Genomic DNA, 72,089 nt, shown 5'->3' on the forward strand with positions numbered 1-72,089 from the left:
TTTATTATTTATTAATTTAAAAGTATATAAATTATGAGTAATCTAAATAACAAAGTCATGTTTTTTTAAAAATACTTATATATTTTGATTTTAATAATATTTTATAATTTTTAAACATATGTTATATGAAATTTAGATATCATTACTATTTAACTTTGAAAAACATATATCAAGCTTTGAAGCTTTTAGTAAGTATAATTATTATTGAAATGGCATTGTTATTATTAAATGTTCAATATTATGGCACTATTAAAGTAATAATTACAATACTTAGTTTTTTACATATGGAACAACTCATAACTGAATAATGATCTATAATTTAGTCATGAGTAAATCAATCATACCAATACTATTACATTATTTTTATAAGCCAAAATTATTATTATGTTATTACGATCATTATTATTTTTCTTTGATTTGTTGATCTTAGATTTATATGATTTAAGTCAAAAGACATATTTATTATTTAAATATTTCTTAAAATGACATAAAAATTTCTATTTTCCATCTACAATAAATTATCAAAGTTTTAATTTATTTAGTTTAATGTCAAAATTTACAAACTATAATTTTTACCATTAAATGTACAACTTCACAAACTTCACCAACTTCTACCCCACAATCCACCACACTAATAAAGGTAGGAACTTTGGTGCTTGCACCCCTTGTCTTTTGATACTTCTGACTCAAAATTAGCGAGCACAAAAGAAAGGTAGATGATGTGAAAGTCATTGTGTCACATCACTTGAAAACGTCATGGGAATATTTTGAGTGATGCTAAGTCAGTAAAAGGCATCTTAGATTAAACTGTCGGTTGTCAATCACACTATGCATGTCATCAATGTTAGATTGAATTATATTGGAAATATTTTATTTTCCTTATTAAAATCTAGTCCATATTTAATTCTAAGTTAAATTTTCATTCCATCTAGTCATGCCCATGGGAGCTCCCTCCTCATCTCGCAAGTGTTCTTTCAGTGAGAGGAAAACATCCGCTGCACCAAAGAAATTATATGATGGATTCATCAGCCACCAAGGCCCTGACACAAAAGATATAGTGGCTTTTGCACTCTACGATTCATTGGAGGAACAAGGTGTTTGGACATTTCTTGATGTTCAAGAATTATGACTAGGAGACTCTATTGAGCTAGTCATACAAAATGTGATATCCTCTTCTATTGTGGAAATTGCCATATTCTCACTAGGATATGTGAAGTCTCCTTGGTGTCTAAATGAGCTGGTTGACATGTCAAAAACCAAGGCTTTGTTTATTCCTATATTTTGTGATGTGAGACTTGCTAACCTTTGCTACCCTAATAATGAAGCTTATAAAGACACATTCGTTGAACATAAAAAAAAAGGGAGATTCACTGAGGAGAAGCTTCAGCAATGGAAAGCATCCCTCTCCTCTTCTTCACTCAAATTTGGTTATGAATTCAACACATCTAATGAGTATGTTATACCCTCTTCATGTCATTTATAAGTTTAACACTATTTCATTGAACTCATAATTTGATTCTGTCTTTTTATGGCCAGATTTAAACAGCATCAACATACAAAGTTAATGTGTACCTCATATGTGAACTCCACTTTTGTCCTTTTTTTTCCCTATTTTCATTACAAATATTGTGCATGGATCGTCAGTTTACACTCTGTCATTTGATTTTCCTTTGGCTTGCTTCTTTATTTCTGTATATAAATATTGTGCGTCAATCATCCACTTATTTGTAGCCATTTCTTTTTCACTCTCCAATAAATTTAAAGGTAGGAGCATATGGTAAATCTACAGATTGTAATTATTTTAAAACAAAAAACATCTGGGCATCCGGTAAATCCCCTACTGTCACTTTATGAGTTGTGGGTCTTTCCTTTTGTTTCCTTTGCCAGTGAGGATTCTTGGGTCAGATCTAGTGGTGGATGTTTTTCCTTTCTCTTTCTGTCTTTTTCTCTCTTGCCAATGGTCACATGTGGGGTTTTTTTGGTCTTGCTACCTCCTTTTAAAAAAATTCAAATTATTGCACTATAATATTTAATTTTTTAATTTATAAATTTAAAAGTATATAAATAATGATGAATTTGTATAATAAGGTCATTTTTTTTAATGCTTATATATTTTGATTTTAATATTATTTTACAACTTTAAAATATATATTATATGAAAACTACTACTATTTTCCAATCTTATTCTTTTTTTTTTTCAATACCATTTTACAAATTGTAAAACTAAAACTACCCCTCAAACTAATTAGATATTTTGGTAGTTTGAATTAAGTCATCAACAATTTATTTTTTCAAATTAAATATTTCAACTTATAATTGAATTGGTAGAAATGATTAGTTCATTCATATAATATAATTTCTATTGGTATTTATATATTTCTTAAAATAATATATTTATTAATATTTTTAAAATTTCTTTTAACTCTCTCTATCATTCTACCTTTATGTGTCCTTATAATAATATATCATTCTCTTTTTTAGCTCTCTATTCGTATCCTTCCTTTCTACCTATAAATCTCCATTTTCCTTATTAGTAGGAACTTTGACACATTGTGTCTCTTGTTATGTCATGTTTAACTTAAGCACTCTAATTCTAAATAATAATAAATAGTGGGGTGAAGGGACACCCTTTTATAACATGGGAAAGGAAATATATTGTTAGGAAATCGATGAGAAATAAAATTCTCCCTCGTATATAATGCTTACCTTGGGATGTTTATCCAAACATCCAGTCACCATTACTTAAAATATATTCAAATAAATGTCACATAGTCTTATCATTCATTTCAGATTAAGTTATTTAAAAGCAAACATCATAACTTGTCAATGCCTTTTGTGGAGCTACCTAAATTATAACTGATTTTTGAAACTAAGAAACTAAAAAAATGCCAAGTGTACCAACATTGTTGCCTCGATGACCCGTCAATTCACTCTCTCTTAGAGTCATTATTACACTCACTCACTGATGTGAAAATTAAAAAATATTTAATGCTTGATACCAATTTTGGATAACTTTATACTATTATAGTTCTTAAATATATTTTAATTAAAATATGAATGTTGAAGGTCATTTTTTGGTTGGAACTATAAAGACTAAATTTAGTTTTCAAAATAATTAATTTATTATTTTACATATTTTAACATCGATATTAATAAAATAATAATAAATATACTAATAGTTAATTATAATTTATTTTAGCAAATACTTATATAATTAAATTAATTTTTAAAAGAATTAAATCATTGCGCTATAATATTTAATTTATTATTTATTAATTTAAAAGTATATAAATTATGAGTAATCTGAATAATAAGGTCATATTTTTAAAAAAATACTTATATATTTTGATTTTAATATTATTTTATAATTTTAAAACATATATTATATGAAATTTAGATATCATTACTATTTAACTTTGAAAAACATATATCAAGCTTTGAACCTTTTAGTAAGTATAATTATTATTGAAATGACATTGTTATTATTAAATGTTCAATATTATGGCACTATTAAAGTAATAATTACAAGATATACTTTTTTACATATGAGACAATTCAAAATTGAATAACGATCTATAATTTAGTTATAAGTAAATCAATCATACCAAGACTATTACATTATTTTTATAAGCCAAAATTTTTATTATGTTATTATGATCATTATTATTTTTCTTTGATTTGTTGATCTTAGATTTATATGATTTAAGTTAAAAGACATTTATTATTTAAATAATTCTTAAAATGACATAAAATTTTCTATTTTCCATCTACAATAAATTATCAAATTTTTAATTTACTTAGTTTAATGTCAAAATTTAGAAACTATAAATTTTACAATTAATTGTACAACTTCACTAACTCCCACCCCACAATCCACCACACTAATAAAGGTAGGAACTTTGGTGCTTGCGCCCCTTATCTTTTGATACTTTTGACTCGAAATTAGTGACCACAAAAGAAAGGTAGATGATGTGAAAGTCATTGTATGACATCACTTGAAAACACCATAGGAATATTTTGAGCAATGCTAGAGTGAGTGAAAGGCATCTTAAATTAAAACGTCGGTTGTTGGTCCCGCTATGCATCTTTTCAATGTTAGATTGGATTATATTGGAAATATTTTCTCTTGATTATAAAAATCCAATCCAATTTTAATTCTAAGTTAAATTTTCACTCCATCTAGTCATGGTCATGGTGGCTCCCTCCTCATCTCACAAATGTTCATTCAATGAAAGCAAAATGTCCACTGCACCAAAGAAATTAAATGATGCATTCATCAACCACTAAGGCCCCGACACGAAAGATACTATGGCTTTTGCACTCTACGATTCATTGGAGGAACAGGGCTTTTGGACATTTCTTGATGTTCAAGAATTATGACTAGGAGACTCTATTGAGCTAGCCATACAAAATGTGATATCCTCCTCTACTATGCAAATCACCATATTCTCGCCAAGATATGTGAAGTCTCCTTGGTGTCTAAATGAGCTGGTTGACATGTTGAAAACCAAGGTTCTGTTTATTCTTGTATTTTTTGATGTGAGACCTACTAACCTTTGCTACCTTGACAATGGAACTTATAAAGATGCATTCGCTGAACATAAAGAAAAAGGGAGATTCACTGAGGAGAAGCTTCAAAAATGGAAAGCAGCCCTCTCTTCTTCTTCACTAAAATCTACTTATGAATTCAGCACATCTAATGAGTATGTTATACCCACTTCATGTCATTTATAAGTTTAACACTATCTTGTTGAACTCGTAATTTGATTTTGTCTTTTTATGATCGGATTTAAACAACATATAGAGTTAATGTGTACCTTAGATGTGAACTCCACTTTTGTCCTTTTTTTTTCCTATGTGCATGGATCGTCAGTTTACACTCTACTGTTTGATTTTCCTTCGGCTTGGTTATTTATTTTTGTATATAAATATTGTGCATCAATCATCCACTTATTCATAACCATTTCTTTTTCAGTCTCCAATAAAGTTAAAGGTAGGAGCATTTGGTAAATCTATAGATTGTATTTTTTTTTTTTTTTAAATCATCTCGGCATTTGGTAAATCCCCTGCCGCCACTTTATGGGTTGTGGGTCTTACCTTTTCTTTTTTTTATCGGTGAGGATTCTTGGGTCAGATATAGTGGTGGGCGTTCTGCCTTTCTCTTTTTGAGTTTTAATTTTTGAATTTGATTGTGTATAGTTTTTTACCATCAGTGTTTTGGATCATACTACACAATCTGTCATCAGGTTGCAAGAGAAACAAGAAGAACAAAAAATAATAAGTTGTAGATCTAGCAAACCACTAGAAAGGGACAAGAAAGGAGGGAGTTTGGGTGAGGAGAGAGAAAAAAGTGCAAGGGTGACATGACATGACTTTGGTCTTAAAATATAAAAAACCGATTGAAAACCACTCAAAAAAAGTGGAACTAATAAGTCAGACAAATAAAAATACACAAATAATAACTTAGAATAAGAAACAATAACTCAACAAATGAATAAATAAATGTATAAATGGTAATAATAATAAACAATAATAATAGTAATAATAATAGGGATTAAAATTAGATTAAAACAAAATAATTAAAACTAGTAATAAATAATAACAAAGACATGAATAATAATATTAGAACTACAAAAAATAATATAATTGATAATAATAATAATCTACCAACACCTATATATATATATATATACAAAATCAAAGGTGTAAATTTATATATACAGTGTGTGTATATACACCCCAGCCTACATATATGTAGATAGATATAAGATCATATATATATATATAAGAAATGTATATATATGCATATATATACATATATATAAAATAAATAAATATATTATATATATATATATAATATATATAAGAAATGCATATATATATATATATATATATACATTTCTTATATATATACGATCTTATACCCATCTACATATATGTAGGTTGGGGTATATATATACACACTATATATATAATACCAAAAATATATTTAATGTATTATATATATATACATAGTGTGTGTGTATACACCCTAGCCTACATATATGTAGATGGGTATAAGATCATATATATATATATATATATATATATATATATATGATCTTATACCCATCTACATATATGTAGGTTGGGGTGTATATACACACTATTGTGTGTATATACATCCCAACCTACATATATGTAGATGGGGTGTTTATACAAACAACAGTGTGTGTATATAAACTCCGGCCTACATATATGTAGATGGGTATAACATCATATATATATATATATATATATATATATATATACACCCACACATATATATATAAAAGAAATATATATATATATATACACACACACATTTCTTTTATATATACATACATACCAATGTATATATATATTTATATAATACAAATATACAGTGTGTGTATATACACCTCATGTAAATGGGTATAAGATCATATATATATATAAAAGAAATACATATATACATATACATTTCTTATATATATATACATATATATACACATATTCATATATATATATATATATATACATATATATATGTACATATATATATATATATGTACATATATATATATATATGTACATATATATATATATATATATGTACATATATATATATATATATATGTACATATATGTACATATATATATATATATATATATATGTACATATATGTACATATCTATTTATCTATCTATCTATCTATCTATATAGATAGATAGATAGATAGATAGATACATATATGTACATATATATATATGTACATATATATATATATATATGTATATATATATATATATATATATATATACACCTTTGATTTTGTATATATATATATTTTTGTTATTATATTGGTATACATATTTTTGGTACTATATATATATTTTTTGTATATATATTTGTTTGTGTGTGTGTGTGTGTGTGCATTTTGTGTGTTGATGTGTTTTCTCTTATATGTTTCTATAGTGTTTTTATATATTTGTACATCCATATATGTGCTACATATTTGTATACACCCCACACACTCACACACGCACACACACACACATATATTTGTCTTCTTTTGGTATAGGTGTTGGTAGATTATTATGATTATCAATTATATTATTTTTTGTAGTTCTGATATTATTATTCATGTCTTTGTTATTATCTATTACTATTTTTAATTATTATTTTTTAATCTAATTTTAATCCCTATTATTATTATTACTATTATTTTCGTTTATTATTATTACCATTTATACATTTATTTATTCATTTGTTGAGTTATTCTTTCTTATTCTTTCTAAGTTATTGTTTGTGTATTTTTATTTGTCTGACTTATTAGTTCCACTTTTTTTGAGTGGTTTTCAATCGATTTTTAATATTTTAAGACCAGAGTCATGTCATGTCACCCTTGTACTTTTTTCTCTCTCCTCACCCAAACTCCACCCTTTCTTGTCCCTTTCTAGGGGTCTGCTAGATCCGCAACTTATCATTTTTTGTTCTTCTTGTTTCTCTTGCATCCTGATGATGGATCATTTAGTATGATCTGAAACATTGATGGTAAAAAACTATACACAATCAAATCTAGAAATTAAAATTCATTTTCATGGATTGTGGAAATCTTATAAATCTAACTTTCTCTTTCTGTCTTTTTCTCTCTTGCCAATGGTCACAAGTGGGGTTTTTTTGGGTCTTGCTACCTCCTTTTAAAAAAAATTTAAATCATTGCACTATAATATTTAATTTATTATTTATAAATTTAAAAGTATATAAATAATGATGAATTCGTATAATAAGGTCATCTTTTTAAAATAATTATATATTTTGATTTTAATATTATTTTACAATTTTTAAACATATTTTATATGAAAACTGCTACTATTTTCCAATCTTATTCTAATTTTTTCAATACCATTTTACAAATCATAAAACTTTAATACTACCCCTCAAACTAATTAGATATCTTGGTAGTTTGAATTAAGTCATCAACAATTTAGTTTTTCAAATTAAATATTTCAACTTATAATTGAATTGGTAGAAATGACTAGTTCATTCATATAATATAATTTCTATTGGTATTTATATATTTCTTAAAATAATATATTTATTAATATTTTTAAAATTTCCTTCAACTCTCTTTATCATTCTACCTTTACTTGTCCTTATAATAATATAGCATTCTCTTTCTTAGCTCTCTATTCATATCCTTCCTTTCTACCTATAAATCTCCATTTTCCTTATTAGTAGGAACTTTGACACATTGCATCTCTTGTTGTGTCATGATTAACTTAAGCACTCTAATTTTAAATAATAATAAGTAATGGGGTGAAGGGGCACCCTTGTATAACAAGGGAAAGGAAATATATTGTTAGGAAATCTATGAGAAATAAAATTTTCCCTCGTATATAATGCTTACCTTGGGATGTTTATCTAAACATACAATCACCATTACTTAAAATATATTCAAATAAATGTCACATAGTCTTATCATTCATTTCAGATTAAGCTATTTAAAAGAAAACATCATAACTTGTTAATGTTTTTTGTGGAGCTACCTAAATTATAACTGATTTTTGAAACTAAGAATCTAAAAAAATGCCAAGTGTACCAACATTGATGCCCCGACGACCCATCGACTCACTCTCTCTCAGAGTCATTATTACACTCACTCACTAATGTGACAATTAGAAAATATTTAATGCTTCATATCAATTTTGGATAACTTTGTACTATTATAGTTCTTAAATATATTTTAATTGAAATATAAATGTCGAAGGCCTTTTTTGGTTGGAACTATAAAGACTAAATTTAGTTTTCAAAATAATTAATTTATTATTTTACATATTTTAACAATTATATTAATAAAATAATAATAAATATACTAATAGTTAATTATAATTTGTTTTAGCAAATACTAATATAATTAAATTAAATTTTTAAAAGAATTAAATCATTGCGCTATAATATTTAATTTCTTATTTATTAATTTAAAAGTATATAAATTATGAGGAATTTGAATAATAAGGTCATTTTTTTTAATAACACTTATATATTTTGATTTTAATATTATTTTATAATTTTAAAACATATATTATATGAAATTTAGATATCATTGCTATTTAACTTTGAAAAACATATATCAAGCTTTGAAGCTTTTAGTAAGTATAATTATTATTAAAATGGCATTGTTATTAATAAATGTTCAATATTATGGCACTATTAAAGTAGTAATTACAAGACTTAGTTTTTTATATATGAGACAACTCAAAATTGAATAATGATCTATAATTTAGTCATGAGTAAATCAATTATACCAATACTATTACGTTATTTTTATAAGCCAAAATTATTATTATGTTATTGCAATCATTATTATTTTTCTTTGATTTGTTAATCTTAGATTTATATGATTTAAGTCAAAAGACATATTTATTATTTAAATATTTTTTTAAATAACATAAAATTTCTGTTTTCCATCTACAATAAATTATCAAAGTTTTAATTTATTTAGTTTAATGTGAAAATTTACAAACTATAAATTTTACCATTAAATGTACAACTTCACAAACTTCACTAACTCCTATCTCACAATCCACCACACTAATAAAGGCAAGAACTTTGGTGCTTGCGCCCCTTGTCTTTTGATACTTTTGACTTGAAATTAGTGAGCACAAAAGAAAGGTAGATGATGTGAAAGTCATTGCGTTACATCACTTGAAAATGTTGGGAGAATATTTTGAGCAATGCTAGAGTGAGTTAAAGACATCTTAGATTAAAATGTCAATTGTTAGTCCCACTATGCATCTCGTCAATGTTAGATTGAATTATATTGGAAATATTTTCTCTTCCTTATAAAAATCTAGTCCAAATTTAATTCTAAGTTAAATTTTTATTTTATATGGTCATGCCCATTGTGGCTCCCTCCTCATCTCGCAAGCATTCTTTCAGTGAAAGGAAATGTCCACTGCACCAAAGAAATCATATGATGCATTCAATAGCCACTAAGGCCCTAAAATGAAAGATACTATGGCTTTTTCACTCTATGATTGATTGGAGGAACAGGGTTTCTGGACATTTCTTGATGTTCAAGAATTACGACCAGGAGACTCTATTGAGCCAGCCATACAAAATGTGATATCCTATTCTACTGTGCAAATCACCATATTCTCGCCAGGATATGCAAAGTCTCCTTGGTGTCTAAATGAGTTGGTTGACATGTTGAAAACCAAGGCTCTGTTTATTCCTGTATTTTGTGATGTGAGACCTATTGAGCTTCGCTACCTTGACAATGGAGCTTATAAAGATGCATTCACTAAACATAAATAAAAAGGGAGATTCACTGAGGAGAAGCTTCAACAATGGAAAGTGGCCCTCTCCTCTTCTTCACTAAAATCTAGTTATGAATTCAGCACATCTAACGAGTATGTTATACCCTCTTCATGTCATTTATAAGTTTAACACTATTTTGTTGAACTTGTATTTTGATTTTGTCATTTTATGGCTGGATTTAAATAGCATACAAAGTTAATGTGTACCTCAGATGTGAACTCCACTTTTGTCCTTTTTTTCCCTTATTTTTGTTACCAATATTGTGCATGGATCGTCAATTTACACTCTGTCATTTGATTTTCCTCCGTTTTGCTTCTTTATTTCTGTATATAAATATTGTGTGTCAATCGTCCACCTATTCATAGCCATTTCTTTTTCACTCTCCAATAAAGTTAAAGGCAAGAGCATTTGGTAAGTCTACAAATTGTAATTATTATTATTTTTTTAAATCATCTGGGCATCTGGTAAATCCCCTATAGCCACGTTATGGGTTGTGGGTCTTTCCTTTTGTTTTTTTTGCCAGTGAGGATTCTTGGGTCAAATCTAGTGGTGGGTGTTTTGCCTTTCTCTTCCTATCTTTTTTGCTCTTGCCAATGGTCACATGTGGGGTTTTTTCAAGTCTTGCTACCTCCTTTGAGGTGGGATTTTTTTTCCATTTCTCAATGGGTATTGAGGTCTTTCTTGCTCTTTTTCATCTTCCTTGCTTCTTGTTGAGGTAGAAACCCTATTGAAGTGGCTCGTTATTAGTGGGAAGTTCTTATTTTTGTAGGGGATCCTCTTCTTCTTCAAGTGGTGTGTTGGGAGGCTAGACTAGGATTCTCTCCTTCTGTGCTATTTAGTTTTGGCTATGTTCGCTAGCTCACCCTATTTGTGTGGGCTTTCATGATCTCTGGTTCTTGTTTTCTTGTCAATGGCAATTTGGATGCCCGTTCTTCTCAGTGGTGGTATTGATGGAGTAATTGTTTCAATCATATAATAGTGACATGGAGGGCTTTAAAAACTCATTTCCCAACTAACTTGACCTAACCACCTTGTGAGTCCTAACCAAATTTGCAACTTTTGACAAGAAAATTTACATTTTTTGCATAATTGTCAATGTACATTTTTTGCAAAATTGACATTTTTGAGTTTAGACAATCCTTTTGAACCATCTACAAAACTACCATTGATCATATTGACTAAAATATCCCTTATTGGAATGAAATCCAATGGCTATGGTTTTCTTTTACAAGGTGTTCATCCACAAAATGCATCCAAAACATGAATAATGTAATAGGATGTTTTGGCTATATAAGTTAAGCCTTACCATGGTTCATTTTCCCTTTTATATAACAAGAATGTACTCTAACATAGATAGGGGCCAACATGCATTCAAATTTTAGAAAAGAACGATTCTTTTTATAGGTATGTTCAAACCATATTTTAGGAAATTTATCAACAATCAGCAAGAACTTCTTTCACATTTCATACAATTTAGTATTGAAACAAAAAAATGTAATTAAAAAATCTGCAACAACTAGAAATATAAGAACCTAGTGTTGACCTAGTTGAAACATGATTTTCCAAGCTTCCTTTCCTACCAGTCCTTTCCAATAGCCATATCCAGTTGGGTGTTTTTATTTCCTTCCCCAATCTCTTTTCTATTACTCCATCAATGTTATAATTTATCTCTTTTGTAAACTTTAGAGCCCAAAAACTGCATCATTTTGCAATGTCATAGCTGGAAAGAGCACAATCCATAGCAAGCCCCCTATTTCAATACCCAAATTCTCATATATGGTAGCCAAATGCCCCCCAATGACACCCAACATAAAACCAATTTGGGCAATTCTGGTAATGCTAATGGTTTTCCAAGGCTTCTTTTTAAATGTATGATCTAACCCACTTTGAGAATTCCACCACCTACATATCCATGGAAATGAGCGAATGGAACAACCATAATAAATATGAGTGCAACTACCAAAAACTTGAAAAAATCACCTGCTAATATTGGTTGCCCTATCTACCCAATGATTCTTCCCATCTTTGTTATGATATAGTTATATTAATTAACCACTAAGCTTTCTTAACTGTTTCTTGGCCACAGGCGCATTAAGAAACTAATCAAATTATTTTATAAAGGATTAAATTTTTAACAAAATCTAGGTGGAAAAAGAATTATGATTTATTCAATTTGAGGAAAGATGGTTGTGAAAGTGTGCGTGATGTTTATATTTACTTTTATCCCTATTTTTTCTTAACTAGTCCATATTTGGGCAAGTGCACCAAGTTGTGGTGCCAAAAAGGTGACACCATTTTTTTTTCTAATTTTCAATAGCATGTGCGTGCTATGGCTTGGGTATTCTAATCCATAGCACGTACGCACTATAGTGCATACATGCGTACATGCTATAGCATGTACACACTTTTAAAAAACCCCAATTGTTAAAAATGGGTTGCAAACCCACAGTCCATTCATTTTATCTTTGTTTTCCAACTGCTCCTCCTCACAATGTGTACGTGTTTCAACAAATTGAAGGTTTTCAGCACCCACCTTGTCAATATGCCTCCTCGCCATCGAAGTTTGAGATCACGAGCACACCGTATGTTGTCTAACCTTCTTTTTGCATTGTTTTATATGTTTTTTTTATTGTTTTGTAGGTTTTTTTCAGTTTTTCTTTAAATTTGTTTATTTATTTAGATTTCAATTGATTTCTTATCAGGAAATGTGAATAGTGAACCAGCAAATCCCCAAGAAGATCAAAACCAAAACCCTCAACAAGATCCAAACCAAAACCCTCCACAACAAGAACAACAAATTCCACAACTTGCACCAATTGGAAGACCTCCTGCTTGCACACAAGAAAATATAATAAATGAAATAGAAAGAGGCAAAACCAAGTTAGAAGCACTCATTGGTAGGTTGAAAGCTTGTGGACAAACCAATCCAATGAGAGCTTAATTGGCATCGTCCCTCGAGTCCATTAAGACCCACATAGCTTCTGTTAGTGGTCAATTAGATATTTTGTAGGTTAAGAGGGATGAACAAAAAAGATGTTATGCAAATAACTTATCATATCAAGATGTTTAGAAAAAAAGATACACCCAAAGGGAGGATTTGTGCATTATTTAGAAAGACTGGTGAACAAGATACTATTAGAGAGACAACTAAATGATTCTCTGTCCATTGGTGCATACATGATGGTATTAGAAATAATTTTTTGGATAGACAATGGACAGTTTTTGATGCCCCTCCTTGCAATAATCATGAGATCCCAATGTATTTCTTAAGGAAATTGTATTGTGAGTTTGTCCTTGGGGAGATCCCTAATTATTTTGATATATTAGACTCTCAGGGTAGAGTTGGAGGGTCATCATTTGAGAGGCCAAGGGCACGTCATGACCCCAATATAGTTAGGGCACCTGTGGTCAAGGCACAGGGTGAGCATGTGACTATTCCTTTAATTGTGAAGGAACATGTAGAGGCCAACACTCTAGGGACTATTAGTGTTTTGACGTTGACCATCATTCATTACATGAGTCTATTAGTTGTGGATGAGCCTTTTGCACATTGTGGTCACATGTGCACATTATGTGGATCCTTATGCACATTTGGCAGTCATGCTGGAGATGGTGTGAATGATGCGCTAGTGAGTGATTAGTTCTTGAATGAGACATTTGACATTGACACATAGGTAAATTACAATTATAATAAACTAATTTGATCACATTTAATATGTATAGTGAACGACTAATTAATTAGCATGTATTGACATTGTTCAAAATTTAGGGTTAGAGTGTTGGTGGCCCTAGTAGCGATCCCCCGGCCCCATTTTTTGTCCTATCAATGAGTTCAGAGGTATGTATCAATTTAATAATTTAAATTAATACATATATTTATTAAGTAATCATATAAAGGATTGACAAAAAAATTTATGCATGTACATCAGTTCTCTATAGGATCGTTGATATTCACTACGGACTCTGAGCCTAGATGTGATACAAGCTTCATCGAGATACATTCGTTTCATGTTAATTTAATTCATTTGATTATATTTGTTTCATGATTCATATTACATGTAATTTGTATTGTATAACATACAACTCTTGACATTTGAGACTCCTCCTCATCTTCGACAGTCTGTTGATTATGGAGTGGCTACAGTTATGGCTAGTTCACAACCATTAACTGAGGTATGAAAGAATTTTCTTGGATTTAGTTGTTTTTTATAATAGTTAGTATCAAAATTTCTAATGTTATTTATAAGTGATTATATTGAATAAATTTTTGTAGGGTCTTGTCACACCTGATTGTCCACGAGCCTTCGAGGTGGACTTACAGAGTGACTATATGATGGTGGTAAAAAAATAATTAATTTTGTGTGTACATATATTTGATTTCAATGTATAATAATTATTGATTCATATCTAGTTTGTTTGTATCAGCTCAAGTTAGAGAAGAGCCTCAACAAGAGGATGAGTGAGCGTGTGAGGAAGACCCCATCATTTCTATCATCTCCCTCCACATGATGACTAAAAACCTCTAGAGATTTGTTTCCTTACCCTCGTGGGAAGGAGAAGATATAGTTGATAGACATACATGTAAAGGCATCAACGGACATATATGTTGGATTTTATGTCAATGGACATATTCGATACACATTTGATGTATATATGAAATTTTATATTTGATGCATGACATTTAATTGATGCATGACATTATTAGAATGTGACATTATTGATTAATATATGATATGTTTGTTCATGTACAACACTATTGGTTATCATAATATATTATGTGTTTGTTAATGTATGACATTATTGCTTATCATTTTATATTATATGGTTGTTCATGTATGACATTATTGGTTATCATAATATATTATATGTTCCTTCATGTATGATACCCCTGGTACTCGTACCCACGTACCCAAGTACCAGGTACATGTATCCCAACTACCAGGTACTCAGTGGGGAGCATCATAGCTAAAGACCTTGATTGAGATTTCATTTTTTTTTTGAGTTTTTTGTTTGTGTATCTACTCGTTATTTATCAAGCTTAATTCAATACCTAATCAATTTGAAACTTTTATAGAATATTGATTAACAATAAACTTTATCATTGTTTAAGCATAAGTTTATCATTTCCAATATTTCATCATCATATGATTTATTATCTTGTTCATGTTTAAAGTTTTCCTTCTCTGTTATTTGTTTATCAAGCTTAACTCAATACCTGATTAGTTTGAAACTTTGATACAATATTGATCAACAATAAACTTTATCAGTGTTAAAGCTAGAAATTCATCATTTGTAATATGTCATTGTCATATGATTTATGATCTTCTTGTTCATGTTTAAACCTACCTTCTATGTTATGCATCTAAACATTTATCATAAATTATTATTACAAACATATAACAAATCTGAAACTGAAAACAATACATTATATTTGCAAACTTTATCACTGTTCTTGATTTGAAAAATCATTGTCATGACTCATAAATTTAGGTTTTCTATAAATATAAAAGTATAATTAAAAATAAAGTTTGACATACCCAAGTACCCCCATCCCCTATTATAAAAAATAGTTGTACCCGTACCCTAAGTACCCCAAGTACCCCCATCCCCGTGCAACCTTGTATATTATATGTGGATCTTGGTGTTTTCTATACACCTATGTGGTTTATAGGATCTCTTGCTACTTAGAACATCCCCTGACCTTGCCCAACCTCCTCACTAGGTTAACTGATCCAAACTTTCAACATCACTCCCTTACTCTTCCAGGAACAGTATCCCTCCAAAGGTTTTATAGGTCTACTAGTGTACCATAGCACTCCCCAGTCCAACCAAGGTTTCCACGATGTCCTAATGTGTTATTGGAACACTTGTATTGTGCTTGAATGGATAACAATAATGGGTTTCTACTTGATTTCAAGATTTCTTCACAAAAGGGCTACAAGGAGAGCCCTTAATTAGGCCTCCACCTAGATTTCTAGGGCCAATATCTTCTTTTTCTTAGAGTTTCAACACCTCTGGCCTTAAGAAAAATTGATACATAGGACCCATGCTCAAGGATTTTTAGGATCTCAGGGTGCATACAGGTCGTACTACAAAAATAGCAAAATTGAGGGTTTGGTAAGGTTTTCTTAGCTGCCTGTTGTCCCCACTTTTAAGACAACTTACACACTTCATCAAGACTCCTCCTCCACAAGTTAGAACCTCCTCATACCCCTCTTCAATCCCTCAAAAGGGTAAGTCTTCATTCTTCAAGATTTTCTCTTGAGAGCTCTTTCTTTGCTGACAGTCCCTAACCGGGCATTGCCTAGCTCGCCTAGGGCTTGGTCAAAGAATTATTTACACTCACTTTTATGGCCCTTGCTTTCATAATATAATACATTAGGGTCTATAGCCTTGAAATCTAGAAGACCATGGAATTTCCATGGTGGAGACAAGACTCACATCCCTTTCATGATAAACAACTCCAAAACTGGCAGCAAACAGGTATCTTTGAAGAAATTTACAAAACCTTTCAAAACTTGGTCACAAACTATAACTAATGCATGGTGAATATAAAGGTTGCAAGTATCTAATGTTTTTTAGCTATTACAAAGAACTTTCATATATCTATTGTTTGACCTCATTCAATCCACGTCTCCTAGCTTAAGGCTCTACTTTCATGGCATTAATATCCTTAAAAGTGTATTATGCAAGTGCTTTAAGATAATGGGATGCATGTCCCATGTTCATCTTTGACAAACTTGATGCAGAGTGCACAGAAATGGAAGCACAATACAAGGCCAATCCCAATCAACACATCAAAAATGTTTCAAGGTTTGAACTTATGGTTTGTTCTTCTTTATAAATATCTATCCCTCCTAGGAATCACTGAGAAAGGTTTCAAATCTTACCACCACAAGTAAGACACAAAGCAACTTGATCCAAAATTGAGCAATAAGGACAAACTCCCTTAAATAGGGAAAAATGGGGATTCTATGGTTCTAGACCTTAAAACTTCCAACAAAGACTTGGATCCACTTAGTTTCAACCCAATTAAGCCAAATCAACCACTGGTTGCACTCCCAACAACCCACAATCCAATTTGCAAGAAAAAACCTAGAATCCTATTAGGTCTCCAAACACTGATTTTTGCCAATAACTTTAAAACTCTCCAAAAGACTTGAGGAAAAAATTATAGTTTCAAGTACCCTTTTCCAAGTTCTCAAAGACTCCAAAGTTGTAGAGACCAATTCTACTCTAGCATATCATAACCATAACCAAGTACACAAACCTAATTAGTTAATTTAGGCTTGGTTTTCAAGGCAAGTGGTTAAGAATAGGTACATAGGATCAAATATCCACTCCTAGGATGTTCTAATATCTTAAACAAGGGCACTTTGTTTGATCATCAAGTCTTCAAACTCTCTCCATCACTCTGATTAGTCTAATTTCTTCAAAACTGGGTCAAATACATGAGGATATTTGACCTAGGGCTCGCTCCCAAAAATCACAAATTTCAACTCCTATTTCAAAGCTGCAAAAATATTGTATTATACACCCTTAACTTGCTCCATGCCAACGGAGAAGGAATTCCACCGATGGATTAACAAGTTAGGGTCATTTAAGTGCCCAAATCTTGAAATCAAGGGTTTCTCAGACTAACAAACTAATAAATTCAATAACTTTTGCAAGAGAATAGGTAAAGACTTCAAACAAAATCCAAAATCTCCTAGATAGATAGTATCAACTTTTTAGTACATAAATTTCATCTTGTAGACCTTCAGTTTCATACTGTACTTGCAAAATCAAGAAAATGCACTAAAACATAGCAATTTCTATTGATTTGACAGCAATATAACAATTGGATCTTCTCCACTGATCCATATTTGAATGTCTTGAGCCTATATAGTCCATTTTCAACTAATTTTCCCAACCACCTAATAGTTTTGACTGTTGGGTTGCTCAAACAAAAAGTTGCTTAGCAAAATTGCAAAAGTTGCTTAACAACTTTTTGCAATTTTTGCGCTATAGCAAGAAATATTGAAAAACTTGCAAGGAAGTGTTGCAAATTGGATTTTATTGACTCCTAGAACCTTATTAGGTTTCCAAACCTCTAGACACACCCTAAAAACCATATATCACTAATGCACTGACATATATCACTACCGCACTGACATGTATGCAAAAATATTTGAAAGCCTTTGTTGAATTCTCAATTCATGCTAGGTGAAACTTGTAAATTTATTCTAATAGAGTTCAACATTGAAAAAATAGGAATAGATAATAAGTTTTCTCAAACTACCAACCTACCACCACCTAAATGGCATTTGGAGCTCCTCTTCATAGCTTTAGAACTATGATTGTTCCTTCGTCGTTATCCCTTTATGAACTAACTCACAACTTTACAATTCATTGTAGTATTTGATTGTGAGTCATCTTGCACATACAAAACTAGGTGTTTTGTTAAAAGATCCTTGAAAATTTTTAATTTATTACTCCTACTATAAAAAATACTAAATGTCTTCTATTCTATTACAAATGATTACTAGATTTATTAAGATTATTGTCTCGCTATGTCTTATTATTTTTTAAATTCACTATCATATGATCCATTAAATTAGTTCTTATATACCTCTACCATAAAGGTTCTCCATGCTTTTTACCATATGACTATAATCTATGTGATATAGTAGTAAACTAGCTTTTAATAGGTTTTTCATTATACTTTAATCAATCATTGATATCAATTGGACATCTCTATTCCATTTGCACATAACTACTACATAGGCTTCTCACATGTACTTTTTCACTTGTTTGGACCAAGCATTATTGTTGTGCTTAGTTGAAAGAAAAGTCAGAATGATTTTAAAGATTTTCATGATCATACTTTTCCACTTGACATTCTTTTACTTATTCCATCTACATAGGAAACGATTCCACTTTCTTTAACCCTACCACAAAGCCCTAGAAATGAACATGAATATTAAGTTTAATACCATGTCATTGTTTTCATAGAAATTAGCATTTTGATATAGATTTAAGATTTTTTTTAGATATATTGATAGTTACACTACTACAAAGGTTTAAGAAGTGCTTGAATGGATAGAAATAATGGGTTTGTAGCCGATTTCAAGATCTCTTCACAAAAGAGCTACAAGGAGAGCCCCTAATTAGGCCTCCACTCAGATTTCTAGGGCCAATATCTCCTTTGTGGTGTAGAATCACCCACTCTACCTTCAACAAGCACCATAAATATTTCAAATTAAGGTCCTTGTGGCCTTTAGTCATGCTTAGGAATAATAGATTTAACATTGGATCTCATTGTAAGGCCATAGTTACAAGATTGGCATTTTATAAGCCCTTGTCTAACTATTGGTCATTAATGATCTAAGGCATAAGTATTTACACATTTTTCATGTTTTTCATGCTAAAATCCTTTAAGGATCATAAAAATTAGGTTAGGACCAATTTTGAACTAGATATGCAAAATTGTAAAATATGCAAAAATTGCTCTAAAAGTTGTCAAAGCAACTTTGAGCAACTTCTTAAAAAGTTGCTAAAACTTGTAAAATCCTCTGCCAAAAATATAGTTTTTTAAAACCACTCATATAACCATTGTGATCATCCTATATAAGCCCTTATAGGAAAGTGATAAGACAAATATGTAATTTTGGCATTGAAAGCAATAAAATCAGCATTTTTCCTTGCATAAACATGTGTTACAAAGCCTGGTATGGATGTGTATGGATGATTGGAGATGTCCCAGTGGATCTAAAAGTTGGTGAATTTTATCTATTTCATTTTTCAATAAGTTTCATTTTCTAACTCTTCATAGTTTGAAAGTTATTCAAATGTTATTGCCGACTGTCCAGAAATCAGCCTACAAATTAGCAACTTGCTAGGGCTAGGTTATTTTGGTATATTCCACCATGGGAAATTGATTCCCTTTGGTGGAATACAAGGTGTAATAATTTACTTTCATATTCTTCAATTTTTTTTCCAGAAGATGCAAGGAGATGAGTTTTCCACCATACCCAGGGTGTGCTTCATGAAGAGTTCACCAAATCAACATTTACAACAATCCTTCTAGATTGAGTTATTGGGTTCACCAAATGCTAAGATCTTGGAAATTTGTCTTATTTAAATACCCCCACATGTCCTAATTGTTTTATTGTATTTTCTCTTTGTATAAAGTGTACTTGCAGTGCAAACGGGGCCCTAATTAAGCCTTCAAATCGGATCTAATGTTGCAACAACAACAACCTCAATTCTTCTCCATGCTTGAGAACTTTGGCATGTTTCATAAGACCCAAAAAGGTATCCAAATAATTGGTCAAGTAACCATGTCCTTTGGAAGAATCTAAATTTACACCTCTTCCTCATTCTAGGAGGGCTACAAGCCAATTTAGTGGTTTTTCAAAGCAACTTCATACTATAAGTTGTCTTTGATGAAATTAATCAAGGATTCATGTTTTTTAGGACCTAAATAGGCCATATCAGTTATTTTAGGCCGCCCCTAGTCTTTATATTCAGTTTTTGGGGTTTGACCCCTCTTTTGGCTAAGGGAATCCAATAATGCGTATTGAGTTTTTGGTGCTTGGTACTTGGGTAGACTAAGTGATTAGGTTACCTTGTCTTGTGGGGTTTTGATAAACTTCCATGAAGCCCATATCCATCTCTATGATAGGTATTTGGCACTACGACCCTTCACCTTGGGTGTTGAGGGAGTTTGACCATTCCCTATTGTTTGAAGACTTCTATTGTGTATTGTTGCATCACTTTTTCTTAGAGTTTCAACACCTCTGGCCTTAAGAAAAATTGATACATAGGACCCATGCTAAATGATTTTTAGGGTCTTAGGGTGCATACAGGTTGTACAAAAAAAATAGCAAAATTGTGGGTTTGGTAGGGCTTTCTTGGCTGCCTACTATCCCCAATTTTAAGACACCTTCCACACTTCATCAGGACTCCTCCTCCACAATTTATAACCTCCTCATACCCTTGTTCAATCCCTCAGAAGGGAAAGTCTTCATTCTTCAAGCTTTGCTCTCAAGAGCTCTTTCTTTGCTAACAGTCCCTAGTCAGGCATTGCCTAGCTCGCCTAGGGCTTGGTCAAAGAATTCTTTGCACTCACTTTTAGGGCCCTTACTTGCATATTATAATACATCTTTTGGAATCCCTTTGCTCATTTGGGCCATAAATTTTGGAGCACCTATTTTCATCTTCTTTAACACTACTATTGCCACAATGCTATAATTGTCACATTCTCCAAAGGGAAAACCTCACTATTTCAATGTCTTATCCTTAATGCTATGACAATTGCACATCTTTCGACCTCTAGATTTTTTAGGTTCTTAATCATTGGATCACCATTCGTCATAACAATATAATAATATATTGATATAGTGTAGCCTCAAAATCACCATATATCACTAGTGCACTGACATGTATGCAAAAATATTTGAAAGCCTTTGTTGAATTCTCAGTTCATGCTAGGTGAAACTTGTAAATTTATTCTAATAGAGTTCAACATTGAAAAAATAAGAGTAGATAATAAGTTCCCTCAAACTCCCAACCTACCACCGCCTAAATGGCATTTGGAGCTCCTCTTCATGGCTTAAAACTATGATTGTTCCTTCGCCGTTATCCCTTTATGAACTAACTCACAACTTTACAACCTAGTAGTATTTGATTGTGAGTCATCTTGCACGTACAGAACTAGGGGTTTTGTTAAAATATCCTTGAAACATTTTAATTTATTGCACCATACTTCTTAAGAGAAGTTTATCACACCAAAATAAAATGGTGGGAGCCTTGGAAGGGCACTCCTGGACCATATACTTTTGTACTTTCTATATCTATTTACTTTGACTTATTTTTTTATTGCCTCTCATGAAACTATCATACATTGGTGAGGGTCACGTGTACCCACAACTATCAAAAGCACACTTCTTTAAAGGATCCAAACCATTATTCAATGTAAAACAATGAACTAAAAAACATCACAATTTACAAATCTATCATTTAGGAGCATGTAAATGTGATTGGTATTTTTGAATGATAATGCAAGAGGTAGTGAATGTATTATTTTCTATTCACAAATATGACATGACATAAGATAAGATCCTTGAGAAATCATCATAATGATGCAAGATAGTGATCTCTATCATTCCTTTGATGGTTTTGACACAATCTTATAAAAACCTATGGTGCATTAGAATATGTGTCATATTAAGCCTACCTCTAATAAACCCTTAATATGAGGAGGAAAACTTATGAGCCCTTTAGAATCTTCTCCTTCTACACATCAAACCATGTTTTCTCCATGATATTTTCAATGTGGAGGAGATGAATAGAAACTTATGAAATCTTGTAAGCCCCTTAATGTGTCATTATCTTTCTTAGGGACGTTTCAGTTTGGCATGCCCAAGATGAGGTTGGAGCTAGTGTTTACCTAGCCACCTGGAGCTAACAGAATAAACATTTTGATCCCAGGACGAAAGGTGAGAGAGATTTAGTAGTTGGCAACTTTGTACTAGCCAACACTACAAGTTTTAGCATCACCTGAGATGGTATTACAAAATCAAAACAGAGTAAAAACTCCAAAAAGAGATAGAGGTTATTGTAGGTCTCCACAATATGGTTCTATAGGAACTAGAATCGCATCCATACCTCGCATGAGCTCCAAGGTATGCCCCATCAAAGATCATTTCCCCATGGGATTTAGTGACCCTTAGGGAAGTTTCGGTCTAGCATGCCTAAAAATGTTCGAGTGCTCAATAGGATAGGATGAGGTTGCAGATAGGGTTTACTGTGCCACCCAAAGCTAATAGAACAAATAGTTTTATCCCAGGATGAAAGGTGAGAGAGATTTGGTAGTTGGTAACTTTGTACTGGCCAACACTACAAGTTTCAGCATCGCCCGAGATGGTATCACAAAATAAAAATAGAGTAACTTCTCCAAAAAGTGAGAGTGATTATTATAGGTCTCCACAACATGGTCCTATAGAAATTGGAATCGCATACATACCTTGCACGAGCTCTGAGATATGCCTCATCAAAGATCACTGCCCTATGGCATTTAGTGACCCTTAGGGATATTTCAGTTTGGCGTGCCCAAGAATGTTTGAGCACTCAATGAGATGGGATGATATTGGGGATAGGGTTTACCCAACCACCTAGAGCTAACAGAATAGACAATTCGATCCCAGGATGAAAGGTGAGAGAGATTTGGCAGTTGGCAACTTTGTACTAGCCAACACTACAAGTTTTAGCATCACCCGAGATGGCATCACAAAATAAAAATAGAGTAACATCTCCAAAAAGTGAGATAATTTATTGTAGGTCTCTGCAACATGGTTGTATAGGAACTAGAATCACATCCATACCTCACATAAGCTCTGAGATATACCCCGTCAAAGATAGCTTCCTTATGGCAGTTAGTGACCCTTAGGGACATTTTGGTTTGGCATGCCCAAAAATGTTCGAGCACTCAATGGGATGGGATGAGGTTGGGGATAGGGTTTACCCAACCACCTAGAGCTAACAAAATAGATAGTTTGATCCCAGGACAAAAGGTGAGAGAGATTTGGTAGTTGACAACTTTGTACTGGCCAACGCTACGAGTTTCAGCATCACCCAAGATGGCATTGCAAAATAAAAATGGAGTAAGATCTTCAAAAAGTGAGAGAGGTTATTGTAGGTCTCTACAACATGTTCCTATAGGAACTAGAATTGCATCCATACCTTGTATGCACTCTGAGATATTCCCTGTCAAAGATCATTGCCCTATGACATCTAGTGACCCTTAGGGAGGTTTCGGTTTGGTGTGCCTGAGAATGTTCGAGCACTCAACAGGATGAAACAAGGTTGGCGATAGGGTTTACCCAGCCACTTAGAGCTAACAGAATAGATAGTTCGATCCCACGACCCTTTTTCCACTAAGTTGCAAATTTGAGCAACTTTTACAACTTTCAACAATGCAACTTTGCACAAAAAGTGCAATTTTTAAAATTTTCACTTGATTCCACTTCTAAGACTTGGAAAAAGTTTGAAAATAGTAAAATAATTTACTTCCAAATGTTCATCCCTTCACCAATTCCCAAACTCCTGCAAAGTTGTCAACATTTTTGCAATTTTGCTTTGACAACTTTTACAATTTTTTGTAATTTTTTGACATCTTAACTCCTAGATGCCTAAAACCTAACCTACTGACCCTAAGGACCTTTATAACCTTCTAAGAAACATAAAAATCCTTTTTTCCTTGAAAAATCACCTATATTGCTCATTTTTATGCCTAAAAAGTGACCCATAATGTAATAGCAGAGACTTGGTCCAAAACAACCATACCTCATCTTTTGATATGTTATAGAGGAGCGAAATGGGTATCTTTAAATTCAATTTATTTTCTTAATGTTATGGAAAAATGTGGAGAAAAATGTAAGATGATAGCATTTTATGCAAGAGGCCAACATTTTATGCATTTTCTCTTTCTACATCATCACTTTGAAAAAGTGAAAATATTACTAACCTAGTATGAAAATCAAGTCTATTCTAGTTATCCTATTGAATTATTGTATATTCTTTCATGCTAGTTACAACTAGATATAAGAAAAAGATAAATGCTTCATACACTTATTCTCTCAAGGAGTAAAATTTTCACACAACCTCAATGTTGACAACTTGATTCAAAAAGAAGAACCTTCACCTTTAGAAGTTGTTATGAAACAAATGGAAGAAATGAGAAAGTAGCCTAATGTGATCAACTTGACCAATGACCAATGACATTCAAACTCCAAAACAATATGCTTCTCCACTTGAATATTGACTCAAACAAATCTAATGGCTCTAGTAGAGGTAAACCATCATGGGTTTCCAAATCTAAGCACACATGTACACCTCTAGGAGACTCACTTGAACTGGTGTTGAATACTTTGATATCGAAAAAGATCATTACACTACCATATAACTATAAACCTTATGAACCCAAGGTTAAGCCTAAATTTTAGAATGACAATCACTATTGCATCAATGATAGGAATAAGGGTCATAAGACTCAAAATTATGGTGTACAGCAGGTAACTTTAATTCATCAATATGTTTGTAATAAGGTCAAGGAATAGATCTCATGATCTCCCTATGACCCATCAATTTTGTTAAGGACACAAGACCCCTTCGTGTGTTTATAAATATTGGGCATCATTTGGTCCTAATGGATGATATGTTAGTCATTTCATATTTTTTAGGGGTTTTTTAGGGGTTTGGAAGCCTAACAAGGTTTCTAATTGTTAATCAAGTTTAAATGCAACATTTCTTCCGATAGCGGCAAAAGTTGCTTAAAATTTGTCAGCAACTTTTACAATTTGCTAAGCAATTTTTTGGTTTAGGAGTCTAAAAACTCAAACCAGTTGATGGTTGAGTGGAATGATTGTAAATATCCTATTTAGGCTTGAGAAATTCAAAAATGGATAAAGAGGGAAGATCTAATTGTAAACTTGCTTTCAAATCAATAAAATATACCTGTTTTAGTGCAATTTCTTGACATTTTGCAAGTACAGTGTGGATGATGACCTTTCTAATTTGAAAGTTGATGCTAAGTGTCTAAAGGCTTTTGGCAATGGTTTAAAGTTTTTATCCTTTTTCTTTCAAAAGTAATCAAATTTATAAGCTTGTTGGTTTGAGAAACCCTCAATTTCAAGGTTTTGGCATTCAAATGGGCCTAACTTGCTAATCCACCAATGGAATTTCTTCTCCACTTGTATGAGGCAAGTTAGGAATTTGTACTATAAGATTTTTGCATTTTTTGAAAAGGAATTGAAGGCATTTAATTTTGGGAGAAAGCTTTAGGTCAAATATCAGCATGTATTTGACCAGTTTTAAGGAGATCGGATTAGATAAAGAGATGGAGAGACTTTAAGGACTTGGTGATCAAACAAATTGTCCTTTTTTGAGTTATTAGAACACCTTGGAAGTGGAGTTTTGGTTCTATGCACCCATTCATAACCTCTTGCTTTGAAACCCAAGCCTAACCTAGCTAATTAGGCCTATGGACTTAGTCATGGTTATGATATGCTAGAGTGGAGTCAATCTCTACAACTTTGGGGTTTAAGAGAACTTGAAAAATAATATTTGAAAGTGTGATTTGGTCCTTAAATATTTTGGGAAGTTTTGAAGTTAGTGGAAAAAATTAGGGATTGGAGACCTAATAGGATTCTAGGTCCTTCCTTGTAATTTGTGTTGTGGGTTGTTGGGAGTGTAACCAATGGTGGATTTTTCTTAGTTGGGTTGTGACTAAGTAATTTCTAGCCTTTTTTGGAAGTTGTGAGGCCTAGAACCATAAATCCTCTATTTTACCCAAATTAAGGGAACTTGTCCTTAAAGGCTTGATTTGGGTCAAATTACTTTGTGTCATACTTGTGTATGGTGAGTCTTAAAACCCTCATAGTGGCTCCCTACAAAGGTATACACTTTTTGAAGTGAAAAAAACCAATTTTTTCATCCTTTGAACATTTTGAGTGTTGGTTTTGGGGTTGGGTCTTTAGGCTGTGCTTCCATTGTTGCACTCTACATCAAATTATATGAAACTTAAATACCTCATTCAAGATCTCATTGATGATAAGAAAGTTGGGGTGGATAGACTCATGACTAATACTAATCATAAGGTTTTCAATGAACCCAAGTGCCCAAGCATTAACAAGAAGAAAGTTCTAGGAAGAAAAAATAGGATGCAAAGATCAACTACATATGATTGAGCCAACGTGTGAGAACATAAACATGATTACGTCTAAAAGGAAAAAGGAAGGCTACAAATCAAACATTGACGAACCACCTATGATTATCCTTAAGGGTGTGGATTCTTCCACACAATCACAACCTTGCAATCTTTAGACTAAGAGCAAACAAACATAACAACCTATGGTCATCCTTAAAGGATTTAACCCCCAAACATAACATAACAACCTCTAACTTGCAACCCAATGGTGGGACCAAGCTGATTTTTGGTGGAAAGAAAGTTAAGGGAGTATTTTCACATATGACAGAGTTTCAAGGGTAGAAAATGTGGTTTACTATTTTTATTTGCAGGCCCTAGGCTGAATATCACCATGTATTCAGCCTTGTTTTAAAGAAGTGGTCTAGAACTCCCAAACTTGTTGATGTGACTTAGGGGAAGGGTGGAAGTTTTTGTTGTCATGGTGGGCAAGAGTCCCAAGTGGTTGTGTTGATTCTATGACCCCATCTCTTGGCACTTGCTTTGGAAAGCCAGCCTAATTAGGCCTATTAGAGTTGGTGTGTGTGTATGCTGGAGTAGGATTAGCCCATAAGACTTTGGGATCTTTAAGAGTCAGAAAAAGGGTATCCAAAAATGTATTTTTTTTGCCACTTTGTTTGGAGAGTTTGGGAGTTAACCCTTGAAAACTAGAAATAGACCTACTAGGATTCCTAGGCCTAGATTTGGGAACTAGGTCTATTGGTGGTGTTTAAACCTTGAAAGTGAATGAATCCTAGTGCGATAGCTCTAAGTATGACAAAACAAGTCTTTTTTTGAACCCTTGAAAGCATTTTCTCTAATTTGCCCTATTTGGCCTAGTTGAGGGCTAGTGTCCCTAAAGCCTAATTGAGACCCAAGTTTGCTATGAACCATAAGGAGAGGGTAAGACTTGAGAGAAGTGGAGTCCACTTGGAAAGATAGAGGTCAGCATTGGGAAGAGGCTGGTAACTTTGTTTGGCATCTTGCAGTGGGTTGAGTGCTGCTAGGCATTGCAGGAGGTGGTGGTAGATTGTGGTTGTAGAAGTAAAATTTGAGTTAACCACTTTAATACTTATGTGATATTTCCTTATAGTCTAATTTTCTTTCCTATATCTACAAGTTTACACCTCTTTAGGCTTGAATTTATGATTTTTAAAGTGTTGAATTTTGTCCAAAATATGATTTTTTTTAATTCTTATTCTATAAATACCTTCAAATTCCTTAAAAATTCAAATGCAAAATGTGAAATTCACTGACTACAATCATGTCTACTCTTCTCTTTGACTATTTTATAGTAAGTTTGTTGTAATGAGATCTTTAAAAATTGTTGTATACAAGGTTTGATGAATAAATGCCACCATCATTTCTTCTCAACTTTGCACCATCCTACACCATAGGAATCAGTAATAAAATTCTCATCAATACAAGGGTTTGATGGTTTAAAGATATCCTCAATAATTGGGATCCAAACATCAAAAATTTGAAATACTTTAATGAGGTAATGAATCATATAAGTTCATTTGGTAGAGTTCATTGAGGTTGTTAAGAGTCATTGTTTGAGTGAGGATTGTATGCCCAATAGCATAGCCCTAAGTTGTTGAATTATATGCTTGAATAAGCAAAGTTAGAATCTTAGATTTTGGAATTGAAAAAAAAAAAGTGCAGTAAAAGGTATTGGAATCTACTTTTAGTATTGGTAGATGATTTAAGGGATTTGAGTTTTAACCTACATTCCAAGGTAGGCTATGAGATAGAGTAGTTTGTATTGGTGTTTTGAAGTCTCTAAGGTGTCTAGAACCTTATGAATAGTGAAGGTATTATATTGGTAGTGAATTAATTCCTTTGGAAGCTTATAGGGAGATGGTGTCGATAAAGATCCTACAGGTGCAAGGTGATCGATGTGTTGTGTGGTGACGTGTAAGGGGGTTGTTGTGTGATTTTGTCAAAGTGTAGATAGAGAGAACTGGAATAGCTAAAAGTGGCACAAAGAATAGGCCATTTACCTTGTCTCTAACCTTAGAGAATTGAAAGGGATATCATATGTTATGCTTAGGTAGGCTTGGAAGAAGCCTAGCCTAGTTTGAGAGCTTTTGTGTTAAGAAACAAGTATCATCACCACCATCCTTGCATCAATTTCCCATCTCTAGCTAGATCCTCAAAGATATAATCACAAATAAGCATTTTAGGTAATTGTGCACATAACATAGCTCCATCCACAAAAACAAGTTTTTTCAAGAGCTCAAAATTGTGAATATTGAGTTTTACACGAACATAAATTGCACAACCACCGTGTCCTATACCTAAAGCCTAAACATTGATCAACCACCTATAATTATCCTTAAGGGTGTGGATTCTTCCACACAATCACAACCTTGCAATCTTGAGACTAAGAGCAAAAAAACATAACATCCTATGGTCATCCTTAAAGGATTTGACCCCAAAACCCATACATATGCTAAAAACTTGAATCTTGTGACTAGGAGTGAACCAAAGATCATACACTTTGGTCTTAATGCTTCCAAATAGACAACATCTAAAAAATTTATAAGATGGGTTTTATAAGTTTATGATTTGGATATAAATTTGTTTTAGAATTTATCTAAAATAATTACAGAAGACATAATAAATAAAAGATAAAAGCATGTTAGTCATAATATCATTATTGGTAACAATGTTCCAAATGTAAAGAATTATTTGCTTGAGCTTCTAGCAATGATCAAGCGGCTTACTGAATGGCTTGATGAGTCTTGAAAACTTCTCCCATTGTATCCTTGCTTTCGCCAGTTTGAATTTTTTGGTTACATGCACACAATCATGACTTTACATCACAAAGAATTCACATTCTAACAATTTTTATATTCTTTCATTATATTTTGATCTTAAAAAAAAATTCTAAAACTTATTCAAATGACTAATTTGAAAATGGGTCCTATTAAAGAATCTAATATAAATTCAAATAATGTATCTAGATTCTAAACAAATCAAAACATAAAATATGTCATTTAAACTTATCTCATCACTTACACATAATAACAATACCCACCTTGTCATGTGGGCAGTCTTGGGGGAGAGGTTGCAACATTTTATTTGGATCCAATTGGTCACTCTTTCTCTCTCTCCCTCTCTCCCTATTCAATCTAATGAGCCAACTAGATCTGCTCTACATTTTAATGTCTCAAGTATTGCCTCGTGGTCTGACTCGCAAACTTTTCAAAGAATATTATTATGTGGTTTTCCACCATATTTTATCAAGTGTATATTTGATGTGACAACAAGATTTGAATAATGAAAAATCTTCCTCTTTGTTTCTCAATCCTCGAATAACCACAAGTTAGGGTTCTTCATAGAATATCATCTAAGCTATGTGTCGATTACAACCACCATACCAACATGGTACTCTAAACCTTCACCATCTATAACCAAGTGATCCAATTTTTGTTTGGCTTGGACAAAATGACACAAATAATAATATGTCCCTTCTTCATTGTCTTCAAGTGCAATAACAAAAAAAATATGGCCTATAGTGAAAAATGTAAAAAATGTGATCATTAATTCAAAAAATACTTGGGTAAAAGTTATAAAGTTACATATTGAAATTACAAAGATGTATAAATATATATATTACCAGGTTGCACTAGATCATACAAATGGTCAAAGTCAATAGACGAATCCATTTCTACCATTTCCAGTGCTTGTGGGGGACTATAGGTGTCAATTGGGTCCAAAACTCATATATCCCATTTGTCCACCCATTCAGTCGACTCATACTCATCCCAATTTTCTTCTGTATATGATGGACAATAGCATGCCATTTTTCATGTGTGGATACTATATGAACTTGCATTAGAGCTTCTAAAAGAGTGAAACTCATTGGATCTTGTTAGTGTGCAACAATCCTTATATGGTGCAATGTTAGTATTATCTATCAACCAAAAAAATCTACAAGCCGTAGACTCACCTTCCTTACCTGGACCCATTGTAGTGTTACACCACATGACAATGGATTTTGCATCCTTCAATATTGCTCCATCTTTGTACTTTAGTTCTTCATGAGCTAAGGCTCTTTTGATGCATGCGCCTGCACCATTGTGCTCTCCCTTTTCATGACCAGCCTCTCTAAAATTTCACATATATTGAATTCTACACAACTTGTGCATCCTGCTCAACCAACAGAACATTTGTGCATTCTTGAATTGAGATGCACAATAGTCTGACCAAATAATGTGTTGATGATATATTATGCCCCTGTTAGGAAAATCTCCATAAAATAGTTGAAAACAACCATGTACAAACTCTGTAGAATGTGATCGATCATCACTGATGTAAAAATGGTACTCCCTCAAAATCTTCCTATCATCCTTTGTACTTGTAGATGAATGCATGAATGTTATGTGAAAAAATATGTAAACCTATTGAGAAGTATAATACTTTGTTTGCACCTCATTTTTTGGTTGTAGTGTGTAGTTCTCTACGAAGTCTACAATTGAAACGATGGTATCCAGTGGAAACATATCCTTGCACAACTTGAATTGCAAATCCAGCCATTAAGCTCTATGTGTATGTCTTGCATACTCATAAATAATCTTTTCATGAAAAATCTTCATGAACTCATACACTGGAATCTTTTCAATGAATAAATCACATCTTTTACCCTGTTTCCCATCTTTTAGAGCATATATCACTATATTAAATTTTTCATAATCTACTATTTCATTTCCAATTGCATGTGTACTATCCATATGTTCACAAGTTGATAAAAGTTGCAAAGAACCACAAAATAAGCATGTACCATCCAAGCATGATGTCTTGTAAAATTGTTGGTCATCCCCTATTTCACATAAAATGTTGGATATGAATCTCCTTGAATATCTTGGTGGCTCATTCATGTCACAATCCTACAACACAAACTTAGAATGCAAAAACACACATATATGGCTAAAAACATCAAAATGGTTAGAAAAATCAATATTTATCCTACAACAATAAATTGTGTGTGTGTGATTTATCTTGACATAAAAAGGTTTACCCATCTCAAAAAATCTTTGACTTATTCGAATTTGAGGATACCTACCAATAAATTTTGCAAAAAAATATGCCTAAGTTGAGTCCAAAAAATGTTTCACATGTGGGTCATGATTTTGGCTACCAATCCTCCTTCTTACAACATCTCTTTGATTAAGGGAAATGCGTGTGTTATTTTTCCATAAATTTTTGATCAATGATTTCAAAGCTTCACTAATTTCTTTATCCTTTCACGGTAGTCTACCACTACATGTCCATAACTCATTTTTTGTTGGATCTTCTAATCTCTCACGCCTTAGCATGGCTCTCCTTAGAGTACTTGTACCAATTTTTAATATTTTTCTTGCCTTTCTCATGAGTCAAGCTTTCTTCATTTGGATACTTACTATTATTGATGTAAGTACTCGTCTTGTGATATTACTATCTTTGGTGTGTGATATAGAACCCACTTTGTCATAAGCACTCATTAGATTCTTTACAATACTTTTTTCATTTGAATTGTCCATCATTCTTAGCCCAAGAATCTTCATGATAGGCCTAAATTTAAAATTCCTCATCATTTCAACAAATAATTAGCATTGACCTGTAATATTTAATTCTTCAAAGAATAATCTCCACATAGGATTAACTTTTCTTTGACAAGTATGCTTGTTAATCTTGTCAGGCATTGATTTCAAAATGTCAATATCAATATCAATCAAATATTTTGGTCTTCTAAAACAAATTCTAAAAGGTGTTATAATCTCTTCCATTCCCTCAACATTTTGAACATCAACATAAGGTTGAGTGTTTTCTGTACCTTGAACCGAAGACAATATGTCTTGGCAATAAGATGCAAAAGATGGAATATCACCTACTTGATATGTTGATGTTGTACCTTCAACATGACATGATGGAGTGTGTACATAGTCGGATCTACAAATTAGTGTCTCTTCAACATGAGAGAATGATATGACTCCAATATTGGAAGATGGTGTAGCTTCACAATTCAATTGTCTTCTTGAGCATAACAGTCTCATTCGTTCTCTTTGTCTTTCCAATTCTTCCTTTTTATTTCTTTGTATCGGTGGCTCTTGATCCTCTTCAAAAGTCAATTCTTCATTATTACTTTGTAATTTTCTTTGTTCACATAGTAGTTTCATTTCATCTCTTTTAATTGCCAAATCTCTCTCCCTATCTTCATATGTTTGAGTTTTTGGTTTCTTCCTTGGCATGATGATGATTTCTAAATGTCAAATTATTCAAACATTTGAATTACTTACAATTTGTAAATTACAAATCATTCAAATACATATAAAAATTACAATTATTTCAATGAATACACAATATATATCAAACAACTTGCCAAATTTCTAACCATTTCCAAATAAAAATTCATTCAAAACATACAAATTTTAACAAATTCACTATATAGTAAACAACATTTCAAATTATAATCAAATTTGTCTCTATATATCAACAAACAATATTTAAAAAAGATTGCACTAACCTTTCTATAGAAAGAATATTCAAAAAGTCAATCCAATGATTGAATTTGGTGTTTGCTAGCTTCAAAATAATTTCAAATAGTGTTTGCTAACTTCTAATAGCTTGAAACCCATGTTTTTTGTCAAAACAACAGAATCCATCATAGACAAAAAGCAGAATATGGATCAAAAGGGACCCAAACTTGCTTTTTAACCATTTTTAGGTGATTTCACATAGTGTGTACACACTATAAAGCACATACGCACTATGTCAAAACACATCTCTCCCTATCCCACCATCCCCCATCCCTTACTCTCTCTCTCTCCTTACTCTCTCTCCTCTCCCATCCCCTACTCTCTCTCTCACTCTCCCTCTCCCATCACCTTCTCTCTCACTCTCTCTCTTCCATCCCCTACTCTCTCACTCTCTATCCTCTCCCATCCCCTACTCTCTCTCTCGCTCTCTCTCCTCTTCCATCCCCTACTCTCTCTCACTCTCCCTCTCCCACCACCTACTCTCTCTCACCCTCTCTCCTCTCTCATCCCCTACTCTCTCTATCTCACACACTCCCATCCCCACTCTCTCTCTCTCCTAGGCTACTCTCTCTCCCCTCTCCCATCCCCTGCTCTCTCTCTCCCTATGCTCTCCCCTTCCCATCCCCTACTCTCTCTCTCTCTCTCTTGCTCTCCCTCTCCCACCACCTACTCTCTCTCCCATTCCCTACTCTCTCTCACTCTCTCTCCTCTCCCATCCCCTACTCACTCTCTCTCACACTCCCATCCCCCTCTCTCTCCCTCTCCCACCACCTACTCTCTCTCCCATCCCCTACTCTCTCTTGCTCTCCCTCTCCTACTCCCTCTCCCACCACCTACTCTCTGTCACTCTCTCTCGCATCCCCTACTCTCTCTCACTCTCTCTTAGGTCTCCCATCCCCTACTCTCTCTTTCTCTCCTCTCCCATCCCCTACTCTCTAGATCTCTCACACACACTCCCATCCCCCCTCTCTCTCTCCCTCTCTTGTCTCTCTCTCCCATCCCCTACTCTCACTCTCTCTCTCTCTCCCATCCCCCTACACTCTCTCACACTCTCTCTCATCCCCTACTCTCACTCTCTCTCTCCTATCTCATTCTCTCTCTGTGCCACCCCCTACTTTCTCACTCTCTCACACTCTCTCCCATCCCCTACTCTCTCTCTTACACACACTCCCATCCTCCCTCTCTCTCTATCCCTCTCCCATTACCTACTCTCTCTCCCTCTCCCACTCCCTCTCCCACTCCCTCTCCCACCACCTACTCTCTCTCTCCCATCCACTACTCTCTCTCCCCCCTCTCCCATACCCTACTCTTTAGATCTCTCACACACACTCCCATCCCCCTCTCTCCCCCTCTCCCACTCCCTCTCCCACTGCCTAAGTTATCTCTCTCTCACTCTCTCTCCCTCTCTACTCTCTCTCTTATCTCTTACTCTCACTCTCTCTCTCTCCCATCCCCTACTCTCTCTCACACTCTCTCTCATCCCCTAATATCACTCTCTCTCAATACCACCCCCTACTCTCTCTCACACTCTCACACTCTCTCCCATCCCCTACTCTCTCTCTCTTACACACATTCCCATTCCCCCTCTCTCTCCCTCTCCCACTCCCTCTCCCACTGCCTACTCTCTCTCTCCACTATCCCCTACTCTCTCTCTCTCTCTCTCTCTCTCTCTCTCCACTATCCCCTACTCTCTCTCTCTCTCTCTCTCTCTCTCTCTCTCTCTCTCTCTCTCTCTCTCTCCCCCCTCTCCCATCCCCTACTCTTTCTTTCATATATGCACACTCCCATCCCCTCTCTCTCTCCTCTCCCATCCCCTACTCTCTAGATCTCTCACACACACTCTCATCCCCCCTCTCTCTCTCCCTCTCCCATCACCTACTATCTCTCTCTCTCTCACTCTCTCTCTCCCTCTCTACTCTAGTCTCTCTCCTATCCCCTACTCTCACTGTCCCATCCCTTACTCTCTCTCACACTCTCTCCCATCCCCTACTCTCACTCTCTCTCTCTCTCTCCCATCCATTACTCTCTCTTTGCCACCCCCTACCCTCTTTTACACTCTCACACTCTCTCTCATCCCCTACTCTCTCTCTTACACATATTCCCATTCCCCCTCTCTCTCTCCCTCCCCCACTCCCTCTCCCATCACCTACTCTCTCTCTCCCATCCCCTACTCTCTCTCTCCCCTCTCCCATCCCCTACTCTCTCTCTCTTTCACACACCCACACACTCCCATCTCCCCTCTCTCTCCTCTCCCATCCCCTACTCTCTAGATCTCACACACACACTCCCATCCCCCCTCTCGTTCCCTCTCTCACCACCAACTATCTCTCTCTCACTCTCTCCCTCTCTACTCTCTCTCTCTCCCATCCCCTGCTCTCACTCTCTCTCTCCTATCCCTTACTCTCTCTCTTACACACAATTCCATCCCCTCTCTCTCTCCCTCTCCATCTCCCTCTCCCTCTCCCTCTCCCTCTCCCACTCTCTCTGTCACCACCTACTCTCTCCCTCCCATCCCCTACTCTCTCTCTATCTCTCTCCCCTCTCCCATCCCCTATTCTCTCTCTTTCACACACACACACCCATCCCCCCCTCTCTCTCCCCTCTCCCATCCCCTACTTTTTCTCTCACTCACTCTCCCTCTCCCACTGCCTACTCTCACTCTCACTCTCACTCTCTCACTCTCACTCTCACTCTCACACACTCTCTCTCTCTCTCTCTCACTCTCACTCTCTCCCTCTCTACTCTCTCTCTCCCCCATCCCCTACTCTCAATCTCTCTTTCCCATCTTGTACTCTCTCTCTCTCCCACATCCCCTACTCTCAATCTGTCTCTCCCATCCTATACTTTCTCTTTGCCACCCCTACTCTCTCTCTCACTTCCTCCCTCTCCCATCCCCTACTCTCTCTCTCTTACACACATTCTCATTCCCCCCTCTCCCACCGCCTACTCTCTCTCTCTCCTCTCCCATCCCTTACTCTCTCTCTTTCACACACCCACACACTCCCACCCTCCTCTCTCTCTCCTCTCCCATCCCCTACTCTCTATACCTCTCTCACACACTCCCATCTCCCCTCTCTCCCTCTCCCACTCCCTCTCCCACCACCTACTATCTCTCTCTCCCCCTCTCTACTCTCTCTCCCCCATCCCTTACTCTCTCTCCCCTCTCCCATTCCCTACTTTCTCTCTCTACCACCCCTACTCTCTCTCACACTCTCTCCCATACCCTATTCTCTCACACACACAATCCCATCCTCCTCTCTCTCTCCCTCTCTCGCTCCCTCTCCCATTGCCTACTCTCTCTTTGCAATCCCCTACTCTCAATCTCTCTCTCCCATCCTGTACTCTCTCTTTGTCACCCCTACTCTCTCTCACACTTCCTCTCTCTCCCATCCTATACTCTCTCTACCACCCCTACTCTCTCTCACTTCCTCTCTCTTCCATCCCCTTCTCTCTCTCTCTCTCTCTCTCTCTCTCTCTCTCTCTCTCTCTCTCTCTCTCTCTCTCTCTCTCTCTCTCTCTCTCACACACACACACACACACACACACACACACCCATCCCCCCTCTCTCTCTCACTCTTTCTTTGCCTCTCTTCTTCCCTCTCTATGCACTATTTAGGTCTCAATAGTGCGTGCACACACACTATTGAGACCCAAATTTAAAAAGCTTTAAATAGTGTGTGTGTGCTATAGGGCATACACATTATTCAAACCTTTGCATTCTACCAAGCCTAAGGTTTGGTTTTGGATTGGGGATCCAAACCAAAGGTTTGAAGTCTATAAACTAGTCTGAGACGTGTTTTGTTGCAAACATACAAAAAATGATTGATTTTTCTTGTATGCTCTCCTTCAAGATTCCGCGTGGTTGAGCATCGATAAGATTAGGTTACATGAAATTGTAGGTCTTTGGGTTATCTATAAAACCATATAATTTATTTTTTATTTGAACTATTTCAAGCCTTTCATCTATAATTTCTTTTGAATGTATGTCCATTTTTTTTCAAAAACCAAGATGTACTAATTGGGTTGTAGATTTTAGCTTGTTCATCAAATTTTGCAACAACTTAGTTTTTTAGAAACTAGACTCCATTCTACACACTTTGAAAAAAATAAGTTTTGATTTTAGACTAGTTTTCAATCATTTCTAGGGGGAGCACACAGATATTTCACATTTTTGGGATGTGTCTAGCTAAAAAATTCATAAAAATAAAATACACATTATAAAATTACCCAAAAAATCTGGGATAAACTACATAGTGTTAAGTAATTTTTGATTAAAGCAATTAAAGAATTTCAAAAAAAAACTTAAAATTTTAGTGGGGGCACACTTTGTACTATGTTATGTTTTTTTGGAATAAATAGTACCACTTTCTATGGCCCCCTTTTCTGAGGACCTAAAACTAAACCATTTTGGAAAAAAATTAGTAGTTTAGAAACTAGATTCAAAGGACCACTACTTTTTTTTTTTCCATATCTTAAAATTTTGAGTGTAGCTGTCTTCAAATTCTTGTTGAAGTTTAGAAATTGCTAATTTCAGAAAAAAGGTGTCCACTTATGGAATGCTTTAAATTAGTAACTGGTAGTTAATTGTTACTTCTTCAAAATTTTCGACACAACTCTATAAATAACACACATCTGCACCTCTTCAAGGTGCACATATGCACACCTTTTTTTTTGAACCCAAAGCTAAAGCTAAACAAAAAAAAACTTAAAAAGGTGTGCATGTGCACATCTCCCCAAGGTGCGCACATGTGCACCCCATCAAGGTGTGCATGTGTGCACCCTTGTTGGTGCACTTACCCATTTGATTATGAAAACTTTTCTAAATTCTCATTGGCTTAAGACTGCAAGGGATGTGGGGACATTGTGTGAAAATATTATCAAGGCTATGGAAGAAGCAATGGGAAAGACATCTAAGGGCTTTCCATGATCTGTGGAAGTTGCAAGAGATCAAATATGCCTACATGCTAACACAGGAGCGTCAACAAGTACATCAAGACAAGTCAATAAGAAATCTAGTCTTCTTCCCAGGGATTCACATCCTATTGGGATCGATTCCAAAGTTGAAGACATGCTTAGCTTGCTCCAAACCTGCAATATCCAGTTATAGTCGTCGTTGTTATGAGCAGCTCGAGAAAAATATTTCTTCTCCAAAATTTCTACAACAAAGAAAAATCTAATTTTGACATATCTATTGTCTTTCTGTATCTAAATCTTATTCTGTACAAGAATTGCAATGTGATATAGCCAAGTGCATTGATTTAGCAAGTGAAATTGTGGATGGTGCCATTTTTGAATAAATAGTGGCCAAGTTGATTAATGACCATCTGCAAGAGCAAAGATGCCTTATAGTCCTTGATGAATTGTGGGAGCTATCAATAAAAAATAATCTCATGGATAAACTTGGTCTGCCAGCCCATGGAGATTGCAAAGTTGTGGTGACCACAAGAAATGTGGAGGTTGCCTGAAATTCAAATGCTTATGTTTTTAAGATGAATATTTTATTAGATGATGATGACTGGGATCTATTCAGATTCTACACTTTTTTGGTTGGGATTTGTTCATTGGACTTGGAAGAGGTGGGTCGCGATATTGTGAAGAAGTGTGAAAATGTAACTTTGGCTATCAAAATGATAGTAGCATCTCTTGCAAATACTGTTACCCTCAAAAAATGGGAGTTCAAGTGCGATCAGCTTAGAAAGCTAGCTATTATCTTTGGTGGGATTGACCTTGTCATGGATATATTAAAGTTGAGTTACGATTCATTGCCACCACATCTTAAACCATGTTTCGCTTATCTCTCTTTCTTCCTCGAGGATGAGAATATAAACCCTAATTGCATGGTATATCTATGGATCACTGAGGTTTCATCCTAGTAGGAGATGACCAACTGGATATGGCATGGAATTGGTTAGAGCAGCTTGCCCAGCTATGTGGTTATATTAATTAACCACTAAGCTTTCTTAACCATTTCTTGGCCACGGGTGCATTAAGAAACTAATCAAATTCTTTTATAAAGGATTAAATTTTTAACAAAATCTAGGTGGAAAAAGAATTCTGATTTATTCAGTTTGAGGAAAGATGGTTGTGACAGTGTGCATGATGTTTATTTTTACTTTTGTCCCTACTTTTTCTTAACCAATCCATATTTGATTGTGAAAACTTTTCTAAATTCTCATTGGCTTAAAACTGCAAGGGATGTGGGGATACTGTGTGCAATGATCTTCAAGGCTATGGAAGAAGAGGTGGCAAAGACATCTAATGGATTTCCATGATCTATGGAAGTTGCAAGAGATTAGATATGCCTACGTGCAAACACAGGAGTGTCAAAAAGTACATCAGGACAAGTCAATAGGAAATCCAGTCTTCTTCCCAGGGATTCACATCCTATGGGGATCAATTCCAAAGTTGAAGACATGCTCAGCTTGCTCCAAAACTTGTAACATCTAGTTATAGCCATCATTGGTATGAGTGGCTTGGGAAAAAAATTTCTTCTCCAAAAAGTCTACAACAAAGAAAAATCCAGTGTTGACATATCTATTTGTCTTTTTGTATCTAAATCTTATTATATATAGAAATTGGAACATGATACATCCAAGCACATTGATTTAGTAAGTGAAATTTTAGATGGTGTCATTTCTGAAGAAATAGTGGCCGAGATGATTAATGATAGTCTATAAGGGCAAAGATGCCTTATAGTCCTTGATGATTTGTGGGAGCTGTCAACAGAAAATAATCTCATGGATAAACTTGATCTACCATCCCATGGAGATTGCAAAGTTATGGTGACCATGAGAAATGTGGAGGTTTCCTAAAATTCAAATGCTCATGTTTTTAAGATGATTATTTTATCAAATGATGACGGCTAGGATCTGCTTAGATTCTACAATTTTCCAATTGTGATCTGTTCATTGGACTCAAAAGAGGTGGGTCATGAGATTGTGAAGAGGTGTAGAACTTTACCTCTGGCTATCAAAATGATAGCAACATCTCTTGCAAATATCATTCCCCTCAGCAAATGAGAGTTTAAGTGTGATCAGCTCAGAAAGCTAGCTATTCTCTTTGGTGGGATTGACCCTATCATGGATTTATTAAAGTTGAGTTACGATTCATTGCCACCACATCTTAAACCTTGTTTCTCTTATCTCTCTTTCTTCCCTGAGGATGAGGATATAGACCCTAACTACCTAGTATATCTATGGATCACTGAGGGTTTCATCCCAATAGGAGATGACCAACTGGATATGGCATGGAATTGGTTAGAGTAGCTTGCCAAGCTGTGTTTGGTTGAACTATGGGAAGACAAAAAAAATTCTAACTTCTTAAACACACATTGCAAAGTTCATGATTTATTGCATGATCTGGAAATAAACATATCTACAGAAAATAGATGTTCTTTTTATGTTGAAGAAGCTACACCTACGAGTGTTGGCACTGCATGATGTCAGATTTTACAAGGCGAAAAAGATATTGACAATCGTGCCCTCTCACATAGTTGTCCTTCTGATCTCTGTACACTCTCACTCTCTAGTAATGGGAGGATTAAAATCATTCCAAAAAATATGTTTAATGCCATGAGGGGACTGTGTGTTCTCAACCTGAGGTGGACAAGGATCTTTGCATTTCCTACATGTGTTGGAAAGATGATTCTTCTTGAAGTCCTAAATTTATGGGGCACAAGTGTGTCAAAAATTTGAAAGGACTCTTGTAAGGCAGAGATAAATTTAATAGGACCAAAAACAAAAGGAACCAGCACCAAACAGAGATAGATAATAATATTCTTCTTAATTAATTCAATAAAGGAATAATATATACACTTGATCTCCTACATATTTCTTCTCCCTGTAATTTCATATCCAAAAACTTAACCTAAATCCAAACCTAAAAACTCTATTTATACTTGCTAAAATGGTCTAGGGAACATTCTAGATTATTACATAGGAAAACTAACCCTACAAGACCAAAATGGCTTACAGAAAGATCTAGATCCTTATCTCTTGCCAAAACGGCTTATAGACTATTCCAAAACAATATAGAATAGGGTAAAGCGACCCCACAAGGACCTATACAAATCCCAAGATAAACTCCTCCAGTTGGCTCATGCAGAACTGATGCTTGGTAGTGACTTATTAGCATATGTATCCCCAGGACAATAGAATCCAAGTCCCTTGGATTGGCCTTCCTTCTTCATGCCTTTCAATTCTTTGGTATTTGTTGTTTATACTTTTGACTAGTATCCAAGTTAATTGTCATATGTGCATATTTAGATAGAACTCCTACAAACCTACAATGAATGGATTAGATGGAACCTCATTAAATATGACTTCGCCAATTTGGGTTACTATAGGAACTACTGCATCCTTTGCTGTGATGTCTTTATGCTACAATATCTCCATACTTGGAGACAAATTCATCACTATTGGAGCCTCCTCTATCTTCTTAGCTTCAGTCTTCTTCGTTACTGCTAGTATCCTTTTGATAGGCCAGACCACCTTCTTTCTTAACTTCAAATTCCATTTCTTGGTTGCATTAAGGACCATCACATCCAGCTCTTTATGAAGCATTTCATCACAATGCTCATCAACCATTTCAACCTCTTTTCTATCTTCAAGAACTTTTGTATCATAAGTTTCAGCAAAAACATATTGTTGCTCACCTTGTATATTTGCATCATTGTGTTCATTTGGTATGTCAACATCGATTTGTTCATCTAGTATATCATCATAAACGTGATCAGGTTGTTCTTTCAATGGACAACTCTTCTCTTCCAATGTCTCCTTACAGGCTTCTATAATCTGAATTGGTTGATACTCCATATTTGTATTTTCTTTTTCCATATTTTTCTACAGTTCCTCTTTTAGCCAAACTAAATTTTCTTTGTGCTTTCTTTGTTCCTACATTAGGAATTCTATTTTTTCTTTTATCTCTTGATCTATTCTGGCTTCCTCTTCTCTTTTCTTCCTTTTCTCTTCCACTCTTTTCCTTGCTTCTTCCTTCTTCTTCTTCTAAAAATCCCAATACAAAACCCATGAATCGAATAGTATCTTTTGATCACGAGATAAATCTCCTCTTGTGACCATTGTCTGCTATCTAAGTTCTCTCCACTTAACCTAGTCTTTTGGCCACACTTATAGGTTCTTTCCTCAACCTGTCACAAAATCCAATTTGCCTTAGAAGCTGAAAGCTTTCCCCAAGCTTTCCCCAAGCTTTTCCCAAGCACCTTAGGAGCTTTCCCCAAGCTTTGATACCAAAAATAATGTAGAGATAAATTCAACGGAAGCAAAAACAAAAGGAACCAGCACCAAAAAGAGATAGATAATAATATTCTTCTTAATTAATTCATCAAAGGAACATATATACACTTTCTCTCCTATAGATTTCTTCTCCACACAATTTCATATCCAAAAACTTGACCTAAACCAAAACCTAAAAACTCTATTTATACTTGCTAAAATGGTCTAGGGAACATTCTATTACATAGGAAAACTAACCCTACAAGACCAAAATGGTTTACAGAAAGATTTAGATCCTTATTTCTTTCCAAAATGGCTTATAGACTATTCCAAAACAATATAGAATAGGGTAAACTAACCCCACAAGGACTTGTACAAATCCCAAGATAAACTCCTCCAGTCAGCTCATGCAGAACTGATGCTCGGTAGTGACTAATTGGCATATTTACATTCTTTATTTGAGTGCTTCTGCACTATCTTGTTTCTTGCAATGCCAAAAATAAAAGGACGTGATGTATGTTTGTGCCTCCCAAAGTGGATAATAGAACTAGAACATCTACATCATTTAGAGGTCTCGAATGTTTCTTTTGGGTAGAGGGTAATATAAAAAATGGTCTCTCTGAGAACACTGCGATCAGTCTTCATCAACCTCCCCATAGTCGAGGAATTGTCAAAGGTGACTCACCTTGGGGAACTATGTTTAGATGTTGAGAATGACATGGAGGTGGAGATCGTTGCACAACTGGTGAACTTGCATCATCTGAGATTGCATGACAACAAAGTTGAACATGAGCTTCTACAGTTTTTGGAGATAATGAGAGGTGTGAAACATCTAGAAAAAGTTATGTTGCAATGCTTTGAAGTGCCTAGTTGGATAAGCGATTTGGTGAGTATAAGGGAATTGTTTCTTGATGATTGTGAATACATTGACTTTCTAGAATTAGAAAGAATGCCCGATCTCATCAAATTAGAATTGGCTTGTAATGAAGGGTGCAAAGAAATTCCAAAGGCATCCAGAGTGTCAAGAGGATTTCCACGCCTCCACTTCCTAGACATTGTAAACTTCACTACTTTGAAGGAGTTCCCTCAGCTGGAGGAGGGAGCAATGCCATATCTTGAGGATTTTTGTTTAGTCAATTGCAGGAATCTTATCAAAGTGGGAGAGGCACTAGAGATGTTGAAAAGACTGTGGAGTTTCTACTTTCATGCAGCAAGGGATTGGCTGTAGGGACTTGTTGACTTATTTGAAGAAGGCAAAGAATATTTGAATAAAATCAGAGCCATGGATCTGCATGTATCTGTTGCGGCAGGTAAAGTCCCAAGCACGCAGGCACATCAACATTGGTTGTAGCAACTTTTTTTGGCTTTAATTTTTTTTTTCTCAAGGTCCTTGTATTTGTAGGTTTAAGGTCTTTTTAAAAATATATTTAGTAGTTTCATTCTACAAAATTAAAATTGTGTTCATTATTTTATTTTATAATAATATTTTAGTTTAATATTAAATATCAAATAAATTTATGTATGTTTTGTTGTATTTATTGTTTTATAGAAAATGTAATAGAATTAGGATTAAGATGTCAACATAAGTTTTATATTCTCTAGGATTGTATTAATTATTTAAATTATTGAATTGTTTATTTTGTATAGAGTGTAATTTTATTTAGAGTGTGATTTTATTAGCACAAATATGAATACAAAAATCAATTCCAAGGCAAAATTAAAGACATGGAAGATATTACATTGTAAATTTTACATTGGCTATAGGATAAAGTTTATTAAATGATCCAATCATTTAATTGTCAATTTTTCCAAATGCTTAAAGATATTACACATGTTCTATTAGCATTTTTTTATTTGAAAAGAAATGTTGGAATTTCATTTATAATTACTTACTTGTTAGTTTTTAACATAATGTCAATTGGGAAGAGATCTTTCTTGGGGATAAGCTTTATAATAACATTATTTCTGATGGTGTCCTATTAATGGAAAAATCATGAAAATAGTCATCATTGAGGAGATAGATAAACAAGTGAATACAAAAAAATAACAGTTAAGCATAAAAACCCTATCATAGAGAAGAAGTAAACAAGTGAACTAAGTATTATAGGTGAAATGATTCAAATAGGTAAACTACACATTATCGGTAAATGGGACAAATTGTTTAAGGGTTATTAGCACGAAGTAAGTTTCATTTATTATTAGTAACCTATAATAATCAATAAGTAAATAAAAGATAATCATAATTCTTTCCATCAAAGGCCCAAGAATTCCATGATTTACTTCCAGCATATTCAAACCTCGAAAATCACAAAATTTCAACCAAACTCAAATAGATCAAGACTACAAAGGTTTAAATCTTGAGGGACTTACTTGGAAGAATCCTTATTCTTGGGCTACTAATGAAAAAATTTCAAATTATAAGGACATAATTAGATTCACCAATAGAGAAATGTAAAAAATGAGATGTCCTATTCAAATGCCCTATATTTTTTAGGCACCATAGCACAATTTCCACCACAATTGGAATTGAGAGGCTTAATGATTTTCTTGTACCTGTAGTTTGTGCCTACATTTTCAAACCCTAGTGCAAACAAAGAGTTTGGAGATAAGGGTTGGAAGATAGGTTGAGATTATGTACAGTGAGCAGACAAGAGGGGTATCAAGATTAATTTTAAGCTACGATAACTGCTTGTGGGAGCTAAAGAGACCAAGAGGCTATTGGCGATGACATCCCCTATTTTAACACTCAGCATGTCATAGGTAAGGCTTTCAAGCCAAGTCAGAACGTGCATGAACTGGAAAGGAATGTTCAATCTCTCTTCTCAATCTATCAATCTCATGGTTGTTCGCTGCAATGTCTCTTATTTCTCATGAATCTCCATGATTTTTGGATTTGAGCCAAAAAAAAGGGGGGAAAAAAAGTTTGAAATAATAAATTCAAAATATCAATATTTTTGGGCTTGAACCAAATGGTCCTAAACTAAATTCCAAGAATCCTAATAGGGATTTCAAGCTCTAGAACTCCAAATCCATAATTTCAAATTCTAATTCCTAAATCATATTCTAACAACCAAACAATAAAGGAAGAGAAAAAACAAGATATAAGTGGAGTGAGATAAAAACTTCTTTGCAAATAATTAACAATAATAATTGACAAATTTCTAGCCAAAAAAATATTTACACAAAGCCTATCACTTGTATTATGAAAATTTACCCTCAATATTTATTTTAATTTAAAATAAAAAGCAAGCATTAATACAACTCCACTAGAAAGTATATCTATAATCTTGAAAAGTAATTATATCCTCAACTATAGCATTAGTTAAAAAAATTAGAACGAACCACTTGATACGAATTCCACACATTCTCATATATGGTATAAATGGATACATTGAAAGAAATCAATTTCTAAAACCACTGGTTATACCTATTACCTACCACAAGGAACTATTCTTAGTAAAAACCAATAATATTCCCTCAGTAGGTAGTGCATACAAACCACCTCACTTTTTTTTTTTAGAAGGGGGCCATCGAAAATTTAAAAATAGAGACACGGTCACCAAAGTCATATTTTACTATCTAAATGTTGCCAAAAGTCTAAAGGATGCCACTTCCTTTTCTATGCAACTTCTCACTTTAAAACTTTATTCTTGTCTAGCTATGAAAGAACTCTCAAATTTATACAACAATATTTTGAGGGGTGTGGGGGTGGCGATGGTTGTGGGGACTTTATGAACTATGTAAAAAACCCTCAAAATTGTTAAATGTCTGATGACACTTAGGGTAACTATTATTGCATATGCATTAAGAAAAAGGTAGATGATGCAAAAGCCATTATGTTGCATCACATGGAAAGCATGTTAGACTAAATATTTTGCTTGTGACTCATGCTACACATCACATAACATGCTTCACATTTTCTCTACTTTTATCAATTGTATCTGAACTCAATGTAAATATTGAGGTGCATTCCTACAAAGGTTTTTTTATCAGTTCATCCCATTCAACATATAGTTGCAATTTTTTAACTAACTAGTCAATCAATTATTACAATTTATTTTATTTTTTTGATCTTTGATTATATTAATTTATAGGAAAGAACAGAGAAGAAAACCTCCAGTCTTACTTAGGGACGTGGTCCTTTATTATTACATTATTAAAAGGGGCATACCCCAATTACCAACTTTCAATTTTTGTTTTTTAAATACAAAATAAATGACTAGAATCCTTCTCTAAATTTTGTAAGCTCCAATGATCTCTATACCAATCATTTATACTATTCTATATCGGAGATGAGAGTGATGAATTTGACCAAAGCTTTATATACTTTGTAAATACCTCTTCTTTAGCTATTCTAGATAAAATGGTTACACCTTGCTAACCTAATGCAACTTAAAATGAATGTTAGTATTGTTAGTTAAAAACACTAATGTAGACATCCTTGAGTTCCTGGCTGGAAATCGCTATTTTTTTCATTTAACATTATGGAAAAGATCAGGGTAACGTGACTCGCGGTGAGTCACGTGAGTCAGGCGAGTCAACGAGCTGCGCTGACCTCGTCGAGTCACAATGACTCGTGACTCGCGAGCGGCGAGTCACAAGGAGTGACTCGCGTGACTCGCGAGTCACCGAGTGACTCGCGTGACTCGGCCTGCTTGACTCGGCCGCGACGGGCACGAAACTGGGCCATAAAAATATAATATTTTGCATTTTATTTATTTATTTTTTTTACATATCTCACTTATATAACCCTAAAAGGGCTCCCATAACAGTCTATAGTGAAAAGAAGAAAGAGAGAGAGAGGTAGAAGATAAATACAGGTTTCTTCTTTTGCAACCAGCTAAAAGGAGGAGGAGAAAAGCTTGCATTTGTGACATTGGAGCTTGCATTTAGATCATCAAGGAGTTTATAGGAGCTCTTCTCAACACTTTCCAAAGCATTTGAAAGAGGTAAGAGTTGATTGTTTAGATTTTGATGATTTTTTTGTCTATGCTTATGGGTTTTTTGCATGAATTTTTTTTTGTTTGTTTATGAGTTTTTTTTTTGCTTTAGATTGAAGAGATCATTTCAAGTATTTGCAAACAGGATTCAAAAGTTGCTCGACACCATCACAAGTAGCTTTAAAAAGGTATTTATTATGTGTTGATCTATGTAGTTTGAACTTTCAAAAACCCTAGTTTTTATAATGGCATTTAGTTCTTTAGCTTCTAAGGCTAAAGAGGGTAAATAAGTTTTGAATGTGCAATTGATAAGCAATGAGATTAGACAACCGAAAAATAGAACCATTCTTGATATTTCTTATAAGCAAGATCTATTTGGTGCATTGTTGATGATACCACCTTGAGTTTTGATATTCAAAATGTGATATGTTGTTACACATGCAAGGTCGATAGCGTAGGTGACATAAAGATTAGGGAAACCTATGGGAAACTATGTCAAAAAGAGCATTGAAAGATGAATTCAAAATTGTGGAGAGAAAAGGGTTAACCCATGCCCTAGATTTCCCCAATGTTTTTAAGATTGAATGGACAAATATAGTTTTGAGTATAATTCATGATAATTCTATATGATTAGATAATGGACTGTTGAAAATTATAAAGAAAACTGTACATAGAGTAACAGGGTATCCAACACTAGACCAACCTAAAATCATGAGGAGTGAATCAAAAGAGGTTATTTAGAAGAATATAGGGCCAGTGTGGAACAAACAAGGAATGACAATTGATACTATCTTAGATCCCCTAATTGCTTTTGTAGTGAGGATTATAGCACATAAATCCTATCAATCCAGTAGGCTCAATAGTGTACCATATATTTTTGTTGACATTGACTATAAGATAGTTAAGAAGGATCATACCTATGACCTTGTTAAGTTGCATATGCCATAGTTCTCAGAAAATTTGGGAGCAATAAGGAAGACCAAGAGTGCACAATGGAAATTTGGTTCAGTTCTTGTATTTATATTCTTTTATGCACATAATACATTTCCGAATTTTGCTAAAGTTGCATGGAAAACAAACAGATCTATTGTAATGCAAATAGGTGAATTTATTGAGAAACATGGAAACATTTTTGAGTTTGTATTACAAGCTATGTTGAAGACTTCAAGCAATCAATGAAGAAAAGACCGAGGATATTAGTTTCACTAGTTGAGAAACATTTCAATGATGTTTGCTTTCTAGTTGACACTGATTTTACATATGTTCAAGTTTTTCTTCCAAGGGTAAGGTGGCTAAGGACACTAGGCTATGAGATCAATATTGATAAAGCCTCTACAACAATAACAACATTACTTGTAGAAGATGTAGATGCTAAGGCTGCTGCCTTTGGGAATAGATTTGAAGACTACCTTAGTCATAAGAGAGAAAAACAAGATTTTCAAGAAGCTAAAGTAGAAATTTGGTCAAGGAGCAGATGAAGAAGAAGAAGAAGAAGAAGATATACCTACTCAAGAACCACTGGCCTTCACTCAAGGTCAAGGAGAAGATCAAGCAGAAGAGGTAGAAATTGAAGAGGGTGTTGAGGGAGAAGAAGCCAGTGAAGCACCTAACAAAAAGAGAAAAGCTAAAGCCCCAATAGTTAGCAAAAAAAGAAAGGTTGCAAAACCCAAGCCTACTATTCACATGACTAGAGCAAGCATAAGAGCTACTACCAAAATTTCTCAAGAGGTAGATAAGCCAAAAAAGAAGAGGGCTAGATTAGCTAGCAATGAAGAGGAGCTTGAGAAGAGACCAAAGAAAAAGTACATAGTTCCAATTGAATTTGATGAAGAGAGGATATAATCTAATTACAAAAGCTAATTCAAAGTGGTAAGTCACCATCCTTCCTTAGATTTAGATAATATATTTGAGAACATAAAGAATCATACTAATTTATCTAGTCTCACACATATTGAGTTTTATAAACTTGGAAAAGTTGAGATGAACCAAGTAGAAGAGTCTATTAGAATTATTTAGAATAACTGAGAGGCGGTGGGGGGGGTGAATTAGTTATTCAAAGTCCAATAATGCCCAATCAAAATTTCTAATAAAATAGAGGTGAATCAGAAGTACTATCCTTTTTACTTTCTTATCATGCATGCAATTAAACATTAAACAATCATGAAAAGTAATCATGCATCATCACATAACACAAAGGATTTTGGTAACCCAGAAACTCTCCAGGAATAAGAAGGTAAAATTGGGGTGAGGATGACACCCACAAAATAACTACGTAATTGATTTCAACCACTTCTGATGGTTTTCCCTATTAAAGGCCTGCCCTATTAAAGGCTTTACACACTGTCAGATGTGACCCTGTTAAAGGATTTCTACACCTTGTTAGGAGTATGCCTTATTAGAGGACTTAAGAACATTCAACTTAGAATGTCACCCTGTTAAAGGATTTACATAGAGTTTTTAGGCTCACCCAAGTCCATGGGATTTATAGTCACCTTCTCAAAAGAATCTTTTATCCCTCTCTAAAGATCTCCTATCCTTCTCCTAAGGATCTCTTTATCCTTCTCCTAAGGATCTCTTATCCTTCTCCTAGGGATCTTCTATCCTTTTCCCGAGGCTTATCCACCTAGTTGTTAAGCTAACCTAGCAATGTAGGATTTCAATGTCTAATACAATGGTAAGAAAGTATTAGAAAGGTTTTGACCTAATAAAGATTGCAACCCTAACCTTGTAGATTTCATATTACTCTTCAGTTCCTTTCTTTGCTTGGCTTTTCTCCCTTGTAGTGCTGACAGCTTGTTCACCCCTCAAGATCTATCTCCTTGAGTTATTCTACTTGTTATTCCAATGCACTCTATGGTCACTTGATCAACTCAGAGTCTTGATGCTCTATACTTACTCCTCACTATGTCCTCTTCTTGACACTTCACACTAGCCTTCTCTTGGCTTCTTCGCATGACCACACTTATGACCAACTCCCTTTCAGACACTCTTGATCTTTGACCTATAACTCCTTATAAAGAAGTTTTGTTCTTCATTTCTCACTCAAATCTTGATTTGATCTGAGAAAATGATATTGTTTTCCCTCCAAATTGCTTCTTCTAGGAACTTCATGATAAGTCCACCAGCATTCACCTTGAATTGGTTTGCATGGTTTACATAAAATTCTGTGACATCTACTCATCATCCTTATCATCCAACTAATTCTCAAAATTCAATGTAACAAAATTATCATTACTAATCTGGCAAATCTTTTGACTTAACAAATAATGCAACAACTCAACATCATTGGTTTATTGATGCTCGGCACTTGAAGAAATTTGCTTAGCATCCATTACCTTTTTTTAAAAAAAATGCTTAGCACCTGAAGTCTTTTCTTGAGTTACTCAGCACCTGAACATTCTTATGTTACTTGGCACCTAAAGGATTGCTCGGCACACACTGAAGTTGAACTTGCTCGGCTTCAACTACGAATTCACTCGGCTCTAACTAGCTTGCTCGACTCTCTCAAAAGACTTAGTTAAACTTTACATCTTTGATGTGTCTTAGTGTGTCCATTCTCTGTGTCTTAGAGTATGTCATCAATACACTATTTCATCAATGGCTTAGCTGATCCTTATACTTCTTTACAACATCATAACTTTAACCTTTCTCTAGGTGCTCTAGTTACATCTTATTGATTGTCTCCTCCCTGTCAATCAACCAATTGATAGTACTTGGATCACTTAAGAAATTGTCATTCCTGCAAGTAGCAAGTTTGACATCAATAAAAAAACAATAATTGAGAACATTCTTTACCAGTTCCATTATTCTTCATTCATGAAACTTTCAATCATTTCCAATAGAGTCAATCTATGCCATGATAGAAACATTCAAACAAAATCCAATTTAGATTGCCATTTTTTTCCCAAAGAAATTATCTGATAGAGTTGAGAAAAGGTGGCAATATAGTCTTAATATAGAAAGAAAAATTAGAGAGACTACATTTGCACAAGTGATTTCAGAATTGGATAGGGAAACAATGGCTAAGGCAATAAAGAAGCACACTTGAAAGTTTGTATCTAAATAAAGGGCATTCAACATACTGCAAAATAATGTTGAGGATGTTGTACAAAAGGCCACTCTTATTTGGAGATCATTATATGGTTTGACAACACCTAAATAAATTATGCATACACCTATTGAGGTAGGTGAGGACAAAGATGAGAAAAAATAAGTCATTGAGGTTGTCCCAACTAACACAGAGATAATTGCACATGAGGAAGGCACTAAAGCACATTTAGATACATAAGCACCAGCTGAGAATAAGAAATAGATAGAATAAAGTGTACTCAATGCACTAGTTTCGAGTGCTAGTCCTCAACATGAGGTGAATACAAAAAGTGATACTATAAAGATTAAGGATGTTTTTGATACTTCAACTCAAAACATCAATCCTCTTACAAAGGAAGACTTGAAGAAGATACTAGTAGAATCTACTATCTAGGATAAACTTTGTGAAAATCATGTACTGGTGAGTTTTGATATGATTGAGAAGGAAGATAAGGCATCTATAAGGGATGAAGTATAGAAACAAGTGATATCTATAGGCCCTCCTCAATTCACCTTGATACAACATGTTGGAAATATATATGATAGGCTAAGTTACCAAGAGGGAAGGGGTGAATCAATAACTAAGAAAACTTAATCCTTTATCTCACCAATTAATTCTTCATGTGAATAATGATCTAATTGCATGGATGAAAATTTGCAATCATAAAAACATTCATAACACTTTGACACACAATATGGTGACCTAGAAACCTTCCAAATAGAAAGTAAAACTAGGGTGGGGATGATACTTTAGTACTATAGTATAAAGTTGGCCTGTTAAGGCTTACAATAATCACTTTTGATGATCTATCTTGTTAGGAGCAATAAGAACTACTAGGTCCACCTTGCAAAAGGATTTACAAACATACAATGAAGTATGTACTCAGCAAAGAGATTTACAAAAGACTGTTAAGTCTACCTTGTGAAAGGATTTAACTGATCCACCTATTAGGATGAAACAATGGTTGATCTTGATCTGCAAGTTGGTTTGCTAAATGAGATTCCTTTGAGTGTAATGATCACCTTGCTATGATTGATAAATCTTTACTACTCTTTATGCTATTGCAGCCTTTGTATTTTGCTCTTTTTCTCTTCTCTGCTTGTTACATATCATATATTTCATATATTTGGATGTGATACAATATATTACATATATACTAATCTAATTTAAAAATCAACAAAGACAACTACAATACAAGTTTACATAAAATACGCAAAGTCGGCCCAACTATAGGAACTTGGGTTCTGAAGACTAGCTTGGTGAGATTGGGATACTTGATATCCACTGTCAATAAATGTAGAAGATCAGTCCATAGTGATCACTTCCAAGTAGTTTGAACTCGGTCTGCACTAGTGACTCGGTGAATACTGTGAAACTTGACATATAAACTAAATCAATTGATTTACACTATATAATTTGGTATAAACTAAATCACTTGGTTAACACTAAGTGACTAGGTCAACATTGGATTCACATCACTATAGCTATGAACTTGGTAATCACTGCACAACTCAGTTTGCACTGAGAAACTCAGTAAACACTAAGAAGCTCAGTTTACACTACTAATTACCAATTTGGTAGAAACTACTTTCCACAAACTAAATATTATTCATTGAACTCGATAGCAATTGTAGAACTCAATAATGCCTAAAATGCTTGGTTCTATTAATTGTACAATAAGATTGATAGATACTATTTGTGTGAATAATTGTGTGTCACTAATAAAAAACTTGACTATGATATCAACGACAACCTACATTACCCCTTATGGCATATCAAAGGAAGGAGACATCAACTTCTACTATCAACACATTGGTACAAAGTACTCCAGTCTCAACCAATATAAAGGAAAATGAAAAAGACAAGGATGAGATAGTTGGAGAGCACAAAGATGAAAAAAAAGAGAATGAAGGAACACAAGTTCAAATAGGTCAAGATGCTACTCTTACACCTAAAACACAAGATCAAGGTGCAACTAAGAGAGTAGAGAAAGAAAAGGATAAGACTAAAGAGAAAGATTTGACTACAAAACCTGATAAGTAACTAGCAATACAAACACTGGTGACTTTGATAGCATATGCTACTCCTCTAAGTCAAGCTCTTCATAGGTCAAGTATAGAAGCTATACCCCTACAATCATCAAGGCTAAGTCAAAGTACATCCAAGGTAGATGAAGTTACATCATTTGTTGATGTGAACTTGGATGAAGTGATTGAATTGCCCAAGTTTGATTTTGCAACCATCACTATTGAATAGATGAGCATACTCTAGGATGGTCTTGCAAAGAAGAAAAACCAAGAACTACTCAAACAAGAGCATAGGTAGAAGCAAGCCTTATTAGATATCAAGGATAATTTTCTTGATGCATTTAACCTACCAACAATAGAAGTAACAAATCCTATCATAGAGTAGTTAACCAACATAGTTGATAAGGTTGATAACACAAACCTAGATTCAAATGTAAAATTACATGAATAGTCTGAAAGGAAGTTTCAAAATAATGTTGATGAAAAGATATCAAGTGCTATTGCACTATCATAGGTTGAGTTAGAAACCAAAATTGATAGTGTGAAGAAGGTACGCGAGAATATCTTCTCTTTGTACAACAAATTATGCAATCCAACACTCTTCACACAAGAAATCAGGAGCCACATACTAATTTTGGAGAGTCATATGTAGTCATCTGGTATTACTTTGCCAAAATCTCTAGACCAGACTAAGAAACATTTCAAGAATCTCCTAAACTCCCAAATTTAGTTAGCAATGTTACATACAGATGAGGCAAACATTAAGGCTAAATTGATCAACATTTAGTCTATTCTGACTCCACATATGGAGATATTGCAAAAAGAACTAGCCTTTGCTAAAACACTCATGAAGAAATATCCACATCTTTCTACTCATGAAGGCTTAGTCCACCTTGCTGTCAAGTTGGCCATCCAAATCAAATTAGTGGAGGTAGCTTGTGATATGAGGCATGTCTATCCACTTATCACATGTCTATTCAGATGTCACCATTCATGGCATTATATAAATATGAGGCACCTCATTTCATGGATTTGTTGCTATCAAATAGTAGAGTTCCCAGTGCTAGAGACCTATTACAAGAGAGCTAGGACATTATGAAGGATCTTAAGGATAATATCACTAAGGCACAAAATCAAAAAAAGAAAAATGCTGATTAGAGAAGAGGACTGAGAAAACTTTTGAGGTAGGTGATATGTTATATTTGATGTTGCAGCCTTACTGCCAATCCACTCTCAAGAAGAGTGGTGTCAAAAAACTTAAGCCATTTTATTATGGGCCTTTTAGGGTGATCAAGAGAGTTGGAGAGGTGGTTTATGAGTTAATTTTCCAATAGAGAGAAGAGTCCATAATATTTTTTATGTGTCACATCTCAAAAAGGCATTAGGACACCAAATTTTTCCTTCTGCTCTACTTCCATCCTTGGATGATGAGGGGAAATTGGTTTTAGTACCAAAGGCTATCATTGAGTTTAGGAAGAGGAATTTGAGGAGACATACTATCAAGGAGTACTTGGTGAAGTGGAATGACTAGCCAGTAGAGGATACCACTTGGGAGAGTAAAGAAATTTTGTAGCATCCAGAGTTGAGATTGCTTGGGGACAATCAAATTCAAGAGGTGCAGATTGTAATGTCCCCATCTTTTTAGCATCTCAGTAGAGTTCTTAGCCTTACATTATTTGAAGGCTAAGTGGAGAAATAAGGAGAAATTAATGAAATTAATTTCTTATAAAGTCATTAAATAAATTTAAATTAAAAAGTAACTTTATGTTTAATTAATTTAATTTTCTAGAAGCACAACTAATTATTGTATTAGAAAGGGGGAAGCTTCTAGAGAGTGTAATTAATTAATACTCTATTTACCTCTAGAAGGGTGAAGGAAAATAAAAAATAAAGACAAGAGCTTCATTATTAAGCATTTGATTATTGTTGAATGCATTTGATATGAACTTGGGAGAAGAAACAAAGGGTTCCTAATTTTAGTTAGCCATTACAAAGTGTCAATTATTCAGTGTTGCAACCATTTGAGGTAGTGAAATATACACTAAATTTGGCATTCGGGACAGCTTCATTATGGAGTTCTATTTAAGCTTAAATTGAAAAATACATTTATTTTTGGCTGCTATAGTACATGTGAATAGTATTACGCTATAGTATTTATGCTTGATTTTGATTGCAACTTTCATCTCCATCCTTGGGCATCACTATTATCAGGTTCCTCTTGCAACTATTACTAGTTAGCATTGTAATTTTAGGTATATAATTTTGTTGTTGTAAGTGATAATTTAGAATCAAAGTTTGGCATTGTTGTAGTCATTATTGTAAGCCCATTCGTCTTGGCAAACTCAAAGAAACATTATACATGAGAATGAATTCAATAAAGGAGATATATGTTGCATACCATTTGTTTGACAAAATGTCCATCTAATATCATATATGATTAGCATAATAGTTGTATGCCAATTATTTTTCAAAATATTAGCTAGTTGTAAGTATGAATTCCATATCTAATTTTCATGTATATGCATTAAAAAAATACCAAAAAGAATTGCAATTGCATATTTGTTCATTGTAAGAGGCATTGTAATATCATTTGTGAACATTCTAAATTTCTTAGCATCATTCAAACTATATCAAACAAACTAAAACACAAAAAAATTATAAAAGAGAAAGGAAACATACAAGTGTTTGACAATATTCTTTGAGCTAAAATCAGTCAGTTTGTGCAAGGGATATTATATTGGTATCAGAGCTAAAGCTTTCCATCCTGAGGGTTTAGCAATCACATGCAACCACTTGGGGTTGGCTCTCACAAATTTTACACTCACAGACAAGGTTTTCATGATAGGGAACAAGATTTTGACAAGCAACCAAACACCATGGGTGATAGGCAAGAGCATAGCCCACTAAGAGACAATAGGAATGAGGATTAGGACACAAGGGAATTTTGTAGAGAAATAATTATAGGAAAAGAGTGGATGTCTTGGGATTTATAGGCACACACCAACATGGTTGAGTGCATGAACCCACAAGACAAATGGAATAAGGAACAATGGGATAACATGAGTGCAATCGGATCACCTAGAGCTCATAGAAATTTTTCTAGGATAGCGAACAGGACCACACGTCCTACCTTTGATAGAGAGGAACCAGTATAGGAGCCAGTAGAGGAAGCTGAGGATGGGACATTTATAGATAACCTTATTGCTGCTACTAATGAATGAGAATTATTGGCATAATAGGTATGGAAGAGAATGACTTTTGAGAGGTTTGTGAACTAAAGAGGAGAAGACTACCATGTAGTCAGATAGAATAGGAGACGTCATGGAGAGGATAATTAATTAAAGCAGGCTATAGGGAAACTTTCCTTGACTACATTTGATGGGAGTAGCAAAATGACAATGCAAGCTTGGATTCACAAGCTTGATACCTTTTTAGAATTGTTACACTAGAAAAGATTACTGGAATCAATCATAAATTTTTGGATGATCTCACTCAAGCTCTAAGATAATATCCATCTGTGTTGCAAGCTTGGACCTAACAATCTTTATACCAAATAAAAATCTTTGTCAATTATTCTAAGTCCTACTCAAAATGGTTTTTATTTAGAAGCGCTATACTTATCTAAGATTTACTAAAATTTTGTTGATCAATAGTTCCCAAATAGAAAGTAGGAACCCTGCCCTTACATGTCAATTTAGTGCGATCTCAATTGACATATTATGAATTTGTTCACTTTAGAATTGAGTCTTTGGTTTCCTATACTTAATAGAGTATGCTTAAATTAGATTTTGATTCCCAATTCAACCCTTCTCAAGTGATTTAAATCATCAAAAACTACTCAGTTTTGCTCCCAAGATTAGTATAAAGCATGATAGTCTCTTACATTCTGGAATCAATTCCTCTATCATATCTAAACAATTAACCCAAATAAGACAGGACCCTATTTTATTCAACAAATTCATAATGTATATAATTCATCCTTAACAATTCCAACCATGATAAATCATACACCATTCGAAGGAGGCAAAAAAAAAAGTTAATCCCAACAAACTAATAGAGATAATAACATTTATATGTATCTATATAGTCAAGAATTTACAAATAGAGCTGTCTAGATAAGGAAGGGCCCGAGCTTCTATACACTGCTACCAAGCTTGCAAACCACTTTCTGAAATTGTTACCACAATTTTGATATTTATTCATACATTCATAAAATGACCTATATGCATAGCCTAAAATTATCCTACATATATTGCAAAGACTCAAATTAGATAATTAAAATCTATAATTCTATTCCAAAATTAGATTAACATTGGTTAAATTCATATTAATTTCCAAGGGCAAACAAGACCTAACATCATTAGAGAACATCAGAAATAAAGGTAAGGAATGATTCAACACCTAAACAAAACCAACACAGCTGAAAAGGAGGAGACAAAAAACCTAAACTAGAGCTAACCAAATTACATATAGGCCGAAGGAAGGACAAGAGTACCAAAAATGGAAAACCTCCAACTAACATTCAATATCAGCAAAATTTGACATCCAAACAGAACCAACATGCAAGAAACATCCATATAACAATATTCTCCTATTTCTTGTACACCATGATGATTTTCGAAATGTCCTTGGGATTCTCAATTTTGAAATTTGGTGGGAATTCAAAGGCTCTTTTCTCCCTACTAGACTTTTCCATATTCGGGATATAGAACTCTACTGCTTCCAAATTATCAAGCTCCACACCCAGATGAATATAGGACTTAAAGATACAGAGATAGTTCCTTAGCCAAGCCTTGCTATAGTCTTTTAAGATCCCTCTCCACCTAAGAAGAAAATGGATATTAGCTTCCATTTTTGGCCATTCTTTAAAAAATGCAGCATTCTCTTAGATAACTAGAGAGGGGCATCTAGGTACAATGGCCAATTCAAAATTTCCAGGTGGATGCGCCATGTAAATTTCTAGGAGAGGGATTGTAAGTTTCTCATCTATACTCAGAATAGCTTCTTCTAGAACTACACACCAAACTAGATTGAAAACATTAAAGAAAACTATGATCATTGCCCACTTCTCTACTTTGGCTCTGGCCAAACAACCTATAAATGAACCTAAAATATCACTATTGGTTCTCCAAGAGAAATCATAGTTGAAAATACCTTCCCCTAAGACACGACTCACAACAATCTTAGTCATGTCATCCACTAGGTTTAAAAGTCGATTCCATCTTTCTGGTTTCACATTACCTCTAAATGCCATGGTCTGTAGCATGGAATAAATTGATATTGGTTTCCATATTAAGCTTGTTGCTACCTCAGGAAGAAAGAGAAGGGAATATAAATTTGAGTACAAATAGAATACTAGTGATCTTCAAGTGAAGGTTTTTGACATCATTAGTTGATGCCACCTACATGGAGCTGAATGATAATGGAATATGATCATGCCTAGTGTCATGAAATGATGGGTAAAATAGGGAAGTAATAAAGAGGATATAGATGTTTGAGATGAAACTTATAAAAACATAGCCTAGAGGACAATTAGATCTAGTGATAAATAATCTAATAGTAGTAATATTGCTATCATGATTTAACTGTATGATTTTTTAGTCAAACTCATTAACCCATGTTTTGTGAGTAGCGATTCAACATGAATCCATCTCTCATCAAAATAAATGGAACACTTAGGACTCATTAGATCTAGGTGATACTCACAGGGATGAAGCACCGATACTTCTTGGGAGGTCACCCATCTCAGTATTACTCCAACAAGAGCACACTTAATTTTACCTCCCAAGAAGTGACCTCCTAGGAGGTCTTGGTGCTTCACCCCTCTAAGCATCACCTAAATCCAATGAGTGCTAAGTGTTCCATTTATTCTCATGAGAGATGGATTCATGTTGAATCCCTAGTCATGAAACATGAGTCAATGAGTTTGACTCAAAAATAACACAGTTAAATCCTAATAGCAATATTACAATTTGACTTCTTGTGGAAATTATCTCCTACTTATCAATTGATGAGCTTAAGGGGCTTTCTAATGAATGGTTCATAAGGCACAACACTTGGTGAAGGTTTTGCAAATGGGGTTGCAAGCTTTGGGTTTAACCATGGAGGAAACTCTATAGTTAAGCGCACTCAAGTTGGAGCAGTACTGGGATGGATGACCTCCCAAGAAGTCCTAGTGCTTCACCCCTATGAGCATCACCTAGATCCAATGAGTGCTAAGTGTTCCATTTATTCTCATGAGAGATGGATTCATGTTGAAGCACTACTCATGAAACATGGGTCAATGAGTTTGACTAAAAATCACACAATTAAATCCTGATAGAAATATTACAATTTGACTTCTTGTGGAAATTATCTCCTACTTATCAATTGATGAGCTTAAGTGGATTTCTAATGAATGGTTCATAAGGTAAAACACTTGGTGAAGGTTTTTCAAATGGGGTTGCAAGCTTTGGGTTTAACCATGGAGGAAACTCTATAGTTAAGCGCAATTAGGCTAGAGTAGTACTAGGATGGGTGACCTCCTGGGAAGTCCCAGTGATTCACCCCTGTGAGCATCACCTATATCCAATGAGTGCTAATTGTTCTATTTATTCTCATGAGAGATATATTCATGTTGAATCACTACTCATGAAACATGGGTCAATGAGTTTGACTCAAAAATCACACAGTTAAACCTTGATAGCAATATTACAATTTGACTTCTTGTGAAAATTATCTCCTACTTATCAATCTAATAGTATTCAAAAATATGTCTCATATTAATTTGCTAAGTTGCATTCATATTTGAAAGATTTGTTATCTTAACTTTGTTATTTCAAATTAAAAACACCTTTTATATTCTTATTTTAAAAATAATATTTTCAAGTCTATCAATATTTTCAAAAGTCCTTACCATTTTTCTCCATCTTCCCCTATGTTTTCTATGCAGAGTGAATGTTTTCATGTTTTTAAAAGGCTATATATATATATAATTTTTAAGTATTTATATACTGAGATATGAATGTGTACATATATATTTAAAATTTATGGAGATATTATATTTGTTTGTATCCTTATTATCTAAATTGTCCATCAGGGCTAATTTAGGTAAAAGGACTTAAAGATATATTATAAATGTTTAATAAATTCCTATTTAAATTATTAATCATTATAGATTAAAATATTTTCTCCATTAGAACCCTTATTTTCTAGTTGAACTTCTTTTTTGTTACCTTCTTGGAAGATATGAAGAATCTGAATATCTATGAAGCAAACTAGAATATTTAGTACATCTTCCAGTTTTGAGTTTAAGATCTAGTTAGGTGTCTTCCTTTTCCTAATGGCATTTAGGAAAATCTACAAATTTTCTAACCTTCTTGCAGAGCTTCTAGTTCAGCAAGGTTTTTGGTGGTTAGTCCTATGGATTTAGCCCTTTTGGCAATCCACTTGTCAGAATCATTATTAATGATACATCCAATTCCAGCAATACCAAGATTGTGTGTTTTGAGGCTCCATTAAAATTTAATTTGGTCCACCCATTCAGAGGTGGGATCCATCTACATTTGTCCCTAGCCTCTTTATTCTTCTTTTTATAAATAAGTAGAGGATTAATTAGGTTTTTTCAATTATTTTTCATTAATCCATTCCAAAATGAAAATGATCCTTCCTCAATCTAGGTTTTCCTTAGGCGAGCATTTAAAGTTTCAACTATGCATGCCTCAATTTTTTTAATAATCTCATATGTCTTCATATCCTTGTCACAAAATATTCTTTTGTTCCTTTATTCCTATTCTAAGATGCCATCCACAAAAAGAAACCTACCTTTGGCAGATAGGATGAATCTCAATAGAGTTTAAGTGGGATATTCACTTCTTCCCATCTTTGGGAATGAGTGATAGCTTTATATCCATTTTTAACACTATACCTACCATCTTTTGATATTGCCCAAATGAGTTTGTTGTTTCTCTCTAACTACTTTATTTTTCTTTTCTGAATTATTTTTTCATATGCCTTTTTTATTGCTGGTTCCACTTCTATATTCTCTACAAATTTCCATTCCCAACTTGTAATTCTATTAATATTTTTTTTAGTTTTATAATTGTTGACCTGACACCCCCAGAGTTTAACTAATTTCTCTTTGATGCTAGCTGGGATTCCCATGCTATCCACTAAGGGGAAACCATCCAATAATCCTCCCAAAATAGAGCCTCATCACCATTTCCAACATCCCATGTGAGATATTTACAAATAAGGGCTCTTCTTTTCACTATAAAGTTCCAACTTTTGGATCCTTTAGGGAGGGTCCTCATTCTAAACATGGAATAGGGATCATCTGCATTTAGGTATTTTTTATACATAAATTTAGCCCATTCATGTTTCCTTTCTATAAAAAGATGCCTAGTAAGTTTAGCCTCTAATGCTTCATTTTGTCAACTTAAGTTTTTTATACCTAAGCCTCCTAATTCATTTGGCTTACATACATTATCCCATTTTATGAGAGCCAACTTTTTTTTATCATCAAAATCATTCCAAAGGAAGCTTCTAAGTTTTTCCTCAAGCTTCTTAATGATATATTTAGACAAAGGCAAATAGGAAAGAGGGTATGTTGGAAGAGTGGACAACACTGCTTTAATATTGATAACTTTACTAGCTTTTGTAAGCCATTTATCTTTCCAACCTCCTATCCTAGCATCCATTCTATCAAGAATGCTATGCCAAACCTTTTTAGTTTTACAGCCTTTTTCTAACTCTATTCCTAAGTATTTACACAAGAATATAGCTCTTTTATATCCAATAATATACAGATCTATTTTTCAATTTTAGATTTCAAGTTAATGAAAAAAGATTTCAGATTTTATAGCATTCACTCTTTGACCATAAGCTTCCATATACTATTGAATGATAGACTTGATGTTTAAGGCCTCTTTTATTATGCTTTCACTTGGCAGAATGGTATCATCTGCATATTGTTGGTGGGTAATATTGGGGACATTTTTAGTTACACTAATTCCATTTTTTTTCCATCATTATGAGCTCTAGTTATTGCTCTCCCAAAGGCTTCTACCATGATAATGTATAGGAAAGGAGATAGGGAATCTCCTTGTCTTATACCTCTTGATGTGTTAAAGAAGCCTTCATGATTTCCATTAATAAGGACTAAAATTTTAGTTGTTGAGATGCACTGATAGATGAGATTAATCCATTGGTGTGAGAATCCAAAGGCTTCTAAGGTTTTGCATAAAAACCTCCAGTCAACCATGTCATGAGATTTTTGGATATCCAATTTCATGAACATGCTTTCCACTTTTTTCTTGTTGGTTGAGTGTAGTGTTTCTTGGATAATGAGTATTCCATCTAGGATCAATTTTCCATGAACAAAGCCAGTTTGTTCATCTGATATAATCTTGGGAAGAATTAGTTTAACTCAATTTGCTAAAATTTTAGATATGATTTTATAGATGGTGTTGCATAGAGCTATAGGTCTAAAATCCCTTGGGTTTTTAGGATCATCATTTTTAGTTATCAAGGTAAGAAAGGTGTTATTAATTTTAGATAGTAATGATCCACCATTTCTTGATGCTTCAATGGCTTTCCAAAGATCAATACCGATAATGTCCCAACATTTTTAGTAGAAGAAAGCCTAAAATCCATCTAGACCCAGAGATTTGTCAAGATTCATGTTGAATAACACAAATTTGACTTCTTCTAGACATATAGGCTTAATTAATGCTTTATTATCTTGTATAGTAACCACTCTTGAAATAGCTTCAAGTATTTTTGCTTGAGCTATTACATTCGAGCTATCAAAGTTATTGAATATATTATGAAAGTGACTCACAAAAATCTCAACTATTTTGTCAAGGTTTTTAGTGGTAGTACCTAATGAATCCTTGATTTTTATTATTTTTCTTTTGGATCTATTATATAAGATGTTGTTATGAAAAAAAATTTATTATAGTCTCCTTCTTCTAGCCATTTTTCTGTTGATTTTTGTCTTCAAAGGACTTCTTCCTTTGTTAGGATGTTTTCCTACCTAACAAGTAATTCTTTTTCGTAGGTAAAAGTTGACATTATTCATACCCTTTTTAATTGCTTTTGTGTTTAATTCTTTTAAGTTTTCCTTGATGTCTAATTTTTCTTTAAATATATTATTGAATTGTACTTTATTCCACTTAAATATATATTTTCATTAATAATTTTCATCTTTGAAACAAATATATACATTTTAAAACCTTTAAAAGTGCCTTGATTCCACCATTCTCTAATAAGTTCCATAAAGTTTTTGTCTAAAAATGACATTTTTTCACACTCAAAAAGGATTTCTAATAGGTTTATTAGGTTCAGAAAATTCAATTCTAACAGGATAGTGGTCTGAGCCTATTATTGGTAGAGTTGAGGATTGGATATCTAAATTTAATTCACTTAGTTCTCCTCAGAAAAAATCTATCCAATTTTTCAGCTATATAAGAGAAGTCTTTCCTTTTATTATTCCATGTATACTTAACATTATTAAATAGAATATTGATTGGGTTGTTAAGGTCTATCTAATTTTTAAATTCCTTAGATGCTTGGGAAGTTTGCTAGATGCCTCCAGATTTTTCATCTATATTTAATATAGTATTAAAGTCTCCACTTATAAGAATGAGTTCATTACTATGATTATTAATAAATATACTATTTTCTGCCCATAAGAGTTTTTTATCTATGTTATAGATCAGACCGTAAATGTTTATTAAGATGAACTGTAGATTAGTTTTAATGTTTTTGATCTACTATTCGTTCAAGAGTTATTTGATTTTAATATATTTAGAGTAACTTTTCTTAGATTCCAAATCATACCTAAACCTCCTAAGGCTCCTCTAGATTCATGTAGGTTAACATTCCAACTACCTAGTTTCTTTTCTAGCTTAATTCCTTCTTCCTTATTTTGTTTTATTTCTTGTAACATAATAATTTCATATTCAAATTGTTTTAGATTTTGTTTTTGTAAGCATTTCTCACTAGGAGCATTTAAACCCCTAGCATTCTAGGTAGTGATCTTCAAGCTTTCTTGGGAAGGATCTTTCCCTTCCCTCGATTAAGTAACTAACTAATATTTTTCTACTCTTTTGCCTACCCATCAACTTCTGTGAGTTCCTTAAGAGACTTCCTTCATCTTTTAGCTTTCATTCTACCATATTTGGGAGAATTATCCCTTCTTGATTGATCAGTATACCCAACTGCTCTATGTTCTACACATTTAAGGCACTTTCAGATTGCTTTTCTTCTTTTTCATCTTTACCTTTGTTTTCTAGTTCTTGCATTATTTATTCTACAAGGGTTCTCTAATCATCTATATGTCTATAATCTGTTGAAAATGGTATCTTCTGGAAACCACCTACCTCAATACCATCTCCTTGTATTGTTATTGATCTATATTCAGTTCTTTTTAAGGCTTTACTAGTCTTATCTTCATCCTCAATGATTAGCAAATCTCTTTTTAATTCTTCAAAGGTATAGTTGTCTCCACCTAGTTTTAAAACTCGCTGCATTTTCTCTTGCTACAATCCACTGATTTTATCTATATTGTTGAAGTTAAATACTTGGACTAGTTCATTGGTTAATAGTTCCAAATTTTCTTTCTTAGTCTCATTTGAAATTACCATTTCCAAGTCTTCATCCTTTGCCATATCATTATTCAAGAAGTCATGAAAATCTTGTGTTAAAGTTCATTTTATCTTACTTTGATCATTTTCCTTTTCCTTGTACTCATTGAAGTTGTGATCAGGTGATTCTTTTCTTGTGGATGGTGTCTGCCACAACTTGGTGAATAGATTTATTGCCTCTTTATTGAAGACTATGGTTTCCCTCATAGGTTCTTCTTTTTTTTGCTGCAGAGTCTCCATTTTTTCTTTTATATACTTAGCCTTACTTCGTTCTGGAGCTACATCAAAAAATAGAAAGTTATTTTCTATTTCTTCAAGACTACTGATCATGTTACCCAAGGACTTTTTGTCCTGAGATCTAGACTCATTTTCTAACAATTTTTCTTCCCCATTAATTACTTTTGTATTCTTGGCCTTCTTTACTTTCTTTGATCTTTTGTTTAACCTTCAGCTTCTGATGGCAATACTTTGTCACCTTATGTTAGCCATATCTTGATTAGTTTTTTCTTTCTCTATTGATTTCTTTGGGACTTTGATCATCACAAGTAATATGTATTTTCAAATTAGGGCTAGTTCCTTGACATTCCTCCATATTCAACAATTCAATAGTTTCTTTACTATTCTCTGATATTGAAAGCTTTTCCTTTTCTATACTTTGAGGATTTTTTCTTTTTACCTCTTGTATTATCTCTACTACTTTCTTCTAATCTTTCTTGGAGATAGGAGAATAACTACTTCTGATCTCTGTAGTTGGACTTGGTAGTGTTGTCTTATCTACTCTTACTGCACCAATCTCTAATTCTAGAGCTACTTTCCCTACTGTATCATTATTAGGCTTCAAGAAGCCTTTCTCATTTATGGAATTCCTCTGATATTCTCTTTGGTTTCTTACATACATCATAGTGAAGGTATTTTTAAGGTCTAAAGTGTTGGAAATGTTATAAAAGGCTAAGTTACTAAGAGGGAAGGGGTGGATTAGTAACTCTTTAAAACTTGTAACCTTCAACTCTCCAATTAGCATTTAATCCTTCTCATATAATCTAATATAATTTCATGCATAAGAAACTAAAAACACAAAAGCATTCATAACACTTTGACACATATATTTGGTGACCTAGAAACCTTCTAAATAGAAAGTAAAATTGGGGTGGGGATGATACCCACAAGCTTTAGTACTACAGTATAAAGTTGGCCTATTAAGGCTTACATTGATCACTTCTGATGATCTTTCCTATTAGGAGCAATAAGGACTGCTAGGTCCACTTTGTTAAAGGATTTAGAAACATACAATAAAGTAAACACTTGGTAAGGAGATTTACATAAGATTGATAAGTCTAGATTTGACTGATCTAGCTATTAGAATAAAACACTAGCTTACCTCTGATCTGCAACTTGGTTTGTTGAGTGAGATTCCCTTAAGTGTATAGATCACCTTGCTATGATAGATATATATTTTGTTGCTCCTTAAACTATTATAGCCTTTTTAATTTTCTCTTTCCGCTCTCCTCTAATTACATTCGATTACATTGCATTACTTTCACACACTTGGATATAATACAATTCATTAAATATATACCAATCCAATTATTCAATTGCAAAGCTAGCCACAATACAAGTTTACACAAACATTACAAAGTCAACTCAAATGTAGACACTCGAGTTTTGAAGACTAACTCAATGAGGTTCTAATACTTGGCATCCACTGTCAATGCTTGACATCATCATGCACTCAATAGATGTAGAAGCTCGATCCATACTGATCACTTCCAAGTAGTCTTGAACTTAGTCTGCACTAGTGACTCAATGAATACTATGAAACTCGACATATAAATTGAATCACTTGACTCACATTGTGTAACTCAGTTAATGCTTCCACTACAAGCTTAGTATAAACTGAGTCACTTGGTTAACATTGAGTAGCTTGGTTAAAACTGGACTCTCATCACATTAATTGCAAACTCGGTAAGCACTGCATAGCTTAGTTTGCACTAGTAAACTCAACATATACTAAGATACTTGGTTTACAATGTTGATCTTCACAATAGCTGTAACTTCTTGGTACAGACTAAAATTTGTCCAAACGACTCGATAGCAACTATAGAACTTGGTAACAACTCAAATGCTTGGTTAACACTGTTAACTGTACAATAAACTCAATAGATACTTACAATCTAAATAAGTGTATGTCACTAATAATAAACTTGACTGATATGTCAACAATCTCCCCCTTTGGCATTAGTGATAAAAACACTTATCAGTCAAAACTGAATACAAAATTTTTTTTGAATACCTTTATCCATCATGTTGTGATTCTAGCTCGATGGAGTATATTGTTTTGAAATTTTTCAAAATTGATTTTGTAAGATATATTTTTGTATTGTATACTATGCATCTCCTTACTATATAAAATATACACTTGTTGTACATGTACATTCTTCTTTCACATCTTTCTGCCCCATTGTTTTTACAACTTTTTTAAAAATATATTTTAATACATTTTCTCCTTCATAACTTTTTTACATCTTTCTTCATCTATCTCCCCCTTTTTGGCATTAATGCCAAAGATTTATCCTATATATTTATATAGTAATGCCAAAATGAGATAGGAAGTCTAAATATACCTTTAATATTAGTGCCAAATTTTTGTCCCAATTGTCCTACAAGACCTTACATTTGTGTAGTGCAATCTACACTTCTGTTGACAACTCAATCATGTGGTCTACTATGGAGAAATTGTTGTCATGGATGAGGCTTTTTGCATGTGCAATATGCTTTTGTAGTGCATCCATGTTTGGGATTATCATATTTTGAATATCTACCAATGTAGATTTGATTATGGCCTCTTCTCTAAGAAATTCTGCCTAGATATCTATCAAGAATCTAATCTTATTGAAATGAGCTAAGCTTGAGCTTAGGTCAAGCTACAACTGTTAGGCACTCACCTTGAGATCTTCATCAATCTTGGATAATTTTTCCTTTATTTCCTTGGTAAAATTTGAAACATCACACAATTTTCCAAAAAGTAATGATACATTTGTACAAGAAGTTTCCAGAGAGCCCAAAATTGTAGAGAGTTCTACTTGATAAATAGCAATCTATTGAGCAATGTGCTCTAACACTTTACTTTCAAACTTCTTCTTGACTTTCTGTAGTAATTTTTCTTTTCCATCTACATCTTCACTGAACTTCTATATTGCCTCTACCAATTGATACAAAACTAGTTAAGAGGAATCAAATTCTATAACTATAGCCTTTGCTAAAATATTCTTGGCATCCTCAATGATTTTAAATTCTTTGTCTCTTTCCTCTCTTAGACTCTGTTGCTTGGCTTTCTTTTGCAGAAGTTCACCACATGTCTACATTTGATCTAGATTAAGTTTAGATATGTCCCAATTTGGGATCACTATCTCCTCATCAAGGTTTATTTCCTCCTCTTTTCCTTTGCCCAAAAATTTTGTGCTCGATTGAGGCTTGGTCTCAATTGTCCTTGCACTTATTTCTTGCTTACTAGGAATAGAAACAATAGTAGACATAATAGGACTTGCAACAAAAATTGATACTCCACTTATTGTAGAAATACTAGAAATACCTGTAGTAACTAAACTGGATGTATCCAAAATTGTTGTGCCCAAAACTAATGTATCCAACATGGTAGAATAGGGAAGATTCTATAGCTTGGTAGATGAAGTGAAGGTCACTTCAGTCAAAGATGTGCTAAGATGAACTAGTGCAAAGGTTGATTGGATGTTTATGTTGTCATTGGTGGTCACAATCAATCTTTTTGAGGCTGTCTCCATGCTTAATGTTGTCACTATTTTGCTTGGAGAGTGAGGGAGTGAGGCAATAACTACTTTAGCAATCTTAACTAGATCAATTTCCTCATCATCCTACATTCCTTCCTCAGTAGCCCCTTTCTCTTTATACTCTTCATAGTCAACAATAACAAAATGTGTTGTTTCTTCATCATTTCCTTCTTCATCCTTTTCTTGATCATCATCATTATCATCATCATTTACATTGACAAGAAAATCAATCGGTTTATGAAGAAGGTAAAGATTTTTCCATGTATTTTTTGCATTCCTTACAACATGTCAATATCTTTCATGAGTACCAAACAAGTGTTAAATTTTAAAGTTAATTTCTCCTCATTTTTCTTTAGAGATTCCTTAACCTCCTTGTTTGTTATGCTCGGTATAAGCTGCCTCAAGGTTTGCCCATAGATTCCTTTTATAGTTTGCATGGAAAATTCCCATCTTGGGTTAATACTATCCATCAAAATATTAGGAATACAAGAGGTAAGCTAGTTAGGTGAGTATTTCTACTTACCCATTTTGTTCATAACTAGATCTTCATTTTTCTTTTGTTGTTCCTTAGTCATGATTTCATACTTTAGTGCTTTAAAGTTTGTTATACTGGCTGCTACCTGTAGTCCTTTTAGTCTATCTTGGAAGGTGAGTGGAGGTTTGTTGAATATTATATCTCCTTCTTTCTTCCTTAGGGATCTCCTGGTAAACACAGTAGTGGATGGCTTGGCAAGATTGGTAATGATTACCTTGCCCTTCTTCTACATGGATTCCTCTTCATCTGATTCTTCCTCATCCTCTACTTCTTCATCCTCTCCTTTTCCCTTAGTCAACAAAAGATTAGAATTGGTTTTTAACTTGGCAATTCTTCTCTTGCCTTTGTTTATCGCCTAAGGGAGCTTGATCTCTAGTTCTATCCTTGCTTTGGCTTCATCATATGTACCAAAATATGCAGCCTTGGGATCAACTGGCTCATTTACGAGTGCCTCAATTATATCCTTAGCTTCATCAATATTAACCTCATATCCAAGAGGTTTCACCCATGCAATTCTAGGTCTCACTGCTTGAATGTATACCTTATCACTATCTACCATGAAACACACATCATCCTTGTAATCTTCAACTAGTTTCCTTGGAATCCTGAATCTGTTATTCATTTTCTCCTTAAATGCATCAAAGTAGTTATCCATGATACTATTGTAATTCTCTCCCATCTCAGCAATGTACTCATTAATTTGGTAGAGTACGGGCACATCTTTTCTCCATACAATTGAACCTTTTAAAGGAAAGAATTTATAAACATAAAAGAATAAACATGTCAACAAAGAGCCGAACTTACATGAATTGTTCTTTGATGTTCTAATGCTCTCCATGTTCTTGTTTTATTCGTATATCCTTTTACAACAATAAGTGTGTATTTTTTACTTCTGACTTACTAAAAAATTGATTTGTTGCTTTTTAATTGTTGGAGAGGATTTGAATTTTTATATGCAGTACATAAATTTGAAAAGAATATTGTTAAATGGTTTTTTTTTTTTTAAGTTTATATAAATTCTATTTTAATAATTATGAAAAATGTCATTTATTAAAGTATTATTAGCTTATAGCACAAAAAAAATATTTGGAAAAATTTAATTGTACAACTCATTAACTATTATATATTGTACATCAATAACTATTGTGCATCATGTATATCATCACATACATGAAAAATATATATATTCAAAAGTATACATTTATAATAATTAAATGTGTTCCATATGAAGTAGATATATTAAATAGTTATAGACATATGTTTTTAAAATGGCAAGTCATAAGAAATTCATATGCTTTTTATCTCATTAGGCTTTAATTTTAATGATGTTAACTAAATTTTTTAATGTTATACTTTTTTTATAAATAAAATTTTACTTGCCATTCTAATTTTATAATTTTATGTTAATGTGTACTTATGTAATTTTTATATATAACATTATTTTATTATGAGAAAATTTGTTTAATTTAAATAATTTTTAGTAGAAGTTAGAATTATTCTATTTGTATTTTTAAATTTAGCCTGGCTATCAAATGAGATTTCTATAAATAATATTTTTTGAAAATAATATAATAAAATAATTGATCATTACACACTTTATAATAATAACTAAGTTATAATTTAAATTCTCATCACCATAATAATAATAATAATAAATTTAAAATTTAAGATTTATAATTTTTATACATTTAATTCTAATTTGAAAATTAATTTATAAAAGAAATTAGCCATTTAGAATGTTATTATAATGTTTATATGGAATATTATTCTTATTTAAGAAAAATATTTTGCATTTGATTATTCATATATTTATTTTAATAATATTGCTTTCAAATAATAAATTATTATGATTTCATGTAAATCTTCTAACTGTAAGGAATGACTACTTATAATGTCATTTCTAGTAGATATTTGCGCAATGTCCTTATGTAGTTTTGATATTTTTCCAAATTCCTATAATCATTTAACCTTATGGATTTTGAAAATATTTTTTTTCCTAAATTTAAATTTGTTCCATATCTTAGCTTTTGAGGATGTCTGATAGAATTTGTATTCCAAGCTTAGGTCTTAGGTAGGATTATCCAATCATTGGTGCAATTGAATCTACAACTTTGCAACATGTTTTTGTCATAGAATGTGAAAATGTTGGAAGTGCATTGTGCACTGTACTTGGTAGAAAATTCTTGGAAAATAGATATGGGCCAATAGTGTGTGCAAATATTGTCTCTAAATTCCTGACAAGCTATATGGACCTTTTAGAAAA

General features: G+C 33.6%; 1 protein-coding gene and 1 pseudogene across 1 annotated transcript; both read left to right on the top strand.

Annotated features, from left to right (window-relative positions):
• The first annotated feature begins 4,191 nt into the window (after positions 1-4,191).
• Positions 4,192-41,268, top strand: LOC149566223 (disease resistance protein SUMM2-like; annotated as a pseudogene).
• A 2,026-nt stretch (positions 41,269-43,294) lies between these two features.
• On the top strand, positions 43,295-44,032 carry LOC149566224 (uncharacterized). The gene is given in 1 exon segment (XM_089816441.1): positions 43,295-44,032. A coding segment is annotated over 1 exon segment (738 nt).
• Positions 44,033-72,089: the final 28,057 nt, after the last annotated feature.

This window comes from Cupressus sempervirens, chromosome 3 (assembly GCF_028749045.1).
Source record: "Cupressus sempervirens isolate cs-2001-9-10 chromosome 3, ASM2874904v1, whole genome shotgun sequence".
In the NCBI taxonomy this organism is placed as follows: Eukaryota; Viridiplantae; Streptophyta; class Pinopsida; order Cupressales; family Cupressaceae; genus Cupressus; species Cupressus sempervirens.